The sequence below is a fragment of the Oncorhynchus mykiss genome, chromosome 18 (assembly GCF_057628025.1).
Source record: "Oncorhynchus mykiss isolate SJ-2025 chromosome 18, ASM5762802v1, whole genome shotgun sequence".
In the NCBI taxonomy this organism is placed as follows: Eukaryota; Metazoa; Chordata; class Actinopteri; order Salmoniformes; family Salmonidae; genus Oncorhynchus; species Oncorhynchus mykiss.
Genome location: NC_143039.1, coordinates 26,337,950 through 26,409,214, shown reverse-complemented (window position 1 = coordinate 26,409,214; position 71,265 = coordinate 26,337,950). Strand labels below are relative to the sequence as shown.

The 71,265-nt window shown below is 43.4% G+C and overlaps 4 protein-coding genes and 1 long non-coding RNA gene across 11 annotated transcripts in view; 1 reads left to right on the top strand and 4 right to left on the bottom strand.

Moving 5' to 3' along the window:
- The window catches only part of LOC110495737 (guanine nucleotide-binding protein subunit alpha-11), a 43,969-nt gene extending 19,273 nt beyond the window's left edge, over positions 1–24,696 (bottom strand). For 2 of the 4 annotated variants that reach the window (XM_021571133.3, XM_090207985.1), the window contains exons 1-4: positions 23,523–24,683; positions 3,176–3,360; positions 2,852–3,006; positions 248–376 (exon numbers count right to left, since the gene is read on the bottom strand). In XM_021571133.3, the coding sequence (XP_021426808.1) occupies positions 248–376; positions 2,852–3,006; positions 3,176–3,360; positions 23,523–23,658 (605 nt within the window). In that variant the 5' untranslated portion in view covers positions 23,659–24,683. Of the gene's footprint in view, positions 1–247; positions 377–2,851; positions 3,007–3,175; positions 3,361–23,522 lie in introns of all 4 variants that reach the window. The other 2 variants (XM_021571132.3, XM_090207984.1) reach the window with 2 other exon arrangements.
- Positions 24,697–31,244: 6,548 nt separating this feature from the next.
- LOC110495734 (uncharacterized) lies at positions 31,245–39,189 on the bottom strand. Of its 2 annotated transcripts, none has more exons than XM_021571131.3 (5): positions 38,856–39,189; positions 33,875–34,423; positions 33,038–33,198; positions 32,740–32,875; positions 31,245–32,513 (listed from the first exon to the last, which is right to left on the bottom strand). In XM_021571131.3, the coding sequence occupies exons 1-5, from the start codon at positions 39,018–39,020 to the stop codon at positions 32,181–32,183; spliced, it is 1,344 nt and encodes a 447-aa protein (XP_021426806.3). In that variant the 5' UTR covers positions 39,021–39,189; the 3' UTR covers positions 31,245–32,180. The 2 variants fall into 2 exon arrangements, with proteins under 2 accessions (XP_021426806.3, XP_036808048.2); XM_036952153.2 differs by having other exon boundaries at positions 38,916–39,159.
- LOC149975448 (uncharacterized) lies at positions 36,035–38,051 on the bottom strand. Its single transcript, XR_016488355.1, has 2 exons — positions 37,490–38,051; positions 36,035–36,889 (listed from the first exon to the last, which is right to left on the bottom strand). It is a non-coding gene; the product is annotated as an uncharacterized LOC149975448 (long non-coding RNA).
- Positions 39,190–46,946: 7,757 nt separating the features above from the next.
- Positions 46,947–56,055, bottom strand: LOC110495733 (inositol-3-phosphate synthase 1-A). 2 transcript variants are annotated; one of them, XM_036952151.2, is made up of 12 exons: positions 55,749–56,049; positions 52,668–52,784; positions 52,194–52,316; positions 51,942–52,103; positions 50,173–50,305; positions 49,627–49,820; positions 49,342–49,491; positions 49,047–49,262; positions 48,645–48,809; positions 48,337–48,450; positions 48,048–48,265; positions 46,947–47,886 (listed from the first exon to the last, which is right to left on the bottom strand). In XM_036952151.2, the coding sequence occupies exons 3-12, from the start codon at positions 52,305–52,307 to the stop codon at positions 47,697–47,699; spliced, it is 1,656 nt and encodes a 551-aa protein (XP_036808046.2). In that variant the 5' UTR covers positions 52,308–52,316; positions 52,668–52,784; positions 55,749–56,049; the 3' UTR covers positions 46,947–47,696. The 2 variants fall into 2 exon arrangements, with proteins under 2 accessions (XP_036808046.2, XP_036808047.2); XM_036952152.2 differs by lacking the exon at positions 52,668–52,784 and having other exon boundaries at positions 55,749–56,055.
- Positions 56,056–68,578: 12,523 nt separating this feature from the next.
- The window catches only part of LOC110495732 (programmed cell death protein 10-B), a 14,167-nt gene continuing 11,480 nt past the window's right edge, over positions 68,579–71,265 (top strand). Inside the window, exons 1-2 of one of the 2 annotated variants that reach the window (XM_090207981.1) lie at positions 68,579–68,933; positions 69,632–69,801. In XM_090207981.1, coding sequence (XP_090064107.1) covers positions 69,712–69,801 — 90 coding nt within the window. In that variant the 5' untranslated portion in view covers positions 68,579–68,933; positions 69,632–69,711. The remainder of the gene's footprint in view (positions 68,934–69,631; positions 69,802–71,265) is intronic. The other variant, XM_021571128.3, reaches the window with a different exon arrangement.

Sequence of the window (71,265 nt, the reverse complement as noted above, 5' to 3'; positions counted from 1 at the left end):
GTAGCAATTTTTGCATCAAGCTAACAAGCCATTTTGATGCCATTTCACATCCTTTCTAGTTTGGGGTTCTGCAACGATTACATAACAGTTGGGTTGTCCTGAGTGGGCCCAGTCTCAGAGAGTTGCTATGTGGGGACCTGGGTGTGTGTGTGTCAGTGTGTTGCAGGACAGTGACATAGTGAGGACGTCGATGGAAGCAGCAGAGGCAGAGAAGGAGCAGTCCCTCGCTGCAGTACCGTGACGGTACCTGAAGATGCAGTTCTCCAGGTCAAACGGGTACTCTATGATTCCCGTGGTGGGGACCCGGACACGAAGCACATCCTGCTGAGTAGGAACATATCCCTCCGCGGTGACGCGGTCTATATCACTAAGGTAACTGCAGACACACACAGACAAACAGTCTATCACTAAAGAAACTGGATGGCTGCACATACGCACTAACATGCTGACCAGACTGCTCGTTTGTGCGCCATTGCACGCATGTTGATTTTGTCCAACCACACCAGACGCGATCAAGACACGCAGGTTGAAATATCAAAACAAACTCTGAACCAACTACATTAATTTGGGGGACAGGTCGTAAATAATTATATAAACATTGGGTTGTTATTTTACCTGAAATGCACAAGGTCCTCTACGCCGACAATGAATCCACAGATAAAAGGGTAAACAGAGTTTGTTTCTAGTAATCTCTCCTCCTTCGGGCTTCTTCTCCTTTGACTTTATATGGCGGTGTGCAACCAACTTTAAGGTGCATTACCACCACCAACTGGACTGTGGACCTCAGTTCATCCTTCAATCACTCTGTGGGTATATCATCCGAAAAACCAATGAGGAGCTGGGAGAGGCGGGACTTGCAGCTTGTCAAGCGTCACAAATAGAACCAAGTTCTATATATTAGAGCCTGGCTATGGAGACGCTCGTTGAGGTGCGCAAGCAGTGTGGGTGCAATGATAACGTCTGTGTACATTTATTTTGCCATGCTTACGACGTGAGCACTGTGGTCAGCATGTAATTCTCCCTCTCTCACACATATACACACACACACACACACACACGGAGTATTTATCCTGTCTTATCCGGTGTCCTGTGTGAATTTAAGTATGCCCTCTCTAATTCTCTCTTTCTCAGAGGACCTGCGCCCGAGGACCATGCCTCAGGACTACCTGGCACGATGACCCCTTGCTGTCCCCAGTCCACCTGGCCATGCTGCTGCTCCAGTTTCAACTGTTCTGCCTGCGGCTATGGAACCCTGACCTGTTCATGTGCTACCTGTCCCAGACCTGCTGTTTTCAATTCTCTAGAGACAGAAGGAGGGGTAGAGATACTCTGAATGATCGGCTATGAAAAGCCAACTGACATTTTCTCCTGAGGTGCTGACCTGTTGCACCCTCGACAACAACTGTGATTATTATTACTATGAACATTTGAACATCTTGGCCATGTTCTGTTATAATCTCCACCCGGCACAGCCAGAAGAGGACTGGCCACCCCTCATAGCCTGGTTCCTCTCTAGGTTTCTTCCTAGGTTTTGGCCTTTGTAGGGAGTTTTTCCTAGCCACCGTGCTTCTACACCTGCATTGCTTGCTGTTTGGGGTTTTTAGGCTGGGTTTCTGTACAGCACTTTGATATATCAGGCTGATGTAAGAGGGCTATATAAATACATTTGATTTGATTTGACTTTGCTATGAGACTCAAAATTGAGCTCAGGAATTTGGGGAAGGGTACCAAAAAATGTCTGCAGCTTTGAAGGTCCAAGAACACAGTGGTCTTCACTATTCTTTAATGCTGACTCTCCGGCCAAACTGAGCAATCGGGGGAGAAGGGCCTTGGTCAGGGAGATGACCAAGAACCCGATGGTCACTCTAACAGCGCTCCAGAGTTCCTCTGTGGAGATGGGAGAACCTTCCAGAAGGACAACCATCTCTGCAGCACTCCACCAACCAGGCCTTTATGGTAAAGTGGCCAAACGGAAGCCACGCCTAAGTAAAAAGGCACATGACAGCCCACTTGGAGTTTGCCAAAAGGCACCTAAAGGACTTTGACCATGAGAAACAAGATTCTCTGGTCTAATGAAACCACGATTGAACTCTTTGGCCTGAATGCCAAGCGTCACGTCTAGAGGAAACCAGACACTGCTCATCACCTGGCCAATACCATATCTAGGTTGAAGCATGGTGGTGGCAGCATCATGCTGTGGGGATGTTTTTATGCGGCAGGGACAAGGGGACTAGTAAGGATCAAGGGAAAGATGAACGGAGCAAAGTACAGAGATCCTTGAAGAAAACCTGCTCCAGAGAGCTCAGGACCTAAGACTAGGGCGAAGGTTCACCTTCCAACAGGACAACAACCATAAGCACACAGCCAAGAGTGTCCCGAAGCCACTGCTGCGTGGCGTCGGGACAAATCTCAATGTCCTTGAGTTGCCCAGCCAGAGCCCGGACTTGAACCCGGTCGAACATCCCTGGACAGACCTGAAAATAGCTGTGCATCAACACTCCCCATCCAACCTGACAGTGTGTGAGAGGATCTGCAGAACAAAAATGGGAGAAACCCAAATACAGCTATAAATTAGCATTTTAAAATAAGGCTGTAAAGTAACTAAACATGGAAAAAGTGAAGGGGTCTGAATACTTTCCAAATGCACTGTGTGTGTGACAGTCAGTATCTCACTTCATTTCTAGCCATCAGCTCTCTGGAGTTGGGGCAACCGGTCGAGAGGCACCAGAGTGAACCACACACACACACACACACACACACACACACGCAAATGCCTTAACCCCAACACACCCACGTGCGCTCACATCCACCCCTCCCCCACATGAACAACCTCTTACACACAGAGACATACTATTTAGTGGAGTCTGATAGCTGGTATTCCCTGCGTCTGTCGTAGGCCTCCTGTATCCCAGGGTCGGCCCACAGGGTCTTGATGGCGCTGATGTAGGGCTGGTCGAAACCACAGATCTTCTCTATGTCCACCTCCTTCACTAACATGGCATTAGACTGGGGAGGGAGGGGAGAGAGACAGAGAGAGGAGGGAAGAGTGAGCGCATTGGAACTAGATAGTGTTTGTGTGAGTGAGAGTGACTGTAGATGCGTTCTGACCAAGCCTATTCTGGTTGTGTGTGTGGATGGCAGTGTTTTTTTTAATGGTTGCGTTAGTACTTCCTACCCGGTTCTGTTCGTATTTGAAGGGGATCTTGAGGTTCTCTGTGGCTTTGATCATAGACTGCATGGAGGTGAAGATGTTCTGGTACACCAGCCTGATGAAACCCCTCTTGTCCTCCTCTGTGTAGCCCGCCCCATGGATGATCCTCATCTGCTTGATGAATGTACTCTTCCCACTCTCTCCTGTACCTGGTCACACACATAGAACAACCACTGTTAGCACCACTCTCTCCTGTACCAGACACTCACATAGAACAACCACTGTTAGCCCCACTCTCTCCTGTACCAGACACTCACATAGAACAACCACTGTTAGCCCCACTCTCTCCTGTACCAGACACTCACATAGAACAACCACTGTTAGCAACACTCTACTGTACCTGGACACACACATAGAACAACCACTGTTAGCACCACTCTCTCCTATACCTGGACACACACACCTACAGTGAGCTCCAGAAGTATTCGTTTTGACTCTGCACTCCAGCACGTTGGATTCGAAAAGTGCAGACTGAACTTTATTGAGGGTATTTTCATCTATATTGTGTGAACGGTTTAGAAACTACAACTATTTTTGTACATAAATGGCGAGGGGGAGTTAAGGGGACCAAAAGTATTGGGACAAATTCATTTGTGTATTAAAGTAGTCAACATTTTTGCATTTGGTCTTATATCCTTCGCACGCATTGATTACATGAAGCTTGTGACTACAAATGTGTTTGATGCATTTGCTGTTTGTTTTGGTTGTGTTTCAGATTATTTACCATTACATTTTATTGGGCACAATAAAAATGAATTTCTTACACTTCTACATTAAAATGTGGATGCTTGTAATGGTGAGAGGTTAGCATGTCTTCGGGGTATGATATTTGTGCATCTAACTTTCACTCATCGTTATTCACGATTCATCCAGGACTATCCGTAACCATGGTAGCATCCACTTTAAAATGTTTAGAAACATTCTATTCTTATTTACAATAAAAGTGACTCCAAAATGGCTACACATTACTTACCATTCATTCCTATTGGGCACAAAATAATATGAAACACGACCAAAACAAAACAGCAAATGCATCCGACACCCTGTGCTGTGCAACAGGTGCGCTAGTTTAGCGGGATAGGTGTGTAAACGCTATTCATAAAAAAAAAAGTGTGTAAATTGCGTTAAACCTTCAATACATCACTGGAGAGCATAGTATACAGAGCCAGCGCGAGCGAGACGGAGAGCGCAAACGAGATGGAGAGCGGGAGCGAGACGGAGAGCGGGGGAGAGCGAGAAAGCGAGGGAGGGTGTTGTGAGTGCCAGGGTGAAGGGGAATCCAGTGAGATCCGTTTCAACAGTGTCGTTCTTTAACACAAACAGCTACGACAGCAGCAGACAGCGTCTAACAGAAGGAACCAGATGTTTGTCAGATCTCCACAGTCATATGATCCTCCTCAGACCGACACCCCCACCAGCACCACCCAGAGCTCCATTCAACCCAGCCTGCACTGCAGTATCCAGTCGCACATGGCTCTTTTCACCCCCATGGTCAACTACAAACCATAGGACGGTTTGGGGTTACTATGAAATCCTACTACTGTAAGACCCCCAGTTAGACTCCCCTCACAGTTTCCACAAAGGACTGCTTGCTCACTCCAACCTCATGAATTTAAAATCATTGGCTTGGTGTAGGTATGGGCTACAGGGAGTTTCCACTGCCTAAACATTCCTTCTTTCACCAGTTCTTTCCAATCCATGAAGAGGAATGAATGAGTGCACACTTCCGTGAGAAGAGTAACAATCGTAAACAGAGGAATGGGTTCAAATGAGGCTCTATCCAACCAATGACAACAAAACAACAAAAACGCAACATGTAAAGTGTTGGTCCCATGTTCCATGAGCTGAAATAATAGATCCCAGGAATATTCCATACGCACAAAAACTCTCGCTCAAATTTTGTGCACAAATTTGTTTCCATCCCTGTTAGTGAACATTTCTTCTTTGCCAAAAGAATCCATCCACCTGACAGGTGTGGCATATCAAGAAGCCGATTAAACAGCACGATCATTACACAGGTGCACATTTTGCTGGGGACAATACAAAGGCCAATATATAATGTGCAGTTGTCACAACACAATGCCACAGATGTCTCAGGTTGATGAAGCGTGCAATTGGCATACTGACTGCAGGAATGTCCACCAGAGCTGTTGTCAGAGAATTGAATGTTGATTTCTCTACCAATTTTAAATCGATGGCAATTTGAATGCACAAAAATACAGCGAAGAGATCCTGAGGACCATTGTGAGGACTATTTTTTTTAAGGTATCTGTGACCAGTCGTGAAATCCCATAGATTAGGGCCTAATTCATATATTTTAATTGACCGATTTCCTCATATAAACTGTAACACAGTACAAATCAATGGAATTGTTGCAAGTTGCGATTCTATTTTTGTTTTCCGTATATAATCCAGGGGAGGCAGGGGATTGGTTCAAACAAAACTGTCACATGACTTGACTGTCAGAAGTAGACCCCCGTCTTTCCAGTAGAAACTTGGGACCCTGCCATACCCTCATCTCCTTTAGCAAACACAAGCCTCTCCAGGGCCCAGCCAGACACCATGCCTTACAAAACAGTACTGGGAACAGATCTAATTGATTACGCTAAACTGTTTATGCTCTCAGATATGTCAAAGGTTCTTTGTCCCGATACTACAGCCATCTGAGAGGGGGGGGGGGGGGGGGGTTATGGAAGACGATAATCAGCCATATCATTGGGTGAGATTAAACAACTTGAGCCGCTTGCCCTTTAAAGGAGGGGTGTTCCCCTACAGTACTGCTGCAACTCTGCTCTCCCTGGTAATTAACTGATTGATTTCTGGCACCAGCTGTCCTCACCTGGGTCGTGTCTTGTACGAACGAGACGGAAAGAAACGGCGAGGTACCATCTGAACCGATCAGAAATTCATTTTCTGATGCAGTGGTTTTATGAGAACTCACAACACACACATTTGGCAAAGTAACCGTTTTAGCTAGATTTACTTCACCTCGCTGGCTAAACCCTCACTAGCCAAGGGGGCTGCTGGTAACCCATATTGCTCAGCCTCTCTGCACCATATGCACAGAAATACACATATACCCTGAGGCAGGCTAACACCAGGCTACTGCCACGTCAATCCCTAAACACAGATCTGCTATATCTGCAAACGGAAAGAGATGGAGAAAGAGATGGAGAGAAAGAAAGACCACCACCTACATTCAAGGTTTTTGAAGAGCAGCCATATTCCGGTTGCCATGGCAACCCTATTCTCTCCTCCTGCATTTTTTCCCCTCTTTCTTTCGTAGCGGATAGTAAATATAACTACGCCTCAAGCTCTCTCTCTCCATCTCACGCTGCTGCTATGTAGAAGGGCTATGCTCCTCTTTTCAGTCTGTTAGATACAATACTGAGGAGGAGGATGAGGCTGTTTCTAGACAACTGTTGTGCAACCGTTGTGCTGCTGCCATGTTGTGTTGCTACCATGTTGTTGTCATGTGGTGTTGCAACCATGCTGTGTTGTCATGTGTAGCTGCCATGCTATGGCGTGGTCTTTGGTCTCTATGTAGTGTTGTGGTGTCTCGTCGTGATGTGTGTTTTGTCCTATATTTTTAATCCAAGCCCCTGTCCCCGCAGTAGGCCTTTTGGTAGGCCATCATTGTAAATAAGACTTTGTTCTTAACTGACTTGTCTAGTTAAATACAGGTTAAATAAATATATATATATATATACAGTACCAGTCAAAAGTTTGGACACGCCTACTCATTTAGGGGTTTTACTTTATTTCTACATTGTGTAATAATAGTAAAGACATCAAAACTATGAAATAACACATAGAATCATGTAGTAACCTAAAAAAGTGTTAAATCAAAATATAGTTTAGATTCTTCAAAGTAGCCACCCTTTGTCTTGATGACAACTTTGCACACTCATTCTCTCAACCAGGTTCATGAGGAATGCTTTTCCAACAGTCTTGAAGGAGTTCCCACATAAGCTGAGCATTTGTTGGCTGCTTTTCCTTCACTCTGCGCCCTACTCATCCCAAACCATCTCAATTTGGTTGAGGTTGGGTGATTGTGGACGCCAGGTCATCTGATGCAGCACTCAATCACTCTCCTTGTTCAAAAGGCCCTTACACAGCCTGGTGTGTGTTGGGTCATTGCCCTGTTGAAAAACAAATGATCGTCCCACTAAACGCAAACCAGATGGGATGGCGTATCTCTGCAAAACACTGTGGTAGCCATGCTGATTAAGTGTGCCTTGAATTCTAAATAAATCACTGATGGTGTGGGGGTGCTCTTCTGTTGACACTATTACACCACTTCCTCCATTCGTCACAGTGAGAACCACACATGTGGAGATCATCTGTTCACCTACTCTGCATCTCACAAAGACAGTTTGGACTCATCAGACCAAAGGACAGATTTTCACTGGTCAAATGTCCATTGCTCGTGTTTCTTTGCCCAAGCAAGTCTCTTCTACTTATTGGTGTCCTTTAGTAGTAGTTTCTTTGCAGCAATTTGACCATGAAGGCCTGATTCACGCAGTCTTCTCTGAACAGTTGATGTTGAGGTGTGTCTGTTACTTGAACTCTGGGAAGCATTTATTTGGGCTGCAATCTGAGGTGCAGTTAACTCTAATGAACTCGTCCTCTGCAGCAGAGGTAAATCTGGGTCTTCCTTTCCTGTGGCGGTCCTCATGAGAGCCAGTTTCATCATAGCTCTGATGTTTTTGCGACTGCACTTGAAGAAACTTCCAAGGTTCTTGAAATGTTCCCGATTGATTGACATTCATGTCTTAAAGTAATGATGGACTGTCGTTTCTCTTTGCTTATTTGAGCTGTTCTTGCCATAATACGGACTTGGTCTTTTACCAAATAGGGCTATCTTCTGTAAACCCCCCCTACCTTGTCACAACACAACTGATTGACTCAAACGCATTAAGGAAAGAAAATCCACAAATTAACTTTGAAAAAGACACACCTGTTAATAGAATTGCATTCCAGGTGACTGCCTCATGAAGCAGGTTAAGAGAATGCAAAGCTGTCATCAAGGCAAAGGGTGGCTACTTTGAAGAATCTCAAATATATGTTGTTTTGTTTAACACTTGTTTGGTTACTACATGATTCCATGTGTTATTTCATAGTTTTGACAAGGTAGAAAATAGTCAAAATAAAGAAAAAACCTGGAATGAGTAGGTGTGTCCAAACTTTTGACTGGTACTGTATATATAAAAGATGCTGCTGATGTAAGGTCAGTTTTGTATTTCCCCTTCACAGTATTTGGGATGCAGCCCAAGGAGAGAAGAGGCTGTGTTACAGTACTGGAACACGGCCCGTGTCCTTAGTGAAAGATCAGTCTGAGGTCTGATTTATTTCTCGTGACCCTGTCATAAGATCTCTCCCTCCATCTCGCTTCTGTTCTGTCGCTTCCTCTCCTCTAGAGCACACTACCAGCCTCTGTCTCCATCCTCTCCTCCAGCCCACTCCCGCCTCCCCTTCTCTTCACCCAGCCTCGCCCTTACTCCATCTCTCCTCTCATGCCCCTAATCGTTGTCTTCCTCCCTGAGGCTGGAAATCCATCTCCCCCATTATCATCCACCTCCCCTTCCCCTTCGCCTCTCCCGTCCCTCACTCGCTTATTCTCCTCCCTGTCAAGCATTTGGGATATTCAGAACTAGAATCTGTCCATTCTTTTTTGGTGGCGACCTAGAAAAACGGAGGTCACCTTTTAATAGACCACACTACTGGGTTTGATAACACTTTCCTTCCCAGTCGGCAGAGAGAGAGCGAGCGAACCAGAGCAACGGTTACATATACACTCACACACCTTTTACTAGCTGACACTACTTGGGTCTTTCCAGGCAGCAGCGCGAGAAAGACAGCATCGCTTAGAAAAACGCCCACGAGGCTACAGCGCAGGGTGAAACACACAGCCCACACACACACACACACACACACGTCTGGTAGAGAGAGGGGTATGTGGTATCAGATATGATGGTGGCAAGAGAGCAGAGTAATAAGGGAACCTTGCGCAAAAACCACATCAAACAGAAACACACACAAACAGTACTGATTTTTAGCGGACACTAAACACCACATTTGAAAAATGAGTTGGTAAATGCACACAAATGTTGAATGTGTTTGTTTAACATACAATTCCTCAGGGAAACAGAAAGATTGAATACGGTCAGCAAAAAAATCTGGACGTTGTGTTGAACTTGAGTAGTGTGTGTGTATAAATACAGATGAAGTCGGAACTTTACATATACCTTGGCCAAATACATTTCATCTCAGTTTTTCACAATTCCTGGCATTTAATCCTAGTAAAAATTCAGTTTCCCTGTACCACTTTATTTTAAGAATGTGAAATGTCGGAATAATAGTAGAGAGAATTATTTATTTCAGCTTTTATTTCATTCATCACATTCCCAGTACGTCAGAAGTTTACATACACTCAATTAGTGTTTGGTAGCATTGCCTTTAAATTGTTTAACTTGTGTCAAACGTTTCAGGTGGCCTTCCCCAAGCTTCCCACATGGTCATTATGGCCAAACAGTTCTATTTTTGTTTCATCAGATCAGAGGACATTTCTCAAAAAAGTACAATCTTTGTCCCAATGTGCAGTTAGTTGCAAACCATAGTCTGGCATTCTTTAATGGCGGTTTTCCTTGCTGAGTGGCCTTTCAGGTTGTTGATTTAGGACTCGTTTTCCTGTGGATATAGATACTTTTGTACCTGTTTCCTCCAGCATCTTTACAAGGTCCTTTGCTGTTGTTCTAGGATTTATTTGCACTTTTCACACCAAAGTACGTTAATCTCTAGGAGACAGAACGCATCTCCTTCCGGAGAAGTATGATGGCTGCGTTGTCCCATGGTGTTTATACTTGCATACTATTGTTTGTACAGATGAACGTGGTACCTTCAGGCATTTGGAAATTGCTCCCAAGGATGAACCAGACTTGTGGAGGTCTACAACTTTTTTTTTTTTGGGGGGGGGGGGTCTTGGCTGATTTCTTTTGATTTTCCCATGATGTCAAGCAAAGAGGCACTGAGTTTGAAGGTAGGCCTTGAAATAAATCCACAGGTACACCTCCAATTGACTCAAATTATGTCAATTAGAAGCTTCTGATAGGCTAAAGCCATGACATCATTTTCTGGAACTTCCCAAGCTGTGCATGTAAACTTACGACTTCAACTGTATGTTATTTCATAGTTTTGATGTCTTAATTATTATTCTACAATGTAGAAAATAGTCTACATTTAAAAAAAAACTTCAATGAGTAGTTGTGTCCAAACTTTTGACTGGTACTGTACATAGTAAAGACGCTGAAACACAACAAACCAGACCACAGTCTGCACATGCAGACAACCTGTAAAATCTCAGAATGGATTTCCTCTGCTGACAGTTCAGTGCAATTTAACTACTTTTCTAAGTTCAATACAAGTAAATCATTTTAACTAAAATCGGTTTGTTTTTTTATTCCGTTTCTAAGTCTGGATTCTGTTTTTATAGGGCCCTACCTGGTGACTTACGTGTGTGTGTGTGTAACACACTGCTCAAAATTAATAAAGGGAACACTTAAACAACACAATGTAACTCCAAGTCAATCACACTTCTGTGAAATCAAACTGTCCACTTAGGAAGCAACACTGATTGACAACAAATTTCACATGCTGTTGTGCAAATGGAATAGGCAACAGGTGGAAATTATAGGCAATTAGCAAGACACCCCCAATAAAGGAGTGGTTCTACAGGTGGTGACACAGACCACTTCTCAGTTCCTATGCTTCCTGGCTGATGTTTTGGTCACTTTTGAATGCTGGCGGTGCTTTCACTCTAGTGGTAGCATGAGACGGAGTCTACAACCCACACAAGTGGCTCAGGTAGTGCAGCTCATCCAGGATGATAGATCAATGCGAGCTGTGGCAAGAAGGTTTGCTGTGTCTGTCAGCGTAGTGTCCAGGGCATGGAGGCGCTACCAGGAGACAGGCCAGTACATCAGGAGACGTGGAGGAGGCCGTAGGAGGGCAACAACCCAGCAGCAGGACCGCTACCTCCGCCTTTGTGCAAGGAGGAGCACTGCCAGAGCCCTGCAAAACGACCTCCAGTGTCTGCTCAAATGGTCAGAAACAGACTCCATGAGGGTGGTATGAGGGCCCGACGTCCACAGGTGGGGGTTGTGCTTACAGCCCAACACCGTGCAGGACGTTTGGCATTTGCCAGAGAACACCAAGATTGGCAAATTCGCCACTGGCGCCCTGTGCTCTTCACAGATGAAAGCAGGTTCACACTGAGCACGTGGCAGACGTGACAGTCTGGAGACGCCGTGGAGAACGTTCTGCTGCCTGCAACATCCTCCAGCATGACCGGTTTGGCGGTGGGTCAGTCATGGTGTGGGGTGGCATTTCTTTGGGGGGGCCGCACAGTTCCTGCAAGAGGAAGGCATTGATGCTATGGACTGGCCCGCCCGTTCCCCAGACTTGAATCCAATTGAGCACATCTGGGACATCATGTCTCGCTCCATCCACCAACGCCACGTTGCACCACAGACTGTCAAGGAGTTGGCGGATGCTTTTGTCCAGGTCTGGGAGGATATCCCTCAGGAGACCATCCGCCACCTCATCAGGAGCATGCCCAGGCGTTGTAGGGAGGTCATACAGGCACGTGGAGGCCACACACACTACTGAGCCTAATTTTGACTTGTTTTAAGGACATTACATCAAAGTTGGATCAGCCTGTAGTGTGGTTTTCCACTTTAATTTTGAGTGTGATTCCAAATCCAGACCTCCATGGGTTGATAAATTTGATTTCCATTGATAATTTGTGTGATTGTGTTGTCAGCACATTCAACTATGTAAAGAAAAAAGTATTTAATAAGATCTAGGATGTGTTATTTTAGTGTTCCCTTTATTTTTTTTTGAGCAGTGTATATACACAAGTGTGTTTGCAAATCCAGAGGTAGACATTTGCATTGTGGTAAAGCAGACTGCTGATAACAGGTTAGGTGAGGTTAACCAGTGGTGAGCTGTGGTTGAGTATCTGTGTAGTTCATTTCTGTGGGATGGGAACGTGATCATAGACCGTGTCGATGCTGCCCAAGCTCCGTCTACTATGCCTCACAACTTTTTTTAAAAATAACTATTTCTTAGTGTCTTGGGATTTTTTTATTTGTTTTTCCCCATGATGTTTTTGTGTACCCTGAACCTGTTGTGGAAACGTGGGTGTGTGTGTACTACTTTAGAAAGGAGAAGAAATAAAGGACTATTCAGCTAATCATAGTACAGAGACAAACACAGGAGCATGCCTGCTGGGCGACCCAAAGTATACGCAGCTCTCTGGCAGTATTTAACGCACACACACACACACACACACACAGAGTAGCAGCCAAGGCAGCCGTAAGGCATACAACACACACCAGCTGCCTACCAACTGAGGTTGAGAGATCCTGTGGTCAGCCGCAGGCCAGTCAACGTTACCTACGCTGTAACGCCCCACTTCCCTTAGTTGGCCTACCTAAACACATACACACCCACACTTATCCCCAAGCTTAGGGTAAGAAGGGGGAACAAACGTATGTACCAGCGAATCAGTTCCGTTCTGACATCAACAGGGGGAAGGGAGGGGATATAAAGAGACAGAAAAAGGGAATAATGAGAGGGAGTGCAGAGAAAGAGGGATACAGAAAAGGGGGGAGAAAGAGACGTGGGGGTCTGACCACTGGGGTATAAGAACTGGAGACTGCATCCAAGATGTACGCCCCGTTAAATTTCAAGGTAATCTAATCACGTTCGCCAATTCATGGATAGTCTATATCCGGGTTGCATCTGGTTTATACAGACCAGCATCCCATGTGCACTACCACTCAGTGCACACAGAGAGCAGTGCGAGCAGCAACATCATGTTATCCAAGAAATATGTCAGACATCGCATGAATATAAAAACAATAATATCTTTGGCCGTGAGTGCTAAATTAAATTACATTTATTTTTTAATATTCGGCCTCAGCTACAATTATTTGACTAATTCCGATTTTTATGGCACAAATGTGATGACTAAAAGGGTCTTATTAGCAGGCCTGGAATTTCTTAGTGGCAAGGCCATTTTGGCATTCAAGAGGAACCCAGTGTGCCAGGGCACCAAGGCCACCTGCTAGGGCACCAAGGCCATTAACCAAAATAGTCCATTTAAATGTGTGTGTGTGTATGTATATGTATATGTATATATATATATATATATATATATATATATATATGCTAAATGCCAGTCATGTTTGATAAATATATGGTGGGATATTTATTTCTCAACTTTTGTACTTTGGGGCATAGAACATTGACATAGGCTAGTGCTTTTGCTGTTCATTAGGCATACGCATCTTGTTGATGTGCCTCGGAATAATTTAACTAAAATTGTTTAGTTTTTTTTATTCCGTTTCTACATCTGGATTCCGTTTTTATGAGGCCCTACCTGGTGATTTACGCGTGTGTATGCATGCGTGTATATCACGCACACACAGTTAAAGTCAGAAGTCTACATACACCTTAGACAAATACATTTAAACTCAGTTTTTCACAATTCCTGACATTTAATCAGAGTAACAATTTCCTGTCTTAGGTAAATTAGGATCACCAATATTTTAAGAATGTGAAATGTCAGAATAATAGTAGAGAGAATGATTTATTTCAGCTTTTATTTCTTTCATCACATTCCCAGTGGGTCAGAAGTTTACATACACTCAATTAGTATTTGGTAGCATTGCCTTTAAATTATTTAACTTGGATCAAACGTTTTGGGTAGCCTTCCACAAGCTTTCCACAATAAATTGGGTGAATTTTGGCCCATTCCTCCTGACAGAGCTGGTGTAACTGAGTCAGGTTTGTAGGCCTCCTTGCTCGCACACACTTTTTCAGTTCTGCCCACAAATTTTCTATAGGATTGAGGCCAGGGCTTTGTGATGGCCACTCCAATACCTTGACTTTGTTGTCCTTAAGCCATTTTACCACAACTTTGGAAGTATGCTTGGGGTCATTGTCCATTTGGAAGACCCATTTGCGACCAAGCTTGAACTTCCTGACTGATGTCTAGAGATGTTGTCAATATATCCACATCATTTCCCTTCCTCATGATACCATCTATTTTAGGAAGTGTACCAGCCCCTACTGCAGCAAAGCACCCCCACAACATGATGCTGCCACCCCATGCTTCACGGTTGGGATGGTGTTTGCTGGCTTGCAAGCCTCCCCCTTTTTCCTCCAAACATAACAATGGTCATTATGGCCAAACAGTTCTATTTTTGTTTCATCAGACCAGAGGACATTTCTTCAAAAAGTATGATCTTTGTTCCCATGTGCCGTTCCAAACGTTAGTCTGGCTTTTTTATGGCGGAGCAGTGGCTTCTTCCTGAGTGGCCTTTCAGGTTATGTCGATATAGGACTCGTTTTACTGTGGATATAGATACTTTTGTACCCGTTTCCTCCAGCATCTTCACAAGGTTTTCGCACCAAAGTACATTCATCTCTAGGAGACAGAACGCGTCTCCTTCCTGAGCGGTATGACGGCTGCATGGTGTTTATACTTGCGTACTATTGTTTGTACAGATGAACCTGGTACCTTCAGGCGTTTGGAAATTGCTCCCAAGGATGAGCCAGACTCGGAGGTCTACATTCCATGATGTCAAGCAAAGAGGCACTGAATTTGAAGGTAGGCCTTGAAATACATCCAAAGGTACACCTCCAATTGACTCAAATGATGTCAATTAGCCCATCAGAATCTTCTAAAGCCATGACATCATTTTCTGGAATTTTCCAAGCTGTTTAAAGGCACAGTCAACTTAGTGTATGTAAACTTCTGACCAATTGGAATTGTGATACAGTGAAATAATCTGTCTGGAAATAATTGTTGGGAAAATTACTTGTGTTATGCACAAAGTAGATGTCCTAACCGACTTGCCAAAACTATAGTTTAACAGGAAACTGGAGTGGCTGAAAAACTAGTTTTAATGACCCCGACCTAAGTGTATGTAAACTTCCAATTTCAACCGTATATATTATATATATATACACAGTGCCTTGCGAAAGTATTCGGCCCCCTTGAACTTTGCGACCTTTTGCCACATTTCAGGCTTCAAACATAAAGATATAAAACTGTATTTTTTTGTGAAGAATCAACAACAAGTGGGACACAATCATGAAGTGGAACGACATTTATTGGATATTTCAAACTTTTTTAACAAATCAAAAACTGAAAAATTGGGCGTGCAAAATTATTCAGCCCCTTAAGTTAATACTTTGTAGCGCCACCTTTTGCTGCGATTACAGCTGTAAGTCGCTTGGGGTATGTCTCTATCAGTTTTGCACATCGAGAGACTGACATTTTTTCCCATTCCTCCTTGCAAAACAGCTTGAGCTCAGTGATGTTGGATGGAGAGCATTTGTGAACAACAGTTTTCAGTCCTTTCCACAGATTCTCGATTGGATTCAGGTCTGGACTTTGACTTGGCCATTCTAACACCTGGATATGTTTATTTTTGAACCATTCCATTGTAGATTTTGCTTTATGTTTTGGATCATTGTCTTGTTAGAAGAAAAATCTCGGTCCCAGTCTCAGGTCTTTTGCAGACTCCATCAGGTTTTCTTCCAGAATGGTCCTGTATTTGGCTCCATCCATCTTCCCATCAATTTTAACCATCTTCCCTGTCCCTGCTGAAGAAAAGCAGGCCCAAACCATGATGCTGCCACCACCATGTTTGACAGTGGGGATGGTGTGTTCAGGGTGATGAGCTGTGTTGCTTTTACGCCAAACATAACGTTTTGCATTGTTGCCAAAAAGTTCAATTTTGGTTTCATCTGACCAGAGCACCTTCTTCCATATGTTTGGTGTGTCTCCCAGGTGGCTTGTGGCAAACTTTAAACTACACTTTTTATGGATATCTTTAAGAAATGGCTTTCTTCTTGCCACTCTTCCATAAAGGCCAGATTTGTGCAATATACGACTGATTGTTGTCCTATGGACAGAGTCTCCCACCTCAGCTGTAGATCTCTGCAGTTCATCCAGAGTGATCATGGGCCTCTTGGCTGCATCTCATCGTCTTCTCCTTGTATGAGCTGAAAGTTGAGGGACGGCCAGGTCTTGGTAGATTTGCAGTGGTCTGATACTCCTTCATTTCAATATTATCGCTTGCACAGTGCTCCTTGAGATGTTTAAAGCTTGGGAAATCTTTTTGTATCCAAATCCGGCTTTAAACTTCTTCACAACAGTATCTCGGACCTGCCTGGTGTGTTCCTTGTTCTTCATGATGCTCTCTGCGCTTTTAACGGACCTCTGAGACTATCACAGTGCAGGTGCATTCATACAGAGACTTGATTACACACAGGTGAATTGTATTTATCATCATTAGTCATTTAGGTCAACATTGGATCATTCAGAGATCCTCACTGAACTTCTGGAGAGAGTTTGCTGCACTGAAAGTAAAGGGGCTGAATAATTTTGCACGCCCAATTTTTCAGTTTTTGATTTGTTAAAAGAGTTTGAAATATCCAATAAATGTCGTTCCACTTCATGATTGTGTCCCACTTGTTGTTGACAGTTTTATATCTTTATGTTTGAAGCCTGAAATGTGGCAAAAGGTCGCAAAGTTCAAGGGGGCCGAATACTTTCGCAAGGCACTGTAAGTGTTTGCAAATCCAGGGATAGACATTTGCATTGTGGTAAAGAAGACTGCTGATAACAGTGCATCGGAATTCAGATAAGAATGGCCCGCGGTTGCATCCCTGATGAGTCCGTCTTCATTTATAGTCTACCGGCAACGCCGGTGAGAAGGACCCAATCACGTGACAGGCATTGGTTAATAAGAATTTAATTATCTGATAAAGACATGTGAGCGAGAGATGCTTCGGAGCATGGCAATTGGTAGCTGGGAGAAGCGAATAATAATTATTGTATTCAGCGCAAGGGCACAATGGCCACTTTGACTGCAAGGCATGGATTTTTTTTAGGAGGCATTACAGCCATGTCTGTCAATGCCGCCGGGAAATTCGAGAGCTGCTTATTAGGAATTTTCTAATCTGACTTCTCTATGTGGCAATTATCTTTCTGGGGTGGGTGTCAGTTAAACTGCAGTACCGAAGCAAACCTGTAGGAGCAGTCGAAACCATGCTTCTAGAACGGAACTGTGGCCCCTTGGGACTGACAAGGGGGTAGTAAATTGGACAGTTTTCCCCTCTACCCTCACAAGGCTCAAAACTGCGACAAAAAAAAAAACACACTTGCAGTTGCAACCATTTGACTTGGCAGTACGACAAATGTTTTATTGGTCGCTATGGTGCAAGTGAAAAACAAAATGTAGCTGGTCACGTTAGTCTTTGGTTCACAATTAGCTTCTCAAAACAGCAATGGGTAAGTAAACCAGGTATTCAAAAAGTCTTGGTTCAATTTTCACGATGCGCAATTCAGTATTCATGCACGGTTTGAATTAACTTTACTTTGTTGCCATTTTTACCCACCTTTTTCTCCCCGATTTTTGTGATTACGAGTTTGTCTCGTCGCTGAAACTGCGAGAACTGAATTTACCAAAAGATAAAACTGGATTTTATAGGAACAGTAACACCCTTTTTTTTTTTATAAAATAAAATCTTTGCACCATTTTTCCCCCTCCAAACAATCAATATAAATGATATTGTCAAGTTAAAATGTAATTTCTTTGTGTATGGAGGGTAGGTCATTATAGACTACAGGCTACTTGCTCAGCCCACAAACGAAAGATAACATTTAAATTATGTGTGCATTATCCACTTTCCCTAGTCAGTATTATTTTAATTCAGGCCAGTAGATTTCAGTTGGCACTGGCCCGGTGTGCCACTGGCAAATGTACCGGAATGTCAAGATCTGCAAGGGCATGCTAATATAAAAGACGGCTAGTCATTATTAGGTTCTGTATGGAATGCAGGCACATTATGAGACTCAGGTCATTATCGCTGAGCAGTGGTGAAAAACCAGGTGCTGGTGCCATCAACTGAAAACGTTGGGAGCACCAGTGCCACCAGAATAAAAGTTAGTCTGGAACTCTGCCTCATAACCCCCCTACATCTCCAGAGAGGAATGCATGACCCCGTTTGGGCTGTGTGTGTGCATGGTGTTCCATGAGGATTGGCGGCTGTGGGACACACACTCAATTAAAATCCTCTTCATTAACAAGGTGAGCACCTGGGAAAGTATTTATAGGCTGGCTTCTGAGTGTGTGTGTGTGTGTGTGTGTGTATTCGTCGGACTGTGTACAGCCGGCAAGTCAGTCACAGTGGGTCAGAATCATAGAAACATTTTGTTGAACCTGAACACCGTGTTGATGGCCTAGGAGGTGAAAAAATGACCACTAAAAAAATAATGCAATTTTTTTGTAATAGCATTTATGTCATTTGATGTACTGCAAGTCAAATCATTATCCCTAAACCTGACCCTTGGCATGGAGGGATTTAACACACACACACACACACACACACACACACACACACACACACACGGCTGTCAAAACTAGCTCAAGAAGCATGACAACATTCCCTTATATGACCACAATAATGAGCGAACACCTGAGTCTTCTCTCCTGCAGGCTATTTCTGCTCTGACCGTCACCAGGGTTTAGAACTAAACCCCATCAACCTGCCCTGGCTAGTGAGTGACCACCCAAATCGAACTTCATCTGAGCTAGCTTATTCTCCATTGGGAGAGTCTAAGCCCTGCTAGCCCGACATGGATACCCCTCCCATTTGGGGAGAAGCAGCAGGGCAAGAAAGTGACTAGTAGGCAGCAGATCATTTAGCCAACAGCCCAGGTCACCCATGCCACAGATACACAGCCCCAAGTCAGGCTACAGCAGCCACCAGCCCAGCCAGCCAACAAAGCTCCAAGTCATGCTGCAGCAGCCCCCAGCCCAGCCAACACAGCCCCAAGTCAGGTTACAGCAGCCACCAGCCCAGCCAGCCAACAAAGCTCCAAGTCATGCTGCAGCAGCCCCCAGCCCAGCCAACACAGCCCCAAGTCAGGCTACAGCAGCCACCAGCCCAGCCAGCCAACAAAGCTCCAAGTCATGCTGCAGCAGCCCCCAGCCCAGCCAACACAGACCCAATTCAGGTTACAGCAGCCACCAGCCCAGCCAGCCAACAAAGCTCCAAGTCATGCTGCAGCATCCCCCAGCCCAGCCAACACAGCCCCAAGTCAGGTTACAGCAGCCACCAGCCCAGCCAGCCAACAAAGCTCCAAGTCATGCTGCAGCAGCCCCCAGCCCAGCCAACACAGACCCAATTCAGGCAACAGCTGCCCACAGCCAGCCAGTCCCAAGTCATGCTGCAGTAGCCCCCAACCCAGCCAGCCAGCCCAGCCGGCCCCAAGTCAAGCTACAGCAGCCCCCAATCCAGTCAGCCCCAAGTCAAGCTACAGCAGCCCCGATCCCAGCCAGCCAGCCCCAAGCCCAGCAATAGCAGCCCAGGCCAGCAAGCCCCAAGTCAAGCTACAGCAGCCACCAGCCGAGCCCTCTATGTTTTGACCAAGTAGAGAAAAACACCAGAGCTGTGGACCATGGCTGGTCCTATGGCCTGATATTGCCCTCAGCAGCACATGTTACAGGGGAGATTTGGGGGGGGGGGGGGGGTAGAGAGTGAGTGAGGTGTCCATGGCCTGTCCCATCTTCAGGCATCAAAACTCAACTCTGGTCATACAAGCACTTCATACTCCAACCAACCGAGCCATAGGAAACCACAGTATTTGCATGTACAATCAACTCCTGATAAATGCAACAGCTTGGGACTGTGGTACTCGTAACACCATGCATTGAACAGGAGAGTGTAGAACTATGGAGCATTTAAAAATAAGGTGATTGACCTGGAAAACCACGCATAGCCCTGGTGAGACGTGTGACTAATAGGAGTCAGTGACATATCAGTCTAAGCTTTATCCATGTTTAACAAAGCCTATTATAGACCTGGACTAATCCTTCTTTACACCTCCTTATCCCTGCTCAGACACCAATACACAGCCTAAACTCACTTAGAATAGTCTGTTTACTGCATGACTGGTCACACAGAGGCACAGGCACACACTGCCTCTCACAGAAGTCCCACTGACGGACTAAAATCTAAGAATCTGATACAGGAAGTAGACTTCTCCACTGATCCCTGATGAGGGCTAGCCTGGTCTTTACATGCTTTAGTTCCTGCAGAACTAGCACTGGTTTTAGTTCCAGCCCTGGTCCTAGACTCACACAGCATTGCATCACAAGAGTAGGAATAGTCAGTAGGTATAAACAGAGATGTATTGATGATGAAGTGAGCAGTCCCAACCCACACATCCATCATCTATGTGCTCCACTCTGAAGCAGTAGAATTGAGAAATGGAAGTGGGGAACAGTAATCCAACAGCGCCTACTCTGTGTACATACACCAAAAATATAAAACGCAATATGCAAGAATTAAGATTTTTACTGAGTTACTGTTCAAAGAAAATCAAATCAATGGAAATAAATTAATCAGGCCCTAATCTATGAAATTCACATGACTGTGAATACAGATATGCATCGGTGGGTCACAGATACCTTTAAAAAAAAAAGGGGATCAGAAAACCAATCTGGTTTCATGACCATTTGCCTCATGCAGCATGACATCTCCTTCACATAGAGTTGATCAGGCTGTTGATTGTGGTCTGTGGAATGTTGTCCCACTCTTCAATGGCTGTGTGAAGTTGTTAGATATTGGCGGGAACTGGAACACGCTGTCGTACACGCCAATCCAGAGCATCCCAAACATGCTCAATGGGTGGCATGTCTGGTGAGTATGCAGGCCATGGAAGAACTGGGACATTTTCAGCTTCCTGGAATTGTGTATAGATCCTTGCAACACTGGGCCATGCATTATCATGCTGAAACATGAGGTGATAACGCCAGATGAATGGCATGAGGATCTCATCATGGTATCTCATGGTATCTGTGCAATCAAATTGTCATTGCTTAAATGCAATTGTGTTCATTGTCCATAGCTTATGCCTGCCTATACCACAACCCCACTGCTACCACGGAGCTCTGACATTGAAATCAGCAAACCGCTCGCCCCACACACCACTGTCTGCATATCTGCCCGGGAACAGTTGAAAAAACTGGGATTCATCCATGAAGAGCACACTTCTCCAGCGAGTGGCCATATCAAAGGTGAGAATTTGCCTACTAAAGTCAGTTACGATGCCGAACTGCAGTTAGGTCAAGACCCTGGTGAGGACGACGAGAACCCAGATGAGCTTCCCTGAGATGGTTTCTGACAGTTTGTGCAGAAATTCTTTGGTTGTGCAAACCCAGTTTGATCAGCTGTCCAAGTGGCTGAAGAAGCCGGATGTGGAGGTCCTCGGCTTGCGTGGTTACACGTGGTCTGCAGTTGTGAGGCCGGTTAGATGTAATGTCAAACTCTCTAAAACGACATTGGAGGCAGCTTATGGTATAGAAATGAACATTAAATTCTCTGGCAACAGCTCTGGTGGACATTCCTTCAGTCAGCATGCCAACTGCACACTCCCTCAAAACTTGAGACATCTGTAGCATTGGGCCTTTTATTGCCCCCAGTACAAGGTGCACCTGTGTAATGAGCATGCTGTTTAATTAGATTCTTGATATGCCACACCTGTCAGGTGGATGGATTATCTTGGCAAAATGAGAAATAGTCACTACCAGAGATGTTAACAAATTTGTGCACAGAATGAGAAATAAGATTTTTGTGCATATGAAACATTTCAGAGATCTTTTATTTCAGCTCATGAAACCAACACTTTACATGTTGCGTTAATATTTTTGTTCAGTGTGACAGTTAATTTTTTTTTTCTCCGTGACCTAGGCCTAATATGCTCCCCACAGGTTCAAGTCAAGAATACAATACAGTAGGATAGTGTGATAAAATAGGGAAAAAAATGACTAAATAGCCTACAATAGAATAGTGTGTCTCTGTGTGGTTTGGCCTACTTCTCAGAACTGAGCCAGGGTCCACAGGGAAACGACTGGAGAGAGGGGCAATCACACGTGTCAGACAACCTGGGATATGTTTTGTAAGTGTGAAACGGGAGCAAACGTTTCTGAAACAGAGGTAGTCTACAACTCGAAATGAACTTGTCCAATAGAAACACAATGTCATTTTTTAATGTCTAGAAGACTGTTAGATGCTGGCAATCTAAGGCCAGTTATTTATTTTCAGGAACGCCAAACTGATCCTAGAGACCTGTCTTAGGACAACTTCTGCTGCCAGGAGATGTAAAAGAGCTACTGCTGATTTAGCCTCCATGCTCTTCATCATGGGGGTCTGTAAAAGCACAGACACACACACACACAAGTATCTTCATGCTTCTGACTGATGTTGAGAAGCTGCACCCAATGTTTCATATATATACATTTAATTCAGAGAGCACACCATAACTCTTTCCCATATAGAGCCTAGGCCTAGCTATAGGAATTGCATCTGCCAGGTTGTGTAATGTGTGACCCCCTAGACATCCTTTTCAGCTCACCTGTATTCTTTATTTAGCAGTACAACTGTTACAGTCTATCATCTTCCAATGGATCATTCATTTGGCTGGGGTTAACATAAAAATAGCCAGGAGGGATCTGTTTTCTGCCATACAGTACCACTAACATGACCATATATGCTTAAATTATTTTCACCATCAGATTCATTCTGAAATTGACCTCTCCAGTCCTTGTAGTAATAGTAGAACTTGGATATAACAATATGGTGACACTAACGTTACTCGTCTAATAATACAAAGTTAGCATAACCACTTGATTTGATTACGAACCATTCCCCCGTTCTAAGAATTCAATTGAAGCCTAGCACTTAGCTAACTAACCGTTCATAGACTAATTGACTAGTTAAACCAGGGGTGAGTGGATGGTAAGCAAGATACAGTTCGCTAGCTAGCAAGCAAGCAATGACAGCAAATAGCTAGATGCCAACGTTAGGTAGCTAGTTGGTTAGCAAGCACTAGTAGCACCAACACCAACAGCTAAAGTGACCAGATGTTGGCAAAGTGGCTTGGTGATTTAGCTAGCAACAGAAAGTAGCTAGCTATCTACCCATCTGACTAGCTAACAAACTCGTTTGCTAACCAAACACATATCTAGCTAGCTAACGTTAACTAACTAAAACATATTGACTGGTTAGCTAACATTAGCTAGCTAGCTCACTTGGGGAGGCGGGGGGGTGGAGGCCTGAAGCTTGCTAGCTAACCTATCTTGTTAGCTAAATTGATATTTCACAAAACGGCAACTAGCTACCTATGGTTCAAAGAATCCCCAAAATATGGATGAGTTTGAGTTACCGAGAAGGAGCAATTTCAGTTCTCTCCTCGAGTCCCGCTTGTCTCGCCGGAGTTGTTTGTCTATCTCTGCATTGATTCGTTTCGATTCCTTCGCCTCTTCGCTCAGGCAGCAAGCCATCATCGACTCCAAAGTCATCCCTCCTGGTTTTGGCAACCCGCGGGTTAGAATGGACTAGCTGGATGACAGATTTCGTTTGGATGGGTTAACTTTAGCTAGGTATCTAATTTCCCGATCCTCACTAATGTCTTGCGAAGAGGTGGACTGAGGGGTCTTGGATGGGAATGGGGGAGGGGAGCTAGGGGCCTCGCTGTCAAGTTGTCCCCAACCGAGAACTGTCCGACTTCACCCGTGTACAGATCTCAGCAAATCACGGGAGGATCGGCGAAGAGGGGGCAGTGTCGATGCGAGGGGGTGTGTTGAGGGCCTCTCTCCGTTGATGCGCGCTTCAAGCCTTATTTAGATTTCTCACGTTAGCTAGCTAACGTTAGTTGGACAACTAGCTAGCTACCTGGCTAGCTAACTATCCCTATTACCCGCCTCGATTGCGATACTGACTGGGTTCGTGCGTCCCTACGAACGAACCTAACTGCACTGCCGCGACATCCAACAAGCTAACGTAGCCAACTGTCCGCCTTCTCAGAGCTGTCCGCCCCCTAGCTAGAGCCAAGCCACAATTGTCAATAAAATGCACACGAAGGCAACGCATCCATATGACCAGTCTTGCAATGGCACAGTCACCGCTTCCCAACAAATGTTCGTCCTCTTTTTCTATCCAACTAAACGTTAGCTAGTTTCCAGCGTTATGTCTCGATAGCTGAAAGGCTTCGTGATGTGTCAGAGCTGTGATGCTGGCAAACTGAGAAATGACCATTCCCCAGTCAGATTTGGCTGACTAGCTAGCAGTGCAACATTCGATTGAATCTCGCATCATTTTTGGCGCAGTTATCGAGCTATCTGACGTTAGCTTGCTAATACATTTCCCATGAAAACACAGCCACTAGTTAAATAAACAGAAAACAAAATGCGTATTGATGGCCTTCGTTCAAGAAGATGGATCCATCACTCGCTAGCAACTAGCAGTTCCATTTATTAGCAGATCGTTGCGTTTCTGTTGAAAACTGTGGGCATGGCACACTCTAGATTGATGCCAGGAGGGTACTAGGCAACCAAAGTGAGTGACAGTGGGTTTGCACGCTACATGAGCAGGAAAAGGGGCGGGACGTCTTTTAATTCTGGATGTGGATTCTGAGAACCACTCAAGTTATGCATCATACAACGAACGGCACATAAAATACAGCTAGAATTCAACGACAGATAATTCCGATTTTTGCCATATTTCCTTATGAGTTCATAATAGATCTATTTAGGGTGATTACCGGTATTGTTTTTTCAATGGCACTGGGATCAACGGATTAATATCGCAGTTCCCACCCACTCATGATCTTCGGGTTTGCACTGCAAATGCACGCTATTAGATGGAGTTTATGGACGTTAGGGTACTAGGTGGTAACTAGCCCCCCCAAGAACAAGTCTTAATTGCCGATACAAAAAAGCAACATTTGCACATTGCATGTCACCATTAATATCCGCACTATGAGGAGATTTGATGCAAGGTTCCTCTTTTTAATTCACCTGTACATTAATTTTCTCTGCTGTTCTTTTTCCGTACAATCCATTATGTACAATGACACTACATATTATTTGAATAATGCAAGATTTTAAATCCCAACAGTTTTAAAAATGATATTCAGTAGCAAAAGGTTTTTCAATAGTTGTTAATTCAGAAAAAAACATACTAATTGGAATATAATATTGGAATATCACTAATAACATTGGAATATAACATTTAATAACAACAACTCATAACTAATTAATTCAGTGTAACATTGATGTGGCAACGCTTATGCTCTGCTATTGCACAATTCTAATTTGTACATTGGTCACAAATAAAGCTATCCCCAGTAAAAGTGGAGCACAACTCATAAGCCCACCTGTGACTAAAAAAACAGGGGGAGAGATGCCAATTGAAATGCACTCTTAAAAATGTAGTTAGCTATGAAGCTATATCAAATCAAATCATATTTCTCACAGGAGCCAAATTGACCTTACTGTGCAATGCTTACTTAAAAAGCCCTTAACTAACAATGCAGTTCAAGAAATAGAGTTAAGAAAATATTTACTAAATAAACTAAAGTAAAAAATGTAAGAAAAAGTAACACAATAAAATAACAATAACAAGGCTATATACAGGCGGGTACCAGAACCGGGTCAATGTGCAGGGGTACAGGTTATTCAAGGTAATTTGTACATGTAGGCCACAGTGATGCACTGGGCTGTATGCACTACCCTCTGTAGCGCCTTACGGTCAGATTCCGAGCAGTTACTATACCAGAGGGTGATGCAACCGGTCAGGATGCTCTCGATGGTGCAGCTGTATAACTTTTTGAGGATCTAGGGACACATGCCAAATCTTATCAGGTCCCCGAGGGGGGAAAGGCCTTCTTCACGACTTTCTTGATGTGTTTGAACCATGATAGTTTGTTGGTGATGTTGACGCCAAGGAACTTGAAACTCTCGACCCGCTCCACTACAGCCCTGTCGATGTGAATGGATGCTTTTGGCCCTCCTTTTCCTGTAGTCCACGATAATCTCCTTTCTCTTGCTCACGTTGAGAGAGGTTGTTGTCTTGGCACCACACTGCCAGGTCCCTGACCTCCTCCCTTATAGGCTATCTCATCGTTGTCGGTGATCAGGCCTACCACCGTTGTGTCGTCAGCAAACTTAATTATGGTATTGGAGTCGTGCTTGGCCACGCAGTCGTGGGTGATTGGGGAGTACAGGAGGGGACTAAGCACACACCCCTGAGTGGCCCCCGTGTTGATAATCAGCGTGGTGGATGTGTTGTTGCCTACCCTTATTACCTGGGGGCGGCCTGTCAGGAAGCCCAGGATCCAGTTGCAGAGGGAGGTGTTTAGACCCAGGGTCCTTAGCTTAGTGATGAGCTTTGTGGGCACTATGGTGTTGAACGCTGAGCTTTAGTCAATGAACATCATTCTCACATAGGTGTTCCTTTTGTCCAGGTGGGAAAGGGCCGTGTAGAGTGTGATTGAGACTGCATCATCTGTAGATCTGTTAGGGCGGTGTGCAAATTGGAGTGGGTATAGGGTTTCCAGGATGATGGTGTTGATGTGATCCATGTCCAGCCTTTCAAAGCACTTCATGGCTACCGTCGTGAGTGCTACGGGGCGATAGTCATTTAGGCAGATTACATTAGTGTTGTATTGTTGTATTCGGCGCATGTGACAAATAAAATTTGATTTGATTTAGAGACGGGGTACCCACTTGCAGATGAATTCTCACAAGGAACCCCGATCGCCGTCCCTTGTACCTCTGTCTTTTCCTCACGCAAATTATTTGGGGCTGGTCTCGGAGAAACAGTATATCCTTTGCGTCGGACTCATTAAAGAAAAAATCTTTGTCCAGTTCGAGGTGAGTAATCGCTGTTCTGATATCCAGAAGCTCTTTTCGATCATAAGAGACAGTAGCAGCAACATGTACAAAATAAGTGACAAACAATGCAAAATTGGTAGTAAGGTTGCTCGCTAGCACTCCTAGCAGCTAATGCTAACTAACTAGCTGGCTAGCATTTACTGATAGTGAAGTTGCTAGTTAGCAAGTTAGGATAAACTAGCACTAGCTGTTCTAGTCATTGTCTAAATGACAGGTAGAAACCCATCCATAACCATAAAGGGGTAACTAGCCCCCAGGGGTCAGTTACCCACACTCATCCAACATATTACTACTTTACAAAAAAAATATTTACATTTTCTCTCTAAACAAGTGGATTATTTATCTTAAACCGTTCCTATTTGTATATTAAAAACATTATAGTTCTAACTTCATTAGAATATATCTACAACTTTTTCAAAATTAAAACAATTATAGAGAAACTTACCTCAAAATCGTTTAGTTGAAATATCTCCCAAAGTTGTGATGACACAGAGGGACTTGCCTAGTTAAATAAAGGTTAAATAAAATAAATAAAAACAATGTGCTGAGCAAGAGCAGTGGCAGCCAGGAAAAGTGTTGGGAAAATAATTTGGTGACATCTTGTGGTCTTAATGTGAATTACAGGGGGTGGGGGAAGTTACCCTCAGGGGGCAAGATACCACCCAGTACCCTATTTTTAATAGGTTAGAACACTGATGACAATTTCTTTGGAGACCATTACAGCATATAAAAAACAACAACATAATAAATAAATAAACAGAACCACCACGACAATAAAGCAAATGTAGAGAGCAAAACTTTTGAAGAAGTGTAATGACATCTTGGGGCCATATTGCATAATTACAGTCTCAAACGGGGCAGGCCCTCGAGAGCTTTCAGGTCCCTGAAAAAGCTGAGATAAATAACAAATTGAAAATAACAGCAGGAGCTTTAAAATATCAACCACACATTTGAGTCAAGGGAACACACACACATTTGAATCAAGGCCAAGGGAAATATGCAGTGTTTATAAAGCCATCCATGATGGGTATGGGACCTGGATATGATGGGATACAATGATGGGTATGGGACCTGGGTATGATGGGATACACATCACTAGAAAGGGGAGTTTGAGTTTCACTTTCCAAGCGTAGACCACATTCCCTTTCCATTCTGAGGCGACTGTTGAGGGGTGTCCACTAGATAGCACAGCCACAAAGTATAAATCTGTAGTCTGTAGTTAGGTTATATCATAAAAATTCCTGAAAACTAAAATTATATTTTTGGTAATAATTTAAGGTTAGGCACACGTTTAGCAGTGGGATTAAGGTTAGGTTTAAAATCACATTTTATTCAGAAGATACATTTTAGAAGTAGGCGGGGTGGTAACTAGTGACGACCCTGTTGAGGGTTGAGAGGGAGGCTACAGCTAAAGAGAGGACAAAGTCAAACAACAAAGAATCAATAGGCTCAGTCAGTAGTCTGCTCACTTCACTACAAGCCTGCTGCAGACATAAACAAGGTAAGACATTCAGGGTACCGGTATTATAGTTTCTATATAGTTTATATGTCTTTATATATTTGTTTATATTGTAGCAACCCTCTAGGACTATCATGCAGGGCCTCGTGGGCAAAGGAGTTGCACCTAGTTCGGCTCTGATAGGCCACTAGGTTTGGGGGTTGAGGGGGTTAGAGAAATGGGAGATAAGAGAACGTAACTCAACCGCATACCCATAGTACACTATCGCAGAAATCTCTCATCGAGTTGGTTTCTTTCCACCATTGGTGGCCAAACCTAAAGGTCCTGATGAGCCGCTGATTGTTAGAGAAGGGTTGGAGTAAAAGCCTGCCACCCAGTAAATCTAAAGAAGGAGTGTTTGCCAAAGTTTTGTGACTTAAGACCTAAATATGCCTGGTTAGTTCAACCGTTTCAGCCTACACTTCACTTTTGACCCTGGAAAGAGGAATTTTTATCTGCTCAATCTAATCAGAGATCTAATGAACAGCAGGAGCTTTAAAAGTGCAGCAGCGTGATGGCCGTAGTGAGGGAAGGGCCAACCAAAGTCTACGTTGACAGGGGAGACTACGGCTTTCATCACTATTACAACTATGAACGTATGTTACCTTATCCAGACGGGGATGAATACGACACACTGGGAGATCTCAACCACGACAACGCACTTCTTGCTTATGTCACTAAACGCTGCTACAACTCCCTGGATTCTAGGGACAACAAGAGACCGAGTTGTATTCAGAGTCAGACAGGAAGGCTATATGGGATTCAGAGTGGACAAGCTCTACATAACACAGAACCATCCATACAGCCACGCACAAGGAATTGCTTACAACCCACGGAACACCCATGAGGTCACACACAACCTCCTACGGGAGATCCAAAGATTCCGGGAACTCCCTGGAATGACGCCAGGTGAAATCCAAAGCTGCTACAAAAGAGATGTGAGTCAGCTGGGGTGCCTCAGCAGGGATAGCACTGCTGCTGATTTTTGTATTCGGTGGAGAGGATTTCATTTGTCTGTACGGTGGACTGCAGGGTGCTGAGGTAATGAGCAACAACTGTCAGGCTGAAGCTGGAAACAAAGAGCACACAGAGAGGGAGAGCCCAGATCAGATGGACGGACATCTCCAGAAGGCTCCTGGACCAGTGGTGCTTTATAAGAACAAGAGAGGCTGGACAACACCGTCGTCAGGGGCGGGGCCCCTGAGAGCTACGACACCTCAGTGCTCCCGAATCCCGGCCTGCGGGCCAGGCTGCACCAGGAGAACTCTCATTGGTTCTAGTGGGGTCCTGAGTTTCACGACGCCAGTGGGGAGGATCCCCCTTATTTATCGCTCTGTGAAGCCAGTCTGCAGCTGGGTTAAAGATGGAAGGTAGCCTAGCAGTTAAGAGTTGTACCAGTAACAGAAAGGTTGCTGGTTAGAATCCCTGAACCGACTAGGTGAAAAATATGTTGATCTGCCCTTGAGCAAGGCACTTAACCCTAATTGCTATTGTATGTCGCTCTGGATAAGAGCGTCTGATAATTACTAAAATGTTGTAAAAAGGTCTAGTCTAGGGGTATAACGGGTGTTCGGCACAGAAGGGAAATCATGTTCATTACAACATACATTTAACTGCAGTAGACCACAATCAATTCAAATCATCAGCACATACAGAACGTATTCAAGCCCCTTGACTTTTTCCACATTTTGCTACGTTACAGCCTTATTAAAAATTGAATTTAATTATGTTTTCCTTTCATCAATCTACACACAATACGGGTTCAATTCCGTGCTCTGGCTGTGCCACTCAAGGATATACAGAGACTGTGTGCCTAGGGTTGCTGTTCTGTTGGAAGGTGAACCTTTGCCCCAGTCTGATGCCCTGAGTGCTCTGGAGCAGGTTTTCATCAAGGATCTCTCTGTACTTTGCTCCGTTCATCTTTCCCTCAATCCTGACTAGTCTCCCAGTCCCTGCCGCTGAAAAACATCCCCACAGCATGATGCTGCCACCACCATGCTTCACCTTAGGGATGGGGCCAGGTTTCTTCCAGATTTGATGCTTGGCTTTCAGGCCAAAGTTGCATCTTGGTTTCATCAGATCAGAGAATCTTGTTTCTCATGGTCTGAGTCCTTTAGGTGCCTTTTGGCAAACTCCAAGTGGGCTGTCATGTGCCTTTTAATGAGGTGTTGCTTCCGTATGGCCACTCTACCATAAAGGCCTGATTGTTGGAGTGCTCCAGAGATGGTTGTCCTTCTGGAAGGTTCTCCTATCTCCACAGAGGAACTCTGGAGCTTTGTCAGAGTGACCATCGGGTTCTCGGTCACCTCCCTGACCAAGGCCCTTCTCCCCCGATTGCTCAGTTTGGCCGGGTGGTCAGCTCTGGGAAGAGTCTTGGTGGTTCCAAACTTCTTCAATTTAAGAATGATGGAGGCCACTGTGTTCTTGGGGACTTTCAAGTCTGCAGACATTTTTTGGTACTCTTCCCTAGATCTGTGCCGCGACACAATCCTGTCTCGGAGCTCTACGGACAATTCCTTCGACCTCATGGCCTGGTTTTTGCTCTGACATGCACAGTCAACTGTGTGCTTTTCCAAATCATGTCTTATCAATTGAATTTACCACAGGTGGACTCCAATCAAGTTGTAGAAACATCTCAAGGATGATCAATGGAAACAGGATGCACCGGAGCTCAATTTCAAGTCTCATAGCAAAGGGTCTGAATACTTATGTAAGGTATTTCTGTTTTTTATTCATAATAAATGTACAAACATTCAGAAAAAAACATTTTCGCTTTGTCATTATGGGGTATTGTGTGTAGATTGATGAGAATAATTATTATATATTTATTTTTAAATAAGGCTGCAATGTAACAAAATGTGTCAAAAGTAGAGAGATCTGAATACTTTCCGAATGCATTTTAGGCCTGCTCACCTTCAGCTTATATTCAATGACAGTCATTCTATTTGAAAGTTATTTTTCAGAAAGACAAGAATGTCCACATTCTCTGCTAAGAGGGCAGCTCCGTTAGCTGGAAGTGTTTCCCCTAGGATTTCTTCCAGTAGAGGAAGAGTAGGAGATTGGAGACAATATATCTTATTTACAGCTACAAAAAGTGCAGTGTATGTACTAGGTAGCTAGAACAATGTTCTATTTTTTTCTTTTTTAAATCAGGGCATAGAACAATGTCAGTGTAACCGTAAATACAAATGTAGTGACAGACAGAACAGAAAATGTAACTTGTATTGTGCATCAATAAAAATAATGACTATATACACCATATGCACATGAACACTGAGCTACACAACTATTTAGACACACTAACAACCTACGAGAGAACAAAACCCCCCCAAAAACAGTAACAGAACAGAGAGGAAAGAGAGAAAAAGAGAGAAAAAAATAAAAAATAAAAAAAGCGAGAGAAAGTATCTCAGAATAGGAGTGCAGATCTAGGATCAGGTCCCCCCTGTCCATAATCTTGTTCACTATGATCTAAAAAGGCCAAGCTGATCTTAGATCAACACTACCTACTATTCTGAGATGCTTTATGAATACAGGCTGATAGAGATTGTAGGGACAGTAACTGGAATGCTGGCCAGGGCTATGTATACAGTCGTGAGAATCTTGTGGAGAATTCTATACTTTCCCCATCACAACACTGTCCATTCCATTAGTCCTGTTGTTGTAGTTGTGATTGCTGGAAGTAGTGACAGAACAATTTTCTGACCTCCTCACCCTGGAGGTGGTCTGAAGTTCCAGAGGGAGAGGGGGCGTGTCCCGCAGTGTGACCAGGCTGGGGGTTCTCACCCTTGGTCACCTCGCCATGCCATTCCCCGCGGAACAAATCTCCATGGGCCTCACACATGTTATGCAGGATGCAGCAGGCCAGGATCATGGTGGGCACCACGTCCAGGCTGCAGTCGTTCCTCTTGCTCAGGCATTGCCAGCGCGCCCGCAGGCGAAGAAGCGCCGTTGCCGCCCCACGCCACGCCCGCACAAATCGCTACAGCAGGAGACAAAGTAACCAGGTTAAACGTTGATCAACTATTTTTTTATTTACTGCAGCAAAACTCTGGGTCTACTACAGTCTAATGTGTCAATTTAGCTCACAACTGTGTAAAACGTCTGAAATGTTCACTGAAATTGTGGATTTTTATTTTTTAACACATTACTACTTTGAGTTTAATCCATGAGTGATTCTGTTTTGCGCTGTTGAAAATAAAACCTGCCTGGTTGAAGGCCCTCTGGGCCTCCGCGTGCCCCCCTTCCTGCTCCTCCACATCATCCTCCTCCTTCTTCTTCTTGGAATAGGCCTTCATCAGCCAGGGCTGGAGGGGGTACCCTGGCTCCCCCAACAACACATATCTGGACAAGACAATGTGCTCTCAGTCTATTAGGCTGGTAGGACACAGGTCACCAGAGGCATAACAATAGTAATTGTATCACTGGACTACTATTACTGCTCATACTTATACAAGTAATAATGATAGCACTATCTAAAAGGGTAAATAATAACATCAATGATACCTCAGGGGTTTTCCCATGAAGCTCGGGGGTGGATCAGGTGACAGCATGCCCTCAGAGGCCGACGCCCAAAGTGCTGAGTTCTGCAAGATGGCTGTCGGCTCAGTGCTGCCAGGGAAACCAGCACAGACGTCCCAGAACTGACCCAGCCCGTTCACAGCCACCTAACAGACAGATAGGAGTGTTACTACCTCACAGACAGACAGATGAATGTTACTACCTCACAGACAGGCAGATGAATGTTACTACCTCACAGACAGACAGACGACTGTTACTACCTCACAGACAGGCAGATGAATGTTATTACCTCACAGACAGGCAGATGAATGTTACTACCTCACAGACAGGCAGATGAATGTTACTATCTCACAGACAGACTGACGACTGTTACTACCTCACAGACAGGCAGATGAATGTTACTATCTCACAGACAGACAGGCAGTCAGACACAACCATATACTGTAACACTTCAATTAAATGCAGAGTCTCAAATAGCCACCTGACCCTTTCAATAGCCGGGCATCGGCACAAATTTCAGCAAATGTGTGCCTAAATTAATTGTTATAGGCACACACTCTCCATGGTGCTGAACCGCAAAATCGGGGGTTTATGATAGGCAGCCTAGTCTTTGCAAGTCTGATCTGCGAAGGATCTTATTCTAATGTTTATATTGGTCATACTGGTCACAATAAATGGCGTGATCGTATTTTCAACATTTTTTTGAGCAAAAATAGACGCTTGGCTCATTTAGAAGCTTGTCTCTAATAAGAGCTGGCTGTGTTCAGCGATTGAAGCAAATAAAAGCCTGGGCTATTTATTGCAGCAGAGGTCCTGTCCTACCTGGGAGACCACAGAGAGCCACCCATCTGGGTTGGCGTAGTTGGCCACGTTAGCGGACGGCGTGAGGATGGCAGTGTGGAGGGTTGCCACGGCGCCCACGCAGTGGGGGAAGCCCCAGCGAGATAGGAAGTGACGTGCAGAGTCTTCTACTTCCTGTACGCTGGGCGAGCATAGGTAGACGGGCCGGAGTAGTGTGACGATGGCGTGACAAACGTCCCTCACACACTTACACACCGTGGAGCTGCCCACGCCAAACAGCCCACTGATGGTGCGGTACTCAATGTTGGACGCCAGCCGCCACAGGGCAACCGCCACACGCTTCTCCAGCGGAAGCGCCCGGCGGAAGTGGGTGTCCTGGCGAGCCAGGCGGGGTTTCAGCTTGCCACAAAGGAAGAAGAAAGTCTCCCGGCTCATGCGGAACTTCTCCAGCCAATCAGAGGGCTGGAACTCAGTCATCACTACCCGCTCCCACCAATCAGTGCACTCCGTGCTGGTCCAGGGTCGGGTACGGATGTCACAGCTGCAGCGTACGTCTCGAGCTGTCAGCATCTGGAGAGAGAAAGAGAGGGGGGGGGGTCTTTGTTTTACCAGTGATACAAATCAGTATTATAAACCGGGTGGTTTATTAAGCCCTGAATGCTTATTGGCAGGTGGGGCCCGTTTTGAGCCCCAACTGTTTAGCAAAATAAATTATATATATACACACACACATATATAGATCCAGTTGCAGAGGGAGGTGTTTAGTCCCAGAGTCCTTAGCTTAGTTATGAGCTTCGTGGGCACTATGGTATTGAACGCTGAGCTGTAGTCGATCAACAGCATTCTCACATACAGTGCTGTGAAAAAGTATTTGCCCCCTTCCTGATTTCTTATATTTTTGCACATTTGTCACACTTAAATGTTTCAGATTATCAAACTAATTTTAATATTACACCAAGATAACACAAATAAACACAAAATGAAGTCTTTAAGTGATACTTTAATGTATTAAGGGAAAAAGCTATCCGAACCTTCATGGCCCTATGTGAAAAAGTAATTGCCCCCCCCCTTGTTAAATCATGAATTTACTGTGGTTAATCAGATTTTTTTGGAAAGCTGAGTTCAATTTCACTAGCCACACCCAGGCCTGATTACAGCCAGACCTGTTGAATCAAGAAATCACTTAAATAGAACCTGTCTGACAAGGTGAAGTAGCCAAAAGATCTAAAAAAACAAGACATCTTGCCACGATCCAAAGAAATTCAGGAACAGATGAGAAACAAAGTAATTGACATCTATCAGTCTGGAAAGGGTTACAAAGCCATTTCTAAAGCTTTGGGACTCCAGCTAACCACCGTGAGAGCCATTATCCACAAATGGAGGACGGATGGTGCCGGCTCAGCGCTGCTGGTCACCAGTACGCCTCCTTGGACCAGGATATCCTGCGCCGGCTCTGCGCACTGTGTCTCCGGTGCGTCTGCACAGCCCAGTGCGTCCTGTGCCAGCGCCCCGCATTTGCAGGGCGAAAATAAACATCCAGCCAGGACGGGTTATGCCAGCTCTACGCTCCAGACCTCCAGTGCGTCTCCACAGTCCAGTATGTCCTGTGCCTCCTCCCCGCACTCGCCCTGAGGTGCGTGTCATCAGCCCGGTAACACCAGTACCGGTCCCACGCATCAGGCCTCCAGTGCGCCTCCACAGTCCAGAGCTTCCGGCGACAGTTCCCAGTCCAGAGCTTCCTGCGACAGCTTCCAGTCCGGAGTTTCTGGCGACAGTTTCAAGTCCGGAACCTCCAACGACGGTCCACAGTCCGGAACCTCCAACGACGGTCCCCAGTCCGGGGCCTAAGGCGATGATCCACGGTCCAGTTCCACAAAGGCGGAGGGATCAGCGTAAAGAGGGGGGGCTGCGTCCAGAACCGGAGCCGCCACCGAGGGCAGATGCCCACCCGGACCCTCCCTTATAGGTTCAGGTTTGCGGGCGGGAGTCCACACCTTTGGGGGGGGGGGGTACTGTAATGCCCTGACCTGAGATATGTTTTCTCTCTTTTGGTTAGGTCAGGGTGTGACTAGGGTGGGTACGCTAGTTTTTGTATTGTCTGGGGTTTATTGTATGTCTAGAGTTTTTGTAAATGTGAATTGAATGTAGGAGAATATAACACAATAGATCTGGTTCAAATAATACAATGAAAAAAAACACATGTTTATTTTTATTGTTGTATTATCATCTTTAAAATGAACAAGATAAAATAAACATTCAGATAGGATGATGGGGACACTTTCAGTGAAAAATATAAGAGGGCAACAGCACTTGTGCAAAGTTTCAGAATAACTTCCAAAATGAGTGTGCTTACATGACATTTATCATGAAGTCACCCAGGTGTCCCACACAAGTAGCCCAAATGTACCCAAGTGGCCAAATTGGTGAAGGTATACAAATAACTATATACAAAATGCCAAAATGGTATTCTAACACACACCCCCAAAAATTGAGAAAAAAATATATACATTTACAAAATAACATGGGTAACTATTTACACACTTTCAATATTTGGAAGACCCTCAGTCCTCTATCAAATCAAATGTATTTATATAGCCCTTCGTACATCAGCTAATATCTCAAAGTGTTGTACAGAAACCCAGCCTAAAACCCCAAACAGTAAGCAATGCAGGTGTAGAAGCACGGTGGCTAGGAAAGACTCCCTATAAAGGCCAAAACCTAGGAAGAAACCTAGAGAGGAACCAGGCTATGAAGGGTGGCCAGTCCTCTTCTGGCTGTGCCGGGTGGAGATTATAACAGAACATGGCCGAGATTTTCAAACGTTCATAGATGACACGCAGGGTCAAATAATAATAATCACAGTAGTTGTAGAGGATGCAACAGGACAGCACCTCAAGAGTAAATATGAACAGTTTAGGGTCCCATAGCCGCAGGCAGAACAGTTGAAACTGGAACAGCAGCAAGGCCAGGTGGACTGGGGACAGCAAGGAGTCATCATGCCAGGTAGTCCTGACGCATGGTCCTAGGGCTCAGGTCCTCAGAGAGAGAGAAAGAGAGAATTAGAGAGAGCATACTTAAATTCACACAGGACACCGGATAAGACAGAAGAAGTACTCCAGATATAACAGACTGACCCTAGCCCCCCGACACAAACTACTGCAGCATAAATACTGGAGGCTGAGACAGGAGGGGCAGGAGACACTGTGGCCCCATCCGATGAGACTCCCGGACAGAACAGGAAGGATATAACATCACCCACTTTGCCAAAGCTCTACACAATATTGTGCTGCCGAGTTATAATAAACAGATTATATATATATATATATATATATATATATATATAGAGAGTACAGGGAACATAAGGTTGAATATATTATTATAGACCTGCTACATCTACTGTCTCTTATATTATGACATTTCAGCTAGATCTACTGTCTCTTATATTATGACAAACCAGCTAGATCTACTGTCTTTATTATATTACAACAGACCAGATGTATATACTGTCTCCATTTCACTTTGGCCATTGTTGTGGGCCTGCCCTCCCCTCAACAGCCTCAAATAGGCTATTTCATTTCACAAATATATTTTATATTATTAATTTCAAACAACGGCATTAGCATGAGAAGAACTTACCAGTCCAAAATGGTGACGTTATTCCTCTTCTGCAGGCACTTTACAGATTATACACAGTGGCTACAACGCTGTCCTCTCAGTTCAAAAAATATTCCTCCACTTGGGAATCGCTAAAGTAATCGTCCTACAACAATCTGTCTCACTTTTCCGATCAATTTCTTCTAAAATTGTGTGTACATCTGTACAGCTAGACTTAGATTTAGCTTTCCCTGACTTAGTCGCTATACGGATTGATATATGAACAGCTGAATCTGCGCGTTTACCAAAAACAGCGATGTGCGTAAAATGCGTAGCTCCTTCCGGAATAAAACTTCAACAGCGAATTACTCTTTACGCTGGAGTTTACGACATGGGTTGGTCTTCCAACACACAACCATTGCATATTGGCGCTTACCTCCGCTCATTGGCTATCTACCCAGCTAGATTTCAAGACGATCAGTGGTCATTGGGTTAAAATACAGTCAACCAACGAGACAGTGGTCATATAATTGGTGCACAATGAGCTCGTCACTTGTTATTTTCCAATCTTCCAACTTTCCAACTTGACAGAGCTTGAGAGGATCTGCAGAGAATGGGAAAAACAACCTAAATACAGGCGCCAAGCTTGTAGTGTCATACCCAAGAAGACTTGAGGCTGTAATCACTGCTTCAACAAAGTATTGAGTAAAGGGTACTTATGTAAATGTGATATTTTTTTTTTTTATTAAATAGCAAAAAAAATCTAAACTTGTTTTTGCTTTGTCAATTTCGGTAATTGTGTGTAGATTGATGAGCTTTTTTTTTTTTTAATCAATTTTACATTAAGGCTGTAACCTAACAAAATGTGAAAAATGTCAAGGAGTCTGAATACTTTCCGAAGGCACTGTAAGCCCTAACAGTTTGTGGGCACCGTCTGTCACCGTTATAGTGCAATTAATGTATTGTGTAGAGTTGTGGGGTTTGCCCCTCCAAGATTTACATGCTAAAATTGCCACTGATTGGCCATATACCACACGCTCTCGTGATTTATTGCTTATGGGCGCTGTTAAATTACGTTTTGCTAGGTCATTGTTGACTGGTAAGTATCTGCATCTGGTGCAAAATGTTACATGTCTGAATCCAGCAATATAAAGTTACTTTTGAGACTTTCGTTTCAAGCCTATCCAAAACCTTCACCGTTAATGCCTAAACGTAACATTAAACACTTCTTAATTTGACGTTTACAACCACTTCGAAATTAGAATTTTGAGAAACACGGTTGAACGTCTTATGTGACACAGAGTTTATTGCTTTGTTTATGCGTGTACGTTTAGCTATTCGTGTATGGAACGCAGTCCAATGAACTTCAATATAAATGGCTTGGTTTAGCTTTGTCAGATTACAGTACCATGAGCATTCGCCTCTGTCTTTGGAAGAAGTATTGTCTGTGGCGGATACGTCTCTTCACCTCATTGAGTCTCTGTGTATCCGCGTTGTTTATGTCTCTTCGGCGCTTCATCAGCATATAGGTCATAAGAAACATTAACGGCTGAATCTTGTCTTCATCAGCCATTTTAATATATTTCAACAGTTGAAGAGCTTCTCACAAATTGACAAAAGCAAACATGATTTCTAACCATTGAGGTACATAAGGTTCTAACGTGCAATGGGCGGTTCGGTCGTGAACTCGGTTGCAGGAAGATTAGAACAACACCAGGTTGAACTTCCGGTAGTATTTTCCCATGAATTTCACAATAAAAGTTGTACTGCTAATGCTAAATGTTATAGCGAACAGATTAGCGTATATTTTTTGTCCACAAAAAAGTACTTGAATAAATATGATTTACTTTAATTTAACAAGACGAACAGTTTAGGAATAGGATGTAGATCTCAGTATTTTAACCAACCAACCACACCAAAGAATAAAGATATGATCAAACATGTCCAATGTTATCCATCATAGTAATAATGTACAATAACGGAAACGGAGGCATTCATATGACATCCATTAAAAAACTACTTTAATAAAGCAAGATATGTACTTTGATGAATTCAGTCAAAAACAGATGTGACCTATTTAAATACTGTATTTTAAACAAATATCAGTTTTGGTGGGCTTTCTGTACATATAGACGACAGTGTCCCAAATGTCGCAGGTCTTGTTGCAGTCTTAAGAAATCACTAAATAGTATGAGTAATACACAATGGTGTGGGCTAACTGAAGCCAGCAGTGTCCTGGAGGGTAGGTCGCTGCAAGCGGAAGGTAGAATGTTGTTAGAAATCTGGTTCTGATGTTTTTCCCTCAACAAAAATCTGGTTCTGACACTTTTCCCTCAACACAGGGGCACTATCAAGTTGTCACCTTCTTGCTTCATCTATGGTGTTGTGTTGTCACAAGTAAAAAGAGAAGACTTTACAAATTATTTCATTTTCAAATATATACAAACAAGGAGCCCAGTGAGTTCAGACCTTGGCACCTTTACTCATGTATTCCTAACGTATTCATGTTGTGATGTGTGAAAACAGAAAATAATATACAGAAAATGATGACACAATGACAGTTTTCTATTTGTTGTGAAAGCATCTCATATGTCTTAAGTTTACTTTGAAAAAGAAGCAACTGCCACTCTGTCTACTATCAAATCAAATTGATTTATAAAGCCCGTCTTTCATCAGCTGATATCTCAAAGTGCTGTACAGAAACCCAGCCTAAAACCCCAAACAGCAAGCAATGCAGATGTAGAAGCACGGTGGCTAGGAAAAACTCCTTAGAAAGGCCAGAACCTAGGAAGAAACCTAGAGAGGAACCAGGCTATGAGGGGTGACCAGTCTTCTTCTGGCTGTGCCGGGTGGAGATTATAACAGAACATGGCCAAGATGTTCAAATGTTCATAAATGACTAACAGGGTCAAATAATAATAGCTCAGGAGTAAATGTCAGTTGGCTTTTCATAGCTGATCATTGAGTATCTCTACCGCTCCTGCTGTCTCTAGAGAGTTGAAAACAGCAGGTATGGGACAGGTAGCACGTCTGGTGAACAGGTCAGGGTTCCATAGCTGCAGGCAGAACAGTTGAAACTGGGGCAGCAGCACGGCCAGGTGGACTGGGGACAGCAAGGAGTCATTAGGCCAGGTAGTCCTGAGGCATGGTCCTAGGGCTCAGGTCCTCCGAGAGAGAGAAAGAAAGAAAGAGAGAGAATTAGAGAGAGCATACTTAAATTCACACAGGACACCGGATAAGACAGGAGAAATACTCCAGATATAACAGACTGACCCTAGCCCCCAGACACATAAACTACTGCAGCATAAATACTGGAAGCTGAGACAGGAGGGGTCGGGAGACCCATCCGACGATACCCCCGGACAGGGCCAAACTGGCAGGATATAACCCCACCCACTTTGCCAAAGCACAGCCCTCACACAACTAGAGGAATATCTTCAACCACCAACTTACCATCCTGAGACAAGGCTGAGTATAGCCCACAAAGATCTCCGCCACGGCACAACCCATGGTTGGTGCCAACTATAACATTTCTCCCCTGTGTGAACAGTCTGATGGTATTTTAAATGGCTATGGAAGGCAAAGCATTTATTGCATATTGGACACCTGTATGATTTCTTCCATGTGTGTATGGTCTTATTAATTCTAAGGCCCTGTGATTGAGTGAAGCATTTCCCACAGTCTATGCAGCAATATAAGGTTTCTCCAGTCTGTGAGATATCATGTGTGTCGTTAAGTTTAGTTTCTGGTTGACGCATTTGCCACAGTCTTTGCAGCAATATAATTTCTCTCTTGTATGTATCTCTGTATGTTTCGCCAAGTTTTCCTTTCTTTCAAAACATTTGCCACAGACTTTACAGTAATTTGGTTTCCTTGAGTGCACACTTGAATGTCTGGTCAAGCATGCCTTCATTCTGTAGCATTTGCCACATTCTTTGCATGGATGCGGTCTTTCATCTATGTGACTGGTTTAATCTTATTTGAAATTGCTCACTATGAAATTTCAGAGTTTCCTAATTCCTACCAGCACGTGAATGTGGCATACGTCATTCAGTGACAAACACATCAAGAGCTGTAATTTGGTCGTTACTAGCGTCTATGGCCGCAGTCATAAACCCTGCCCATTTCTACAATTTAACTTTTGAAAATGTGATTTAAAACCTAACCCTAACCTAACTTTTACCTTTATTTTATCAGGGAGTCATACTTACAGATGAGCCCTGAATTACATAAAATGCAAGTAGAAAGAAAAACTTGCTCATAAAAAAAAACACATTCATCAGTAATATGGTGCTCAGTTTTCTCAATTGACCTAGAAGCAACAGAACATACAATTTAACAACATTTTGAAGATTGTTCCACAAATAAGGTGCAAGAAAGATAAATCTGCTTTTAGTGAACTCAGTTGAGACCAAATTAATTTCCAGACTTAGCTGAGACTGGGTGACTAGCAACTAGTATGTCTAAAGTTTAGTAACGATGTTAGGTACAGTAGGCCTTTTTGTAAAAGGGCTTTTATAAATGAAAACATAGCAATGTAGCAACCTACATGCAGTGGTGAATACTAAAATTGTCGCCCGTAATAAAGCGCAGTGTGCTATGATACACTGCATCTAACTGATTTAATGAAGTGGCAGCTGCTTTCATATACACTGCTCAAAAAAATAAAGGGAACACTAAAATAACACATCCTAGATCTGAATGAATGAAATATTCTTATTCTTATTAAATACTTCTTTCTTTACATAGTTGAATGTGCTGACAACAAAATCACACAAAAATGATCAATGGAAATCAAATTTATCAACCCATGGAGGTCTGGATTTGGAGTCAGACTCAAAATTAAAGTGGAAAACCACACTACAGGCGGATCCAACTTTGATGTAATGTCCTTAAAACAAGTCAAAATTAGGCTCAGTAGTGTGTGTGGCCTCCACGTGCCTGTATGACCTCCCTACAACGCCTGGGCATGCTCCTCTTGAGGTGGTGGATGGTCTCCTGAGGGATCTCCTCCCAAACCTGGACTAAAGCATCCGCCAACTCCTGGACAGTCTGTGGTTGGTGGATGGAGCGAGACATGATATCCCAGATGTGCTCAATTGGATTCAGGTCTGGGGAACGGGCGGGCCAGTCCATAGCATCAATGCCTTCCTCTTGCAGGAACTGTTGACACACTCCAGCCACATGAGGTCTAGCATTGTCTTGCATTAGGAGGAACCCAGGGCCAACCGCACCAGCATATGGTCTCACAAGGGGTCTGAGGATCTCATCTCGGTACCTAATGGCAGTCAGGCTACCTCTGGCGAGCACATGGAGGGCTGTGCGGCCCCCCAAAGAAATGCCACCCCACACCATAACTGACCCACCGCCAAACCGGTCATGCTGGAGGATGTTGCAGGCAGCAGAACGTTCTCCACAGCGTCTCCAGATTCTGTCACGTCTGTCACATGTGCTCAGTGTGAACCTGCTTTCATCTGTGAAGAGCACAGGGCGCCAGTGGCGAATTTGCCAATCTTGGTGTTCTCTGGCAAATGCCAAACGTCCTGCACTGTGTTGGGCTGTAAGCACAACCCCCACCTGTGGACGTTGGGCCCTCATACCACCCTCATGGAGTCTGTTTCTGACCGTTTGAGCAGACACATGCACATTTGTGGCCTGCTGGAGGTCATTTTGCAGGGCTCTGGCAGTGCTCCTCCTGCTCCTCCTTGCACAAAGGCGGAGGTAGCGGTCCTGCTGCTGGGTTGTTGCCCTCCTACGGCCTCCTCCACGTCTCCTGATGTACTGTCCTGTCTCCTGGTAGCTCCTCCATGCTCTGGACACTACGCTGACAGACACAGCAAACCTTCTTGCCACAGCTCGCATTGATGTGCCATCCTGAATGAGCTGCACTACCTGAACCACTTGTGTGGGTTGTAGACTCCGTCTCATGCTACCACTAGAGTGAAAGCACTGCCAGCATTCAAAAGTGACCAAAACATCAGCCAGGAAGCATAGGAACTGAGAAATGGTCTGTGGTCACCACCTGCAGAACCACTCCTTTATTAGGGGTGTCTTGCTAATTGCCTATCATTTCCACCTGTTGTCTATTCCATTTGCACAACAGCATGTGAAATTTATTGTCAATCAGTGTTGCTTCCTAAGTGGACAGTTTGATTTCACAGAAGTGTGATTGACTTGGAGTTACATTGTGTTGTTTAAGTGTTCCCTTTATTTTTTTGAGCAGTGTATTTTATTATGGCCATTGAATTGTTAACATTAAACGACTTACATAAAGATTAGGATGTTGTACGAACATGAAGTTCATTTGTAATCGGCATCGGTTTAACTGAAAATAAACGAATCAGTAAAATGACGGGGAAACGGCATTGTTTTTCTTATTAGTCAAGGTCTCCTTGATAACCATTATCCACATTTTACTATAAACTGACCACACTGATCAACACATTGTTAGGAGAGGGAGTCATGGGGTGTCTGTGTGTGGTATTGAGAAGTATTTATCTACCTAGACTAGTTCTGACTGCTTCAGATGAAGCGGATCTGTGTATGTGTGTGTGTTTGTGTAATGTGGTGCATATGTTCCGTGGTCCTGTGTGTTTGTAGAGCCAGGGTGGTAGGAGTTATGAAAACAACATTACCCAGGATACACCTCTCTCGGGTCATAGGTCGAACCCTTGGGGGATTGTGGGAAGGCCTGACTGCGGTGGAGAGCGGATCTAGGAGAGGAGAAGTGTGTGTGTGTGTGTGTTTGTGTATGATGAACCTGACTTAAGACGGGAAGATGTTTGTGAGTGATGTCATAGCAACCGTAACTTTAATATTGCAGATAGATTGTGGCTTCTATCAATGTAATTGTCTGTATCATTTCCAATCACCCATATATGTTTTTAGTAAATAAACTCAGCAAAAAAAGAAACGTCCCTTTTTCAGGACCCTGTCTTTCAAAGATAATTTGTAAAAATCCAAAGAACTTCACAAATATTCATTGTAAAGTGTTTGAACACTGTTTCCCATGCTTGTTCAATGAACCATAAACAATTGAGGGCCTAAAAGTCAAGGGATTAAAGACAAAAATAACAATGTATGCTATTGACTCAAGTTCTCTTGGGTCCTCAATCTTCAACCTTGAAGGGGCTCATTGAGGACCTGGATAATTTCTCCAGTTTCTCTGGTCTTGAACCCAACTACAGTTGAAATTGGAAGTTTACATACATCTTAGCCAAATACATTTAAACTCAGTTTTTCACAATTCCTGACATTTAATCCGAGTAACAATTCCCTGTTTTAGGTCAGTTAGGATCACCAATTTATTTTAAGAATGTGAAATGTCAGAATAATAGTAGAGAGAATTATTTATTTCAGCTTTTATTTCTTTCATCACATTCCCAGTGGGTCAGAAGTTTACATACATTCAATTAGTACTTGTTAGCATTGCCTTTAAATGGTTTAACTTGGGCCAAATGTTTTGGGTAGACTTCCACAAGCTTCCCACAATAAATTGGGTAAATTTTGGCCCATTCCTCCTCACAGAGCTGGTGTAACTGAGTCAGGTTTGTAGGCCCCCTTGGTCACACATGCTTTTTCAGTTCTGCCCACAAATTGTTCTATAGGATTGAGGTCAGGGCTTTGTGATGGCCACTCCAATACCTTGACTTTGTTGTCCTTAAGCCATTTTGCCACAACTTGGAAGTCCCATTTGCGACCAAGCTTTCACTTCCTGACTGATATCTTGAGATGTTGCTTCAATATATCCACATAATTGTCTTGCTTCATGATGCCATCTATTTTATGAAGTGCACCAGTCCCTTCTGCAGAAAAGCACCCTCACAACATGATGCTGCCACCCCCGTGCTTCACGGTTGGGATGGTGTTCTTCGGCTTGCAAGCCTCCCCATTTTTCCTCCAAACACAACGATGGTCATTATGGACAAACAGTTCTATTTTTGTTTCATCAGATCAGAGGACATTTCTCCAAAAAGTATGATCTTTGTCCTCATGTGCAGTTGCAAACCGTGGTCTGGCTTTTTTTATGGAGGTTTTGGAACAGTGGCCACTGGAACAGTGGCTTCTTCCTTGCAGAGCGGCCTTTCAGGTTATATCGATATAGGACTCCTTTTACTGTGGATATAAATACTTTTGTACCTGTTTCCTCCAGCATCTTCACAAGGTCCTTTGCTGTTGTTCTGGGATTGATTTGCACTTTTCGCACCAAAGTACGTTCATCAATAGGAGACAGAACGCGTCTCCATCCTGAGAGGTATGACGGCTGCGTGGTCCCATGGTGTTTATACTTGCGTACTATTGTTTGTACAGATGAACGTCGTACCTTCAGGCATTTGGAAATTGCTCTCAAGGATGAACCAGACTTGTGGAGGTCTACAATTGTTTTGTCTGAGGTCTTGGCTGATTTCTTTTCATTTTCCCATGATGTCAAGCAAAGAGGCGGAGTTTGAAGGTGGGCCTTGAAATACATCCACAGGCACACCTCTAATTGACTCAAATTATGTCAAGTAGCCTATCAGAAGCTTCTAATGCCATGACATCATTTTATGGAATTTTCCAAGCTGTTTAAAGGCACAGTCAACTTTGTGTATGTAAACTTCTGACCAACTGGAATTGTGATACAGTGAATTATAGTTGAAATAATCTGTCTGTAACCAATTGTTGGAAAAATTGTGTCATGCACAAAGTAGATCCTAACCGAGTCCGAGTCCTAAACGAGTCCGAGTCCTAAACGAGTCCGAGTCCTAAACGACTTGCCAAAACAAACTATAGTTAACAAGAAATGTATGGAGTGGTTGAAAAACTAATTTGGAATGCCAAACCAGATAAAGTTAAACGAGCATATTTATAGGGTTAAAACTACTAAATATTACGGCATTAAAACTCTTAAACTCCCCCATTGTATCTACATCCAAATTGGTTTTCTAGCAAGCTACTAAGAGAGGCCCATCCTGTTTGAGTGGGCTCTTTGCCTTTTTGCATATTAAAACCTTCCATTTTCATTGGAATCACAATGGATCCCTGTTTTAAAGTACTACAATTTCATCCTCCAGAAAAGGCAGATCTAATTTTACTGCAAATAATATGGTGTACTGATAGAGAGGGGGAAAAAAAACTGTTGTCTAAAGGTTTGACAGCAGTACTGTATAAAAATTATAGTCATTTGGGAAGAGGTTTTTGATGTCCCTATACCTTGGCGTCGGGTCTATGAACTGACAAACAACAATTGACACAATCGTTTTGTTTCAATTTAAGCTATTACATAAAATACTTGCTACAAAAATAATGCTCAATATATATGGGACATTGAACAGTCAGCCTTATGCAGACTTTGCCACGAGGAAGCAGAATCACTAGGATATATTTTCTGGTTCTGTCTATTGGTGGCTCACTTTTGGAGTCGGGTCCAGGGATGGTTGTTATGTCATAATATCAGGGACATGGAAACTGTATTGTTAGGAGATCGATGTTTTTTCAGATCAGTCAATGGAACATGTGATTATACTCTTGGGTAAAGTATTTATTTTATATCGGTAGAAATGTTACAAGGACTCAAAAGACATCGTAAAATGGAGGGATGTATTGCAAAAGGAAATATAAAAATGGCATTATACGGGGAAAGAGGGGTTAATCTGTGGACATTGGAGGGTTGGATTTTCAGAATGAAGGGTGGATTGGCCGCTGTGGGTGAGAATCCAGCACTTGAAGGGGAAATTAAGAATGTATGTATAATTGTTTAAATACAGATATCGTAGATGTGAGCGAAAATAGCTGTAAGTAGAAGTATTGTTGTCCGTTAGTTTACTCCAAGCAGGGTCGGGATGGTAGGGTAACATTGCATTTTTACAAGTCATTGGAACAAATACAAGAACAGAGTTTGGTTAAGTTTGTATGTATATGAGCAATACGAGTCTAAAACCACAGAATATTAAACTGGTCATTCAAAAGTTACAATGGTTTGAGCCCATTTTTGCTACTGTATGCATCTTACACAACCAGGCCAAATAAAACATGATCATCATACAGTATGCTGTATAAAGAGTTTGGCTAACTTTCTATGGATCTAATTTAACTGCACTGTATAAGTATCTAAATATGTAATAGTGTGTAACCCGTGGAAGAGTGGCTGCTGCATGTGCAACAGCTAATGGGGATCCTAATAAACTAAACTATGGATGTAATTGTTTCTCTATGGCTGTGGACACTTCTAGAATCTTCCCCGTGATGACAGAGACCTAATGTGCAGCCATTATCCAATCGTTGCCTCTTTCACCAAGTGTGCGCAGACACCATTCTGTTGGGAGGCGTGGTAACCGGTGCTTAGGACCATCTTGGTAACCACATTGTCGTAGATACGGTTGTCGTGGCGAGGCAGGAAGCCCCTCTGCAGCTTGTGCTCCAGGTGCATGTGGTTCTGAGGGGGGAGACCAAGGCACGCTCTGAAAGGGAAAAGGGATACCTAGTCAGTTGCAAAACTGAATGCATATAACCACAGAGACCGGCACAACATTATTATTGGACAAGAGAGACAGGAAGTTCAGTAACAAACATTACGATTGGTGACAAATCCCTAACAAGACAGGGTGGTAGGTGTTCTGACCTCATGATATTCTCAATGCAGGCTCTCTGTCTGAAGTAGGCATTGACCAGCGGGGCCCCAGGGGGGACGAGGGGAGCTTTACACATGAAGGAGAGGATAGCCAGGACACTGTGGAAGGACTGGAAGGTCTCTGATCCTTGGGGCCGAACACATACACGCTGACACAACTCTGTGAGGAGGACCAGGTCCAGGATGATAGGACTGGCTAGCAGAGAGTCCTGGAGAGAGACACCTTTGTTAGAAAAATCAAGTCGAGGTGTGTGTGTGTGTGTGTGTGAGAGAGACTCACCTCACAGGTGTTGTGCATTGCGATAGTGTTGGTTCCTCCCATCATGATCTCAGAGGTGTATTCATCCATCGCCCTCTTACTGTCCCCCACATACGGCACATACTTAATCACCACCTACACACACAGCAAGACAACTGAGTCAAGTATTTCTCAAGAAAAACTACAGATACTTTCTGCCCCTTAGTAAAACAAAATGCAGTGCTATTGATATCTACCAGGTATGAAAAAAAACACACATTCAACTCTTAACTCAGATCAAGTGTCTCTGTGTTACACACACACACACACAAAAAAAACCGCAAACTTACACAGTGGTCAGGTTTCTCCCCTTTGCGGTACAGTATAGGGTTGGAGTTGACCATGTCATCCACCACATTGCTCTTGGAGATCTCCTTGGAGCGGAACTGCTGCGGTGCTGAGAGGTTCATACCATCATTGTTGCCAAGGTGATTGTAGCTGACAATGGAGGTGGGCTGTCATGGCAACACGTTATTGTACAGTCTGGTATTAACCTAGTGTTTACACACATGAAATTGCCCTTATACCTGGGTAATATCGTTGTAATAAGTGTTTTAACATGTTGTATAGTAATTTTAGAATAACTTAGTAATTGTATAATTATGTACTTCGTCATTATACAAGTGGAAAGGGACGGTTCATATAACAGAAGTACGATTAAAGTAAATTAATGAACTGGGTCGACCTCTCACCTTGATCCCAGCACTGATGAGGAAGTCGACCAGGACTGACTTGATCTTTGTCTGACCAGACTTGAAGTCATCTCCTGCTATGAACACATTTCTCTCCACAGCCAGCTCTATCGCCCCAGGGACAAACGTGTTCTGGGGAGAACCGTTAATGTAGGCACAGCCCTCCAGGATACTGGCTACGGCAAACAAAGTAGAGGGAGACACCTCCCCACCTGACTGATAGAGACCGAGAGAGAGTGTAAGAGAGAGAGAGTGTGTGTAAAAGAGAGAGAGAATAGATCTGTCAGATCTCTACCTGTATGGCAGCCAGGAGATTCTTGGCCGTGTCGTTGACCCCGGCTGTGAGGTCACAGAAACGTTCGGTGTTGGCCGTCCACAAAACGATGACCTTCTCCACGCCGCTTGAATGCCGGAAGTCCTGAATGTCTGCTCTGATCTGCTCCACCTGGAGGGAGAGAGAGAAGAATCACTATTCAGACACAGAGACACATAGGGTCTATGGGGTAAGAAATAAGGGGTTAGGGGACAGGGTGTACGAGGCACACACACACACACACACACTACTTGGGATTGGGCGTACCTGTTCAGCCATGTTCCCTTTCAGAATATTGTCTGCTCGGCCCGCCTGGTTGGCAGCTATGAATTCTGGGATATAGATGGAGGCTCGGGGTCGGAGGCAGCTCATGTGTGGGCGGAGCTTCTCCTGGAGGGACCAATCAAGGACCTCGGCTCTCTCCATCGCACTGCCCAGGTCCATGGATGAGATGTCCCAGCCTGACACACACACACACTCTTTATTTAATTAGTTAGCTAACGTTTTACAAACCTAATGTATCTTAAAAGAAAACCTGTCAGACAGGCCCAAAAGAACATAGAGGACCAGTTAGACTAGAGAACCAGAGTTGTGTACTGTACCTCTGCCTCCAGGGCAGTGCTGAAAAATGGTGCTAGATAAAACTGATAGAGTTAAACATGAGGTTAAATAACCAGCCTGGCAGACAGACATTCCACATGGAGCCTTTTACCTTCACCACAGTGGCCAAGAAAGAATTGACCTATGGTCAGCATTCCTTCTCTGATTACATACAGACACACACAGACCCATAGACACACACCACTCCTTTACCATCAAAGACAATATCATTAGGGTGCACCATGGGTAGGAGGTCACGGAACGGAATGTTAACTTCTTTTCCATCTGGCCCCGGCCCTAAACACACAGTTGAGGACTGGAAGAGGGAACCGTAGTAGTTGGCTTTCTGGGAAGGGGAGGGGGGGGGGGGGGGGGGGGTTCGAAAAGGGGGAGAGGGTAATAAAACAGAACAAAAATAAATAACAAGTATTGAATAATAACACATTAAATCAGTGGTATTCAAACTTTTTCTACAGGGACTCCTTTTTTCCCCACCAGAATTTCAGCCAACCCCTCCCAAAATCTAATGACACAACCTTAAATTTACCATTTAGCCTAGTGGTTAGAGCATTGGACTTGTAACCGAAAGGTTGAAAGATCGAATCCCCGAGCTGACATGGTAGAACTCTGTCATTCTGCCCCCGAACAAGGCTGTTAACCCACTGTTCCTAGGCCGTCATTGAAAATAAGATTTTGTTCTTAACTGACTTGCCTAGTTAACTTCTCTAGGGTAGGGGGCAGCATTTGGAATTTTGGATGAAAAGCGTGCCCAAATTATACTGCCTTTTACTCAGGCCCAGAAGATAGCATATGCATATAATTAGTAGATTTGGATAGAAAACACTCTAAAGTTTCCAAAACTGTTAAAATAATGTCTGAGTATAACAGAACTGATTTGGCTGGCGAAAACCTGATAAAAATCCATTCAGGAAGTAGTATTTTTTTGTTTGTTGTAGTTTTCTATTCAATGCCATTACAGTATCCATTGACTTAGGACTCAAATTGCAGTTCCTATGCCTTCCACTAGATGTCAGTCTTTAGAAATTGTTTCAGGCTTGTATTCTAAAAAATGAGGGAGGAAGAACAGTCTGAATGAGTGGACCCTGCTGTGTCACAGAGCTTTTTCATTCGCGCAACCGAGAGAGTGCCTTTGTTTACCTTTTATATTGACGATGTTATTGTCCGGTTGAAATATTATAGATTATTTCGGCTAAAAAAAACCTGAGGATTAAATATAATATTGTTTGACATGTTTCTATTAACTTTTCAGATACAATTTTGATTTTTTTGTCTGCCTGTTGTGACTGTGTTTGAGCCCAAGGATTATAGAAGAATACGAACAAAACTGAGGTTTTTGGATATAAAGAGAGACTTTATCGAACAAAAGAAACATTTATTGAATAAATGAATGTCTTCTGAGTGCAACCGTATGAAGATCATCAAAGGTAAGTGATTAATTTTATCAATATTTCTGACTTGTTTAACTCTTCTACTTGGCTGGTTACTGTTTGTAATGATTTGTTCTCAAATAATTGTAAGGTATGCTTTCGCCGTAAAGCATTTTGAAATCTGACACAGTGGTTGGATTCACAAGAAGTTAATCTTTAAACCTATGTAAAATAGTTGTATCATTTCTGAATTTTTATAATGAGTATTTCTGTATTTGAATTTGGCGCTCTGCAATCTCACTGGATGTTGGCCAGGTGGGACGCTAGCGTCCCAAATACCCTAGAGGTTAAATAAAGGTAAAATAAAATGTTAAAAAATATAGAAGGTAAAGGACTGCCTGTGTTGTAAACATTAGTGTGTCAGTCAATATTAATCTCTTAACACTCCACGAAACCCATCATATCAGTGTGTGTGAAGCCATCACTGTATTAGGGGTATAATGAGGCTCTGCATCAGGTGAGAGACATGTCTTTGGAAAATAGGCCAAAAAACTGTTACAAAGTAGGATCAACGAGACACACACACCACCTTACCTGTTCTCCAGTTTTGGTTCTCCAGGTGAGTCCCAGTCTGTTGGCCAGGACAGCAGCGGTGACGGTGGTCCCATTGTTTCCTCCCCAGCCAACTAGCATCACCCCCAGCCTGGGGACACGTCGCTCAGTACGGAACTCAAGCTCACTAACAGAGGGGGTCACCTGGAGGGGTGGAGTCGAGCAAGTTACACAGTTAGAAATTAGATAGGTGATGCTGGTGTGTGTGTGTGTGTGTGTGTGGGAGAGACTTACTGTGAGTGTGTCTCCATCCCTGCGTACAGCAGAAGTATGGTAGCAGTATTGAGCCTTGATGTGTGTATCTGTGTACTTCACATTGGGATTGTTGATACGAATGTTCTCAGTCATGACTGCAGGCTTGAGAGAGTGACAGAGGCAGAGAGACAAAAAGAAAGAGTGATAGAGAGTGCAACAGGAGAGTTAGGGGAGATATTAAGACAGTTAGCCTAGGGGTTCTTTGGCTTCATTTATTTATTTGAATAACTTTATTTCCACAAATAGAGCACTTTTTTTTTTTTACAAATTAAAAATAAGTATAGACTTAATAAATTGATAAGGTAGCTAACGATGCAAATAAAAAGGTTAGCTAGCTCGCTTAACATTGCCAACATTGCCAATATGGTCAAACTATCTTTTGATTGTAAAGATGAAACGTCAGTAGGTGAAACGTCACAACTGGATTAACAACATTTTCTCAGAAATTCTCACTTGAATTACGACTTGGAGGGTCGTTCAAGTGAAACGTCTCAGTCGGAAACTCCGCATTTCCGATAGTGATACGCCACGACTGTAGAGTTAGCAACAATAGTCGAATCAAAGGTTTGCCTGCAAAATAAAAGTCCTGCATTGAAACTGATGCAAACCGATAAATAGTGGAATCATGCCACAATTGGACTGGATAATGGTGAAAATGGTTGGAATGTCGTTATAATTTCAACAAAAGACAATAATTAATTAATTTTAGAATATACAGCAAAATCAGTTGAAATCCCGCTGTGGATGTAGGCCCAATAGACTTCAGAATTGCATTGGGGCTTCAAATCAAATGGAATTGAACAGGTGTAGGTAAACCTTAGTGAAAAGCTTACTTACAAGCCATTAACCAACAATGCAGTTTTAAGAAAAAAAAAAGTAAGAGATTAGCATAACAAATAATTAGACAACACAGTAAATAACAATAGCGTCTGGGTAGCCCTTTGATTAGCTGTTCAGGAGTCTTATGGCTTGGGGGTAGAAGATGTTTAGAAGCCTCTTGGACCTAGAATTGGCGCTCCAGTACTGCTTGCCGTGCAGTAGCAGAGAGAACAGTCTATGATTAGGGTGGCTGGAGTCTTTCCCAATTTTTAGGGCCTTCCTCTGACACCTCCTGGTATAGAGGTCCTGGATGGCAGGAAGCTTGGCCCCGGTGATGTACTGGGCCGTACGCACTACCCTCTGTAGTGCCTTGCAGTCAGAGGCCGAGCAGTTGCCATACCAGGCAGGGATGCAACCCGTCAGGATGCTCTCGAAGGTGCAGCTGTAAAACCTTTTGAGGCTCTAAGGACTCATGCCAAATCGTTTCAGTCTAAGGGGGAATAGGTTTTGTCATGCCCTCCTCACAACTTTCTTGGTGTGCTTGGACCAGCTTAGTTTGTTGGTGATGTGGAGGCCAAGGAACTTGAAGCTCTCAACCTGCTCCACTACAGCCCTGTCAATGAGAATGGGGGCGTGCTCGGTCCTCCTTTCCCTGCAGTCCACAATCATCTCCTTTGTCTTGATCACATTGATGGAGAGGTTGTTGTCCTTGCACCACATGGTCAGGTCTTTGACCTCCTTCCTATAGGTTGTCTCATCATTGTCGGTGATCAGGCCTACCACTGTTGTGTCATTGGCAAACTTAATGATGGTGTTGGAGTCGTGCCTGGCCGTGCAGTCATGAGGGAAAAGTACTGGAAGGGACTGAGCACGCACGCGAGGGGCCCCCATTTTGAGGATCAGCGTGGCGGATGTGTTGTTACCTACCCTTACCACCTGGGGGCGGCCCATCAGGAAGTCCAGGATCCAGTTGCAGAGGGAGGTGTTTAGTCCCAGGGTCCTTGGCTTATTGATGAGCTTTGAGGGCACTATGGTGTTGAACGCTGAGCTGTAGTCAATGAATAGCATTCTCACATAGGTGTTCCTTTTGTCCAGGTGGGAAAGGGCAGTGTGGAGTGCAATAGAGATTGCATCATCTGTGGAACTGTTGGTGCGGTATGCAAATTGGAGTGAGTCTAGGGTTTCTGGGATAATGGTGTTGATGTGAGAGTTTTTGGCCCTACTTACTGTATATTAGAAATGGCTGCCTAAATTGTTAAAAATACAATTCTGAAAAATGTAACAGACAATGGATGATGATATAAAACTTTGTAGCCTACTGGCACAAACAAATAATGAGTGGAGATCGGGCATTTGTTGGAATTCAGGTATTCAAGTTTTTGTCCGAACACTGTCAAAATGGTCAAATTCCCCGCAAAATCACGTATTCCCGCCTGGCTCTAGATTACACCCATCTATAGCCTACATAGGTCTCATCAAGAGGTTCTGATCTCTTGGCCTAACGGTTAAAGCGGTTGTTTGACAGTCGCTGTGTCCGAGGTGAAGTTGGTGACAGATGTGGGAATGACGCCCTCGCAGAGGCATGTAGATGTGACCAACTGGGTACATACATCAGTTCAATGTCTATTTTTGATTAACATTTGGTTGAGTTGTCAACGAACATGAAATCCCCAGAACATTTCACATGACATTGAATTTAGGTACTAAAAAAAAGTTTAAAAATCCCTTACATTGATGCCTTTTTGCAAATGCAATGCAATCCAATTTTCCACGTTGATTCAACATCATAACATTTATTTTTGTTGAAATGAGTGGGAAAAAATGTTGATTCAATCAGTTTTTGCCCAGTGGGGAGGAACTTCGTATAGAGCATTGGATCCCCCCCAAGGGGTACTAAGACCCCTGTGGGTACTTGGCTTTTCCACAGGGGGTACTTGAGAAGACTCGAGACCATAGGCATACTGGTAAAATGCACACGAGGGGGTACTTCAGGGGTTCTCCCCCGTGCAGAGCAAAAGTCAGTTGGTGGTTTGGAAACTGAAAAAGGTTGGGAACCACTGGTATAGAGAGGAGTGGGGACAACTCTCGGGAAGGAAGTAATATAGCAACCTTAACCAATAACTAGCCACCTTGTCAAGAGGTTTTGATCTCTTGGCGTAGCGGTTTAATGGTATTGGCTTGATAGTCGCTGGGTCAGGGTTCGAATGCGGGTTTGGGTTACCCCCAAAATCGCCTGAGATGCAAAAAAAACCATTGTATTTCTTTGAGTCTATTTCAGCCATTACTGGAGTGTGTTTGACAGGTCATTACTAAACGTTAACGGGGAAAAACTAATGGCACAAGCAAGATTGCTTTCATTTTACGCTGGCGACTCGAACCCAATCGATCCAGTGACAATAGGCTACAGGAAACACAAGGAAATCGATGGCTGAAAAGGAGAAATCCTCAGCTGGTCAGACTTGACATGCGAGTTGATGCTTATACACTGTACAGCAAGACCGTTAGATTGTGAATGCATGACATGGAGTTTCAGGCTAATCGGTGACACCTACTGTAGCCTACAAAACACAATTCTCAAGAGTAGCCTGTGTATGCACAGATATTAGCATCGTAGCTTCTATTGCGGAACCTTGACAGTGGGAATTGACTTAAGTAGTAAAAAAAAAAAAAAAAGCCTAGTACGCACTTAAAGCCTGCGCACTTTGGTCTACTTACCGTGTAATACGTTGGAGTCAGGATATGGAACTTTCTCTTCTAAACAACAATGATAGGTTACGTTGATTTGATAGCTTGCTTGTTTAGATTTTTTTATGTTATATTTAATCTAATAGCCTAGTAAATCGCTCGTTCTCATGCGCAGCCCGACCTCTTCAATTCGTCAAGTGAGCCGAAGTGAAATGAAGGTGTGATGCACCAATATTGCCATTGCGAGTGCATGAGGATATCCCTTAGAGCCCTGTTCATTTATAGATAGCTTAGTGGTAGAGCCGGAATGGCTACTTGTAGGCAGAGGAATGTCTATGCAAAATCCCCGACATTTACATATACAGTTGAAGTTGGAAGACGTACACTTTAGCCAAGTACATTTAAACTCCGTTTTCACAATTCCTGGCATTTAATCCTCGAAAAAAAATCCTTGTTTTAGGTCAGTTAGGGTCACCGCTTTATTTTAAGAATGTGAAATGTCAGAAAATTGTAGAGAGAATGATTTATTTCAGCTTTTATTTCTTTCATCACATTCCCAGTGTGTCGGAAGTTTACATACACTCAATTAGTATTGCCTTTAACTGTCTTAACTTGTGTCAAACGTTTCGGATAGCCTTCCACAAGCTTCCCCCAATAAGTTGGGTGAATTTTGGCCCATATCTCCTGACAGAGCTGGTGTAACTGAGGCAGGTTTGTAGGCCTCCTTGTCCGCACAGGCTTTTTCAGTTCTGCCCACAAATGTTCTATAGAATTGAGGTCAGGGCTTTGTGATGGCCACTCCAATACCTTGACTTGGTTGTCCTTAAGCCATTTTGTCACAACTTTGGAAGTATGCTTGGGGTCATTGTCCATTTGGAAGACCCATTTGCGACCAAGCTTTAACTTCCTGACTGATGTCTTGAGATGTTGCTTCAATATATCCACATTATTTTCCATCCTCATGATGCCATCTATTTTGTGAAGTGCACCAGTCCCACCTGCAGAAAAGCACCCCCCACAACATGATGCTGCTTTCCCTGTGCTTCACGGATGGCATGGTGTTCTCTGGCTTGCAAGCCCCCCCCTTTTTCCTCCATACATAACAATGGTCATTATGGCCAAACAGTTCTATTTTGGTTTTATCAGATCAGAAGACATTTCTCCAAAAGGTACGATCTTTGTCCCCATGTGCAGTTTCAAACTGTGGTCTGGCATTTTTATGGCGGTTTTGGAGCAGTGGCTTCTTCCTTGCTGAGCGGCCTTTCAGTTCATGTTGATATAGGACTCGTTTTACTGTGGATATAGATACTTTTGTACCTGTTTCCTCCAGCATCTTCACAAGGTCCTTTGCTGTTGTTCTGGGATTGATTTGCACTTTTCGCACCAAAGTACGCTCATCTCTAGGAGACAGAACGCGTCTCCTTCCTGAGCCGTATGATAGCTGTGTGGTCCCATGGTGTTTATACTTGCGTACTATTGTTTGTACAGATGAACGTGGTACCTTCAGGCGTTTGGAAATTGCTCCCAAGGATGAACCAGACTTGTGGAGGTCTTCAATTTTTTGTCTGAGGTCTTGGCTGATTTCTTTTAATTTTCCCATGATGTCAAGCAAAGCGACACTGAGTTTGAAGGTAGGCCTTGAAATACATCCACAGGTACACCTCCACTTGACCCAAATTATGTCAATTAGCCTATCAGAAGCCAAAATTCCTCCACAGAGATGTCAGAGACAGATCAACAACTACAGGAAGCATTTGGTTTCACTCATTGCAGCTAAAGGTGGCACAACCAGTAATTGAGTGTAAGGGGGATTGGGTGTTAGACAACTTTGTTAATTAAATAAATAATATAAGTATACATTTTTTTTTGTAAACTCAGGTTCCATTTATATAATATTAGGTATTGGTTGAAGATCTGATAACTTTCAGTAAAAAAATATGCACAAATAGAGAAAATCAGAAAGGGGGCAAATATTGAATATCCTGTATATTCTGATGCCTTGTCACCTTACATCTACTTCTATCACTCCAGTATCCCTGCACATTGTAAATATGGTACTGGAACTGACTGACCCTGTATATATCTGGTATGCTTACTTACTTTCTAGTGTTCTTATTTCTATTTCTCATGTGTTTTTTTGTACTACCTTATGTTATTTTTAGTATTACATTGCTATTGATTACTGCATTGTTGGGTTTAGAGCTCGCAAGAAAGACATTTCACTGTACTTGTGCACGTGCCATTAAAACTTGAAACTGAAACATTGTAGACCAGTCTCCTGGTGTAGCTTCCCATTACACTATCGTGTTTAAAAAAAACTTAGCCTATAGACTGAGATATTTTTGTAGTTTATGACATTAAAGACTTGTGGTATGCTATGTATGCCTCTCCCTAATGTCAATATGCTTTGTCTACTGCTGTTTACGTTAGTTATTGTTTTATTTCACTGTAGAGCCCCCAGCCCTGCCCAACATGCCTTAGATAGCTATTTTGTCCCACACCCCACACATGCGGAGACCTCACCTGGCTTAACTGGTGCCTCCAGAGACACAAACGCTCTCATTGTCACTCAATGCCTCGGTTTACCTCAACTGTACTCACATCCTACCATGCCCTTGTCTGTACATTATGCCCTGAATCTAATCTACCATGCTCAGAAATCTTCTCCTTTTATTCTCTGTTCCCAACGCACTAGACGACCAGTTCTTTTAGCTTTTAGCCATACCCTTATCGTACTCCTCCTCTGTTCCTCTGGTGATGTAGAGGTTAATCAAGGCCCTGTTGGCTCCAGCATCACACCTATTCCCCAGTTCACATTTGTTGACTTCTGTAACCGTAAAAGCCTTGGTTTCATGCATGTCAACATCAGAAGCCTCCTACCTAAGTTTTATTTTATTCACTGCTTTAGCACACTCTGCCAAACCCGATGTGTCTGAATCCACCAAAAAGGCCACCAAAACTTCAGACATTTCCATCCCAAACTACAACATTTTCCGACAAGATAGAACTGCCAAAAGGGGCGGAGTTGCAATCTACTGCAGAGATAGCCTGCAGAGTTATGTCATACTATCCAGGTCTGTGCCCAAACAATTCGAGCTTCTACTTATAATAATCCACCTTTCCAGAAATAAGTCTCTCACCGTTGCCGCTTGTTATAGACCCCCATCAGCTCCCAGCTGTGCCCTGGACACCATATGTGAATTGATTGTCCCCCATCTATCTTCAGAGTTTGTACTGTTAGGTGACCTAAACTGGGATATGCTTAACACCCCGGCCATCCTACAATCTAAGATAGATGCCCTCGATCTCACACAAATTATCAAGGAACCTACCAGATACAACCCCAAATCCGGAACCATGGGCACCCTCATAGATATCATCCTGACCAGCTTGCCTTCTAAATACACCTTGGCTGTCTTCAACCAGGATCTCAGCGATCACTGCCTCATTGCCTGCATCCGTAATGGGTCCGCGTTCAAACGACCACCCCCCATCACTGTCAAATGCTCCGTAAAACACTTCAACGAGCAGGCCTTTCTAATCGACCTGGCCCGGGTATTGACCTCATCCCATCAGTAGAGGATGCCTGGTTGTTCTTTCCTCACCATCTTAAATAAGCATACCCCATTCCAAAAATGTAGAACTAAGAACAGATATAGCCCTTGGTTCACCCCAGACTTGACTGCCCTTGACCAGCACAAAAACATCCTGTGGCGTAATGCATTAGCATCAAATAGCCCCTGCGATATGCAACTTTTCAGGGAAGTCAGGAACCAATATACACAGTCAGTTAGGAAAGCTAAGGCTAGCTTTTTCAAATGGAAATTTGCATCTTGTAGCACTAATTACAAACAGTTTTGGGACACTGTAAAGTCCATGGAGATTAAGAGCACCTCCTCCCAGCTTCTAGGAAACACTGTCACCACCGATAAATCTACAATAATCGCTAATTTCAATAAGCATTTTTCTATGGCTGGCCATGCTTTCCACCTGGCTCTTAGTACCCCGACCAACAGCTTTGCACCCCCCGCAGAAACTTGCCCAAGTCCTCCCCGCTTCTCCTTCATCCAAATCCAGACAGCTGATGTTCTGAAAGAGCTGCAAAATCTGGACGCCTGCAAATCCGCTGGACTAGACAATCTGGACCTCTTTTTCTAAAATGATCTGCTGCAATTGTTGCAACCCCTATTACTAGCCTGTTCAACCTCTCTTTCGTATCATCTGAGATCCCCAAAGATTTGAAAGCTGCTGCGGTCATCCCCCTCTTCAGAGATGGAGATGCATGGAGATACTCTAGACACAAACTGTTATAGCCATATATCCATCCTGCCCTGCCTTTCTAAAATCTTCGAAAGCCAAGTTAACAAACAGATCACCGACCATTTCGAATCCCACTGTACCTTCTCCACTATACAATCTGGTTTCCGAGCTGGTCATGGGTGCACCTCAGCCACGCTCAAGGTCCTAAACGATATCATAACCGACATCGATAAAATCAATCACCGCATTCTTATTGGCCGACTCAATAGCCTTGGTTTCTCAAATGACTGCCTCACCTGGTTCACCAACTACTTCTCAGATTGAGGTCAGTGTGTCAAATCGGAGGGCCTGTTATCCGGACCTCTGGCAGTCTCTATGGGGGTGCCACAGGGTTCAATTCTCGGGCCGACTCTTTTCTCTGTATATAACAATGATGTTGCTCTTGCTGCTGGGGATTCTCTGATCCACCTCACTTAGAATATGTGGACAACTACAAATACCTAGGTGTCTGGTTAGACTGTAAACTCTCCTTCCAGACTCACATTAAGCATCTCCAATCCAAATCTAAATCAGCTTCCTATTTCGCAACAAAGCCTCCTTCCCTCATGCTGCCAAACATACCCTCGTAAAACTGACTATCCTACCGGTCCTTGACTTCGGCGATGTCATTTACGAAATTAGCCTCCAACACTCTACTCAGCAAACTGGATGTAGTCTATCACAGTGGCATCCGTTTTGTCACTAAAGCACCTTATACCACCCACCACTGCGACTTGTATGCTCTAGTCGGCTGGCCCTCGCTACATATTCGTCGCCAGACCCACTGGCTCCAGGTCATCTACAAGTCCATGCTAGGTAAAGCTCCGCCTTATCTCAGTTCACTGGTTACGATGGCAACACCCATCCGTAGCACGCGCTCCAGCAGGTGTATCTCACTGATCATCCCTAAAGCCAACACCTCATTTGACCGCCTTTCGTTCCAGTTCTCTGCTGCCTGTGACTGGAACGAACTGCAAAAATCGCTGAAGTTGGAGACTTATCTCCCTCACCAACTTCAAACATCTGCTATCTGAGCAGCTAACCGATCGCTTCAGCTGTACTTAGTCTATTGGTAAATAGCCCACCCATTTTCACCTACCTCATCCCCATACTGTTTTTAGTTATTTATTTTTCTGCTCTTTTGCACACCAATATCTCTACCTGTACATAACCATCTGATCATTTATCACTCCAGTGTTAATCTGCATAATTGTAATTATTCGCCTACCTTCTCATGCCTTTTGCACACAATGTATATAGACTCCCCTTTTTTCTACTGTGTTATTGACTTGTTAATTGTTTACTCCATGTGTAACTCTGTGTTGTCTGTTCACACTGCTATGCCTTATCTTGGCCAGGTCGCAGTTGCAAATGAGAACTTGTTCTCAACTAGCCTACCTGGTTAAATAAAGGTGAAATAAAAAATATAAAAAATAAATAAAAAAACACACAAACACACACACAACTGAGATCCACGTCCACCACAGTCCATCCTGTGTGCAAACTAGACAAACCAGTCACCTCCCTACTGCCTCTCAACCGCACCCTGACAACATGTGGTCTGACCACACGCTCTGTCCTTCACTCACCTTCGCTAACCACACTCATATGAGTAACCTCCCTAAAAATGTTTAGGCTGTAGCTCAGTGGGCTAACATAGAGCCTTTTCACACTTACTACAAATTCAATAAATCAAGTCTCAAATATTAGGAACGTGTCTGTGCATTTCAGCTGTTTCAAAACTATTACCATTTATACTGTAGGTGTCACAATCGTTTAAAGATGGATTGGACCAAGGTGCAGCGTGGGTAGGTGTACATTTTACTCTTATTAAATGACACCGAAAAAAACAACAAAATACAAACACGACCGTAACGCTACATGCAGTGCAGAAAGAAAGCAACCACACACAAACAATATTCCACAAACTAAAAGGGGGAGAAAAAAAAAAGGCTGCCTAAGTATGATCCCCAATCAGAGACAACGATAGACAGCTGCCTCTGATTGGGAACCATACCCGGCCAACAAAGAAATAGAAAAACTAGAATGCCCACCGAAATCACACCCCGGCCTAACCAAATAGAGAAATGAAATGGCTCTCCAAGGTCAGGGCGTGACAGTAGGAGTGTTGGCTCAATGAGACAATTCTGTTCACATTGTCCTGCTTCAAGGGGGGGCAACTGTCGAGTGTCACTCGCTACTTCCAGAGGTAGCGGTCGAGATGTAGCAAGTTTACATTTTAGTAATATGTGTAGCTGACGGTATTTTGATGAAAATTGTAGTAAGTGTGAAGAGGCTTTATGTTAGCCCACTGAGCTACAGCCTAACCTCGACGCTACCTCTGGAAGTAGCAGGTAGGCTTGCGGTTAGAGTGTTGGTATAGTAACTGAAAAAAGTGTCTGTCCTGGCCTTGAGCAAGGCAGTTAACCCCCACAACTGTGCCGTGGATGTTGATTAAGGCAGCCCCCTGCACCAGAGGGATTGGGGTAAATGCGGAAGACACATTTCGGTTGAATACATTCAGTTGTACAACTGACTAGTTATCCTCTTTCCCTTCCCTAGTTGTAGTGTATTACATAGTAATAAATCAGATGCAAAAAAGTTGTGGGCTAAAATGGAACCAGATAATTTCGTAATCAGGTTATATGGTTTAATGGACTCGTAGTTCTTGTCCTGACAACAACTGTGATTGGACAAAAAAAACAAAAAAAAAACAGGTCTGAACTAGCTGTATGAAGGGTTGTGTGGTGTAGAGCTCATCAACTAGACTGCATGGTATAGAGATCATCAACTAGACTGCATGGTGTAGAGATCATCAGTGTCACGGCCGTTAAAAGAAGAGGACCAAGGTGCAGCGTTGTGAGCGTACATACTTTTAATAGTAGATGCCGCCAACAATACCAAAACAAACCGTGAAGCTTAAGGCTATGTGCCATCAAACAAAGTTAACTTCCCACAAAGACAGGTGGGGGAAAAAAAAAGGGCTACCTAAGTATGGTTCTCAATCAGAGACAACGATAGACAGCTGCCTCTGATTGAGAACCACACCCGGCCAAACACAAAGAAATAGAAAACATAGAAACAAAGAAACTAGAATGCCCACCCTAGTCACACCTTGGCCTAACCAAAATAGAAAATAAAAGCCTCTCTATGGACAGGGCGTGACAATCAGCTAGACTGCGTGGTGTAGAGATCATCAACTAGATTCAGCCGTGGGCCAATTTTTTTCTTGAGCGGATGGTCGGGGGGCCTGAACATAATTACAAATAATTGGAATTTACCTCAAGAAGCCCAAACAGATATAATATTAGAATAACAATGTCAGAATTTCAAACCTTGCTTACATTTGTTTATGTTTCTGGTGTTTTTACAGTTTTAAATATCCAACAATGAACATTACATTTTTTATTATTTTTATTTTTTGCTCAGAACTTGGGGGGCCAAATAAAACTCTGTTGTAGACCTTTGCATCTGTAATTAAAATGATACTCATAAGGTTATCTGTTCCTAGATCTGTGCCTGAGGGCAGACAGGAAATATAGCATAGTGTAGTCAAAGTCGACATTAGTTAAAGGTCATTAGTTAAAGGGCAGAAGTTGGGAGAAAATACAAAAATAGCCTTACGTTTATTAGTATGCAACCAGAGTAGGCTATTGAAACCACGGCCCATGGCCTTTTTCAAGTGGCTCAGCATAGGGAGAGAGAGCAGCTGGGAAAAAGATAGTATCTTCTGTCCAGGACAAAGAGGACTGGATGAGAGAGAAAAGAGAAAGTAAATCAGCAGAAACAGACTGGCTTCCAGAACAGTTCAATTACAATAATTTAAAACACATACCCATGCAACAACAGAGGAGCAACCAAGCAACAAACACCAACACACACAATGACACACACACACACAAACACACACACACACACACACACACACACACACACACACACACACACACACACACACACACACACACACACACACACACACACACACAAACAGAGCCTCTCACTGGGCACAAGTCTTTACGTTGTGCGATCTGATTGGTTTGTTCATACCATGTAGTGTCCATTGGTTCCAGTCTAAGCAGTTTGACCACAGTGGAAGGCTAGCAACAATCTGTATTATTCAGATCCCTATGAAATGACACCATACAGTAGATACACTACATGACCAAAAGTATGTGGACACCTGCTGGTCAAACATTTCATTCCAAAATCATGGGCATGAATATGGAGTTGGTGCTGCCATAACAGCCTCCACTCTTCTGGGAAGGCTTTCCACTAGATGTTGGAACATTTCTGCGAGGACTTTGTGCATTTGTGAGGTCGGGCACTGATGTTGGGCGATTAGGCCTGGCTCGCAGTCAGCGTTCTAATTCATCCCAAAGGTGTTCGATGGGGTTAAAGCCAGGGCTTTGTGCAGGCCAGTCAAGTTTTTCCACACCGATCTCGACAAACCATTTCTGTATGGACCTCGCTTTGTGCACAATGGTATTGTCATGTTGAAACAGGAAAGGGCTTCCCTCAAACTGTTGCCACAAAGTTGGAAGCACAGAATGGTCTAGAATGTCATTGTATGCTGTAGTGTTAAGATTTCCCTTCACTGGATCAAAGTGCCTAGTCCAAACCATAAAAAAACAGCCCTAGACCATTATTCCTCATCCACCAAACTTTACAGTTGGCACTATGCATTCGGCAAGTAGCGTTCTTCTGGCATCCGCCAAACCCAGATTCGTCCGTCGGACTGCCAGATGGTGAAATGTGATTCATCACTCCAGATCAGGGGTGTCAAAGTCAAATGGACGGAGGGCCAAATAAAAAAATCAGCTACAAGACGAGGGCCGGACTGTTCGAATGTTCATTGAAAAATTTTTAAATGACGCATATAGTCTAGTGAACCTAATTGAACCTACTGAAAACCTAACAAATATATTACAATATGATCAGATAAATAAAGCAATATTTTCTTATGGCTCTGTCAGTAATCTTTAATTTTCAACAGACACAAAAGACAAATTTCCTTTATATAAATATCCCCATAACATGAACATTAAATGAAAGAAACCGGTATTCAAGGCACCATCAGTAGACTATATTTTCTATTTTAGCAAAAGTGGGCTAAATTTACTTCAAAGAAAAAACAATAATAGCAATTTTCTATCATCCACTCAACTGAAATATTTTTAAAATATAATTGGATTGAAATACAAAAAAATAAAGTGCAAAAATCTATTAATCAAAAACAACACTTTGTTTAAGGAGAAGTAACATGCAGTGAAAACAAATATTAAATTTTAACTTTTAAACTTGAACTGAGTAAAAACTCTAAATATGTGATTGCACAGTAATGTTCACTTGTTTGAGGTTGAGGGTGATACTTGGTGGTGTCCCATCTTTTCCACAAGTTCATCAATGTTCGGGGTAAGGCTCTGAGCTGAAGAAATCCTCAGAATTGAGTGGAGGTGTTCAGCAGTAAGTCGACTTCTGTGTGATGTTTTGTTCAGGTTCATCAAAGAAAACAGTTGTTCACACAGGTATGTGCTGCCAAACATAGACAACGTTTGAGCAGCCTGGATGCGCAGCTGGGGCATTGTGCCGGGGAGGAAACGGGCGAACTCCGCAGCACCCACTGCGCATATTTTGCCCTCAGTGCATCATTGCATTGGAGGTCAATCAACTCCATTTGGAGGTTTGGTGGTGAGCTTTCCACGTCAACAGCAAATGGGTTACCGACCAGTTCCAACCTGCTTTTTTGTGCTTCAAAGTCAGCAAATCGGCGTCGAAAGTCAGCGGCAAGCATACCTATTTTATCAGCCAACTGTGTGCTCGGGAACGCACTGGTAGAGAGCTTCTCTTTCATGGTCTGGCAGCTGGGAAAGTGGCTCAAATTTTCTTTCCGCATCTGCGTCTCCCACAGAGTCAGTTTGGTTTTAAATGCCTTCACTGTACTGTACATATCAGAGATGACACGATCCCGACCCTGCAGCTGCAAGTTTATTGCATTCAGATGACTCGTAATGTCACACAGAAAAGCCATTTCACACAGAAACATTTCGTCTCGGAGTTGTGTTGTGTCTTTCCCTTTGCTGTCCAAGAACAGACAAATCTCCTCACGAAGCTCGAAACATCTTTGAAGCACCTTTCCCTGGCTTAGCCATCGCACCTCTGTGTGATAAGGCAAATCACCATGCTCCGTTTCTAACTCCGTCAGAAATGCCTTGAACTGGCGGTGATTCAAACCTTTGGCTCTGATAAAGTTAACTGTGCGCGTGATGATGCTCATTACATGCTCCATTTTCAAGGCTTTACCGCACAACGCTTCCTGGTGTATGATACAATGATAAGCTGTCAGCTCACCTGTCGCGTTTTCCTCTTGCATCTTTTCCCGTATCTTCGCCACCAGTCCGCTCCTGTGTCCACACATCGCAGGTGCTCCGTCGGTTGTCAAACCCACGAGTTTTTCCCAAGGCAGCTCCATCTCATTTACACATCTTGACACCTCTTCATACAAATCATGCCCCGTAGTTGTGCCATGCATAGGACGTAAAGCCAAAAACTCCTCTGTCACGCTTAGGTTGGAGTCCACTCCGCGGATGAAAATTGACAACTGGGCAATGTCAGAAATGTCGGTGCTCTCATCCACAGCCAAGGAATATGCAATAAAATCTTTTCCCTTTTTCACAAGCTGCTCTTTTAGATTGATGGACAACTGGTCTACTCTCTCGGCAATGGTGTTTCTGCTCAGACTCACATTTAAAAAGAGTTGCCTTTTTTCTGGGCAAACTTCGTCACAAACTTTAATCATGCAGTTTTTGATGAAATCCCCCTCCGTAAATGGCCGGGCTGATTTAGCGATCTCTTCTGCCAAAATAAAACTGGCCTTGACAGCAGCCTGGCCTTGTGATTTGGCTTTTTTGAACAGAGCCTGTCGAGATTTGAGGCCTCGTTTTAATTCCTCTGCCTTTTGTAGCCTTTGTTCCATGTCCATATTCTTGTTTTTGTCCGCGTGTTTCGTTTCATAATGTCGTCTCAGATTATACTCTTTCAGTACCGCCACACTTTCTCCACACAGAAGACACACAGGTTTTCCAGCTACCTTCGTGAACATATACTCCGACTCCCACCTTGTTTGAAACCCCCGGTTCTCAGTATCCACCTTCCGTTTTGCCATTTTTGATGGGTATCTGAAAGTTAATTTTACTGTGATGCTGACGACTGCTGTGCCAATAAATATTGAAATGAAGCAGCCTACTGCTCGGTGCGTCACCTTTGCATTGTGGGAAATGTAGTATTGGTGCGTGTAAAAGATCTGCGGGCTGCCGGCTTGCTGCGGGCCGGTTCTAATAATAAATCAAGATCATCCCAGGGGCCGTAAAAAACCTTCTTGCGGGCCGGATGTGGCCCGCGGGCCTTGACTCTGACATATGTGCTCCAGATAATGCATTTCCACTGTTCCAGAGTCCAATGGCAGCGAGCTTTACACCACTCCAACCGACGCTTGGCATTGCGCATGGTGATTTTAGGCTTGTGTGCGGCTGCTCGGCCATGGAAACCCATTTCATGAAGCTCTCGACGAACAGTTCTTGTGCTGATGTTGCTTCCAGAGGCAAGTTTTGCAACCGAGGACCAACGATGTTTACGTGCTACGTGCTTCAGCACTCGGCGGTTCTGTTCTGTGAGCTTCTGTGGCCTACCACTTCACTGCTGAACTGTTGTTGCTCCTAGACGTTTCCACTTCACAATAACAGCACTTACAGTTGACTGGGGCAGTTCTAGCAGGGCTGAAAATTGACAAACTGACTTGTTGGAAAGGTGGCTTCCTATGACGGTATCACATTAAAAGCCACTGAGCTCTTCAGTAAGGCCATTCTAATGTAGTCTATGGAGATTGCATGGCTGTGTGCTCAATTTTATACACCTGTTAGAAATGGGTGTGGCTGAAATAGTGGAATTCACTAATTTGAAGGGAGTTCTACATACTTTTTAATATATAGTGTAGATTCTACAGACCCTACTGAGTACTCCCCACCCCACTTTTACATCGGCATAATGAATCGTTTTGCCTGTAAGTTGTTTGACCACATAAAAGTCCAGTAACACTTTCTATGCACTAGCTTTTTGTAAAGACTCACCTGTTTTGTATTCTAAGGACTGTGGTGAGTAGACTGGACACTGGTTTTATTGACAAGCAATTGATCGTTTTGCCCATACTGTGCTATATTTGTATAGTGCTACTGTGCTATATAGTGTCCAGGCATCCCATTTTAAGCTATTTGACCACAGTAAAAGGCCAGCAACACTCCATATAAGTCCATGGCCAATGAAATTGCACCATATATACATTCTACAGATCCTTCTGAGCATTCCCTACAACCCTTTCACTGCTGCACTGAGAATAGTTTTTGCTCTGTAAACCAATATGTAATCCACATACAGGGGCCAGTGAAATGGGTGGAGTGTAACCTTTATTTAACTAGGCAAGTCAGCTAAGAACAAATCGTTATTTACAATGACAGCCTACACCGGCCAAACCCAGAGGACGCTAGGCCAATTGTGCACCGCCCTATGGGACTCTCAATCACGGCCGGATGTGATACATCCTGTCATTGCTCTAGAGCTATTGTGTATTTCATATACAGTGATTTTCATTGCGGGCATTTATTCGACTTTGGAACATTTAATGCAAATGTCACTTAAATATAAACAAATGTGAATCGTTGTTCATGTTTAGACAATTATTTGTAATGTATCGTGAATAATTGAGGTTATTGACACTTTCCTGCCATTATGTGGGGGACTTTTATTTAGAGCGTTTCCAAAATTCCGTGACCCGGAAGTATTTTTTTGTGTCGCTGAAGGAGACGTTGATGATAACAGCGCAGCTAACCAGATATTCTGGCTATTAGAACGGCGAAAATAAAGGTAACTATCTGTGGTTAGTTAAGATAACCACCATTTAACCGTTAGACGCATCTCTACTGAATGACAGTGCATATGCCACACATTTGCGAGTTGCTCAAGCGTCACTAACGTGTTAGCAACAGTAGCATGATACTGATAGGTAACGTTAATGTAGTTAGCTAGTTAACGTTAGCTAAATGGCTAGGTGATTTTCACAGTAAATGGTCCGCCTAAATTGACATAATCTGCCAACTAGCTAGCTAGTTACCGAACTTTGATAACTAAATTTAGCAATCATGTGTGACAGCTAAGTTAGCTAGCTAGCTTCTTAGGAACCGAACATGTTTACATGGTAACGTTCTTGTGTACAGTAGCTAATCATGTCACAGTAGAAGAGGAAGTTAATAACGCCTTAGGTCTGTCTACATGACAACATAGACAAAGTTCTCTCTATTCAATTCAAATGGCTTTATTGGCATGGGAAACATATGTTTACATCCATTTCACTTGCTTTGGCAAACGTGAAATGAAGAATCAAATGAACAGTAAACATTACTCACAAGTTTTGAAGGAATAGAGACATTTAAAATGTCATATTATAGCTATGTACACTACAAAAGGGAAAATAAATAAACATACATATGGGTTGTATTTACAACTGTGTTTGTTCTTCAATGGTTGCCCTTGTGGCAACAAGTAACAAATCTCTCTCTCTCTAGGCTCTTGTCACTCTGGGGACTCTTGGAACTTCTCTGTGTGTGAGAGCGTGTTGCTGCCTATCTCTACACCTCCTTGGAGGATGACCATGGAAGAGATGAGGATTGAAACCGAGACAAACTCCATGGTCTCCATGACGCTATACGCTGTAATGTACCCCGTTTTTAACGAGGTAATGTGTGTGAATCTTTTGTCTAATATAGATTCATGTACATTGTCCAGTGGCACACCGGGCCAGTGCGAACTGAAAGCTATTTGTCCAAATGAAAAACATACTGGCCAGGGCCAAGATCTCAAAGGATAGTGGATGATGCGTGCATCATTTAAATATCAGGTGATTTGATCTTTAATTTGCGAGCTGAGCAAGCTAGCCTATAACCTACTCCATACACAAATAATATTTTAACTTGACAATATAATATTTACATTGATTGTGCAATCTCAAAAAGGGTATTCTTGTTAGTGATTTTGAACAGTCAGTTCTAGGGCCCTTTAAAATCTGTTTTTATCTTACACTGAATTCCGTTTTCCAGGTTTTGTTTTTCTGTGTTTCCGAGTTTTCCTGTGTTTTCAGGTTTTCACTCTCTATATCACACTTTTTCTTATAGAAAAACAAAAAATCCGGGATGTTCTTAGTCCACAACAATTCTTATGCTGTTTTCACGTGCTAGTCGGAAAACGTTTTCACAACAGAAACCGTTTACTCCAAATGTTGTTTATTTCCATTTTGTTCTTACACAGAAGTTGTAGTTCAGTTGTGTCTCTTTTATAAAAAAGAAAAAAAAGAAACGAGTGGCTGGAAGAAGTTGAAATATGGAACCATGTGGACTTCACTCCACTTTAGAGCATGGAAGAATTGATCATTTATAGATGTGCAACTTGTGCTTAACCTAACGTAGCAGGCTTGTGCCAAACACTTCGCAAACTATTCAGATTGGAATGGCAATGCGTGGAAACCATACAATGGAAACGAACTACAAATCAAATTGTATTTGTCAGATGCTTGGTAAACAACAGGTGTAGACTAAAAGCAGTGGTGGAAAAAGTTCTCAAATGTCATACTTCAGTAAATGTAAAGATACCTTAATAGAAAATGACTCAAGTGAAAGTCACCCATAATACTACTTGAGTTAAAGTCTAAAAGTATTTTGTTTTAAATATACTTAAGTATTAAAAGTAAACAGAATTGCTAAAATATACTTATGTATCAAAGGTTTAAATATTTTCGAATTCCTTATTATGCAAACCAGACGGCACGTTTTCTTGTTTAATTTTTTTTCAACGGATAGCCAGGGGCACACTCCAAGACTTAGATATTCATTTACAAATGAAGCATTTGTGTTTAGTGAGTCCGCCAGATCAGAGGCACCAGGGTTGTTTTCTTCATAAGTGGACGAATTGGACCATTTTCCTATCAAAATGTAACGAGTACTTTTGGGTGTCAGGGAAAATGTAAGGAGTAAAAGGTACATCATTTTCTTTAGCAATATAGTGAAGTAAAAGTTATCAAAAATGTAAAAAGTAAAGTACAGATACCCCAAAAAACTACTTAAGTAGTGCTTTAAAGTGTTTTTACTTAAGTACTTTACACCACTGACTAAAAGTGAAATTCTTACTTACAAGGTTCTTTCTTTTC

What these genes read in the sequence shown, in the direction of transcription:
- LOC110495734 (XM_021571131.3), bottom strand. Translation starts at nt 39,020, where the DNA reads ATGGCTGATGAAGACAAGATTCAGCCGTTAATGTTTCTTATGACCTAT. An exon ending in GACAGAGGCGAATGCTCATG is followed by an intron (nt 34,424 to 38,855) that starts GTACTGTAATCT and finishes TTCTCTCTCCAG; the next exon opens with ATGCTGACAGCTCGAGACGT. An exon ending in TTCATGGGAAAACCCCTGAG is followed by an intron (nt 32,876 to 33,037) that starts GTATCATTGATG and finishes TGTCTTGTCCAG; the next exon opens with ATATGTGTTGTTGGGGGAGC.
- LOC110495733 (XM_036952152.2), bottom strand. Translation starts at nt 52,307, where the DNA reads ATGACTGAGAACATTCGTATCAACAATCCCAATGTGAAGTACACAGAT. An exon ending in GGGATGGAGACACACTCACA is followed by an intron (nt 52,104 to 52,193) that starts GTAAGTCTCTCC and finishes CCACCCCTCCAG; the next exon opens with GTGACCCCCTCTGTTAGTGA. An exon ending in GGGAGAAACCTGACCACTGT is followed by an intron (nt 48,451 to 48,644) that starts GTAAGTTTGCGG and finishes CTGTGTGTGTAG; the next exon opens with GTGGTGATTAAGTATGTGCC.